This window comes from Nelumbo lutea, chromosome 4 (genome assembly GCF_056320005.1).
Source record: "Nelumbo lutea isolate HS-2025 chromosome 4, American lotus-T2T, whole genome shotgun sequence".
Classification (NCBI taxonomy): Eukaryota; Viridiplantae; Streptophyta; class Magnoliopsida; order Proteales; family Nelumbonaceae; genus Nelumbo; species Nelumbo lutea.
The window spans coordinates 54,285,517-54,357,605 of NC_142687.1; the positions used below are offsets into that span (position 1 = coordinate 54,285,517).

Genomic DNA, 72,089 nt, shown 5'->3' on the forward strand with positions numbered 1-72,089 from the left:
TCATCGTGATGAGGATCCCGGAACCACTCCGCAAAACCCGCGAGGACTCCACTATATAAAGGCTCCACCCCCCGGGGGTAAAAGGTATGCGTAATCTTTGCTCTCTAACTCTCTTGCATTCTAAACTATTGCCAACTCGCAACCAAGTACTAACTTAAGCATTGAAGCAACCTCGTCGGGTAAGCAACCTCGGGTTCTCTGATTCGCCTTTTGCAGATCAGCCGAGTCCGTCGTCTACTGGGAGCCAGATCACCTCCAGCTGGGAGCAGCCAGATTGCGCTACATCATTTGGCACTGTCTGTGGGAATCGCTACTAAAAGCTTCTTTCCACCAAAAGTTTCAAGCTCAGAATCAATGGCACCCTCCAGCAACGCCGGACAGAACCGTGAAATGACTATCTCCGGGGGGCAACCCCAGGTCCCAGCCGGGTGCATCAGTCAGTTCACCGTGCCTCTCTCTGCAAATGGGGTTCCAACATTGAACATACCTCGAGTCATAGCGCCACTGAATACCCCACTCCCTCTTACGGTGGGTGCAACCTTCACTGAACCCTCTGTGGTTCCCCCTGCAGTCAGACAGAATCAACTTGATGACCTGGCACACTGTGTGTGGGCTATTCAAGCCTAAATGCAACAAGTCCAGCAATTTCAGCATTACCAGCAGTAGGTTTTGCACCACATCTACCAACAGTAGTTCCCACTGCTACAGCAGAATCAACAGCTGGTTCCACCTCAAAATTCAGCTCCACAACAAAGCAGATCCTGTCATCAGAACACTCGCCCTCCTCGACGAGGACAGACTTCCCAGGTTCCACATCCCCTTGGGAGCCAAGTCTCATCTCGCGACAAGAGGGACAGACAGATCAGCCCGCCGAGGCCATTCCACCTAGGCCATCGCGTCAAGAAGGTTCGCTCGCGGGGAACCGGTTCGGGGTTCTGGCCGTGGATTCCAGGCGGGGCCCCTCCATTCACAATAACCAGCACCAACAATCCGAACCACCACATGTTCGCACTAAGCCCGATCACACTAAAGTTAGCAGCACAAATGCAGAACCAATCAAGAAGTAGCAGAAGCGGCATTGTAAGGCACACTGAGCTACAATTCCAAGCCAGCTCACTGGACCTAGTCAGCCCGAACAGCCTAAAGGTAAAGAGGAGGCGAGCTCGGAAGCCACGAAGACAGTTCCCCTCCTCTCTATGCCATCTCCTTTGTCCTCCAAGCTCCTAGCCACCCCGATGCCGAAGGACTTCAAAATACCTCCGCTGGATAAATATGATAGGTTATTAGACCCAAATGATCATGTAGACTCCTTCCAGTCCTAGATGCACCTAGTTAGGGTCGATGAATCTTACATGTGTGTTGACTTCTCTCCGACCTTCAAAGGAGTAGCTCGTACATGGTACAGGAACCTCACGCCAGGGGCGATCAAGAGTTGGGCGCAGTTCGTGCAGTTGTTCACCTCGCACTTCATCACCAGCAAGAAGTGCCCGAGGTCACAAGAAAGTCTCCTCAACATAGTCCAGAGAGAAGGGGAATCAATCCAGAGCTACATTAAACGCTTCAACAACATTTGTATACAAATTTTTGATCTGGATCCCGTTGTAAGACTCATGGCAGCAAAGAGAGGTATCACTCACAAGGAGTTCAAGTGGCACGTGGTAGCCAACAAGCCCAAAGATATTACCAAGTTTCTCAAGCTCGTCAATCAGTTCATCGGGACAGAAGAGGAGATGAACCTGAAAAATGAGAATCCAGCGGAGAAGAGGAAATGAGAAGGTGACACCTCAAACAACGGGGACAACAAGTGAAGAAAGAGCAAGTCGCCAACCAGGGGAGGGAACAAGTCAGATCAGCGTTCCCGAACTCCTCCAATTGAAAGGACAAGCTACACGCCCCTCAATGCGAAGTAGGAAGAGATTCACATGGCGATCAAGGACGCCTTTTATGTGAAGTAGCCACCCCGGTAGAGGGGAGATCCTACCACTAGAAACAAAAATGTATACTATCATTTCCATAGATATCACAGTCACAGTACCGAAAATTGTAGAAACCTCTGCAACAAGATTGAAGAACTCATCCGTCATGGATACTTAAAAAATTTTGTACAAAAAGATAATAAAAACCATACAGATCGATAGGGGAGCAAAGGAGAGATGCTCCTGAGTCCAGCCGCAGAGATAGCTGCCCAAAGAGAGACCAACCCGCGGAGTAATCAATATGATTACTGGCGGGTCTATGGTCGCAGGCTACACCTCGGCTGCAAGGAAGACCTCGATTCGCGAACTGGAACGAGAAGAGCAAAATCCTCCTAAGCGACTAAGGCTCGAAGATCCCATTTTCTTCACAGAGGATGATGTGCACAGGGTTCAATATCCCCATGACAATGCCCTAGTCATAAAAATGAGGATCAACGACTTCGAGGTGAAGCGAGTCTTGGTCGATTCAGCGGAGAAGAGGTCAGATACTCACCTGGGAGGCTTCAACAGATCTTAAGCCAACATCGCAAGGTTCGAGCATACATTCTTGGTGGTCGTGACTCCCTCCCTGTACAACGCTATAGTAGGTCGGCCTATTACCCACGCACTCCACGTAGTGGTTTCCACCTACTATTTGGCTATGAAGTTCCCCACAGAGTTCGGAGTAGGGGTAGTGCAAGGTGACCAGCTTGAGTCTCACAAATGCTATGTTACCACCCTCAAGGGGAAAGCAAAGTTAGCGGATGACGTCGAGCTAGAGCAACCTACGGAGTACACCGAGGAGCGAGCTACACCAACAGAAGAGATAATCCACATCTTTGTTTCAACAGAAGATCCAACTAGAACTCTCCAGATCGGTGCATTGGTCGAGGAACCTCTACGTTCTAAGCTGGTAAGTTTTTTATTTCAAAATTTAGATATATTCGCATGGTTCGCAGCAAATATGCCCGATATAGATGCAAAGATAATAACTCATAAGTTAAATATTGATTCTGTAGTCAGGCCGGTTAGATAGAAGAAACGCAACCTCACTACAGAGCGCTAGAGGATAGTCGACGAGGAGGTCAGGAAACTCCTCATAGCCGATTTCATCAGAGAGGTCCATTACCCGACCTGAATCGAGATTGCTCGAATGATTGTTTCCCACTCCCTAAGATCGACCGTCTAGTGGATGCGACCTCAGGGCACAAGTTGCTGAGTTTTCTGGATGCGTGCTCAGGATATAACCAAATCAAGATGGACCCTGCTGACGAGAAAAAAACAATATTCATAACCGAACTAGGATTGTACTGTTACAAGGTCATGCCCTTTGGACTAAAAAATGCTAGGGCGACCTTCCAAACACTTGTAAACAGAATCTTTGAGCCGTTGATCAGCAACAAAGTTGAGTGCTATGTAGACGACATGGTCATCAAAACCCAATTTTCAAAATTTTTAATAAATGATTTACATTGTGTTTTTGAAATTTTGTGCAAGTATAATATGAAGTTAAACCCTAACAAGTGTGTCTTCAGTGTCACATCGGATAAATTCCTAGGTTACATAGTTAACCGACGTGGCATCGAAGCCAACCCTGAAAAAATAAAGGCCATCCTAGATATGAGGCCACCTCATAAATTGAAGGAGGTTTAGAGGCTAAACAGTCGTATAGCCGCTCTGAGCCACTTCATGTCCAAGTCAGCAAATCGTTGCCTGCCTTTTTTCAAGGCAATTAAGAAAAGTAAAGATTTTGAATGGACCAAAGAATGCCAGTTCGCCTTCGACGAGCTGAAAAAATACCTAGCTAGCATCCCGGTTCTGACCCGACCTGAGGAGGGAGATGTTTTAAAGCTATACCTCTCCGCGAGTGATGAAGTAGTCAACTCGATACTAATAAAGGAAGTAGATTGGGTCCGACGACCTATCTACTATGTTAGCAAAGTTTTGTAGGACACCGAAACAAGGTACCCAAAGACTGAGAAACTAGCATACGCGCTGGTCATAGCAGCTCGGAAGCTTCGTCCATACTTCCAAGCCCACACCGTTGTCGTTCTCACCAACAAACCTCTAAGGCAAATCTTACTCAAGCCCGAGGTTTCTAGCAGACTGACGAAGTGGGCCATCGAACAGTGAGTACGACATCCGGTATGAGCCTCGGACAGCGATTAAGGCCCAAGCCTTGGTCGACTTCGTTGCAGAATGCACCTTCAGCACCGCAGTCCCCGAATTGATTGAACTTAAGCATAGAGAGGAAGCTTCGACATCCGGTATGAGCCTCGGACAGCGATTAAAGCCCAAGCCTTGGCCGACTTCGTTGCAGAATGCACCTTCAGCACCGCAGTTCCCGAATTGATTGAACTTGAGCATAGAGAGGAGGCTTCAACCAGTGCGGCACCAGTCCCGGTTAGAGCAAGGCCAACTTGGGACGAGGAGCCTTGGATCCTCCATGTAGACGACTCATCTAATCAACAAGGAAACAGAGTCGGCATTATTCTGTACGAGCCAAGCGGGGTGAAGCTGGAATACACACTTCGGTTCAAATTCATAGCATCTAATAACGAAGCGGAGTATGAAGCACTGATAGTCGAGCTCATTCTAGCGAATGATGTACAAGCTAAACACGTCGTCATTTACAGCAATTCCTAGCTCGTGGTCAACCAGGTCACCGGCGATTATGAAGCTCGCGACCCCACCATGGTTGCTTATCTAGACAAGGTCAGGGAAGTTCTATGCAGCTTCCAATCATACTTCATTAAGCAAATTCCAAGGTTTGAGAACACTGAGGCCGATGCCTTGTCCCGGTTAGCAAGCACGAGTAGCAACACCATGAGGACCGTGTATATAGAGAACCTACCTCGGCCCAGCATTCTCGGGGGGGGGGGGGGGGGGGCAGAAGAGGTCACTCCTATTACACAAGCAGAGCCAAGCTGGATTGACCCACTCGCAAGCTACCTGCTTCACGGGACCCTGCAAATCGCAACGCAATCAAAAAGGTAGAGCGTCAAGCAGCCAAGTACGTCATGATAGATGGACGGCTATACCGGAGATCCTACAGGCTCCCCTACTTGCGTTGCTTGCGACCCTCAGAGGTTGAGCTCGTTTTCCATGACACTCATGAAGGCCTATGTGGCGAACACTTGGGGGGCAGGGCTCTCGCCCAGAAAGCGCTACGGTAGGGGTACTACTGGCCCATGATGAAGGCAGACGCACTCGAGCTTGTCAAGAAGTGCGATAAATTCCAAAGGCACACCAACATCCACCACCGACCTGCTGCTGACCTGAAGTACCTCACTAGCCCATAGCCCTTCGCGCAGTAGGGAATCGACATTCTTGGACCATTCCCACCAGCGACAGGACAAAGGAGATTCTTGGTGGTAGCAGGGGATTACTTCATGAAGTGGGTGGAGGCGGAACCCCTAGCAACAATCACAGCCTAAAGTGTACAAAACTTCTTTTGGAGGAATGTAGTATGCCGATTCAGGCTACCTCGGGTGCTTATCTCTGACAGCGGTAAGCAATTCAAAGATATTAAGTTTCAAAACTAGTGTGCTGAGATGGGGATACAGCAGAACTTCACTTCGGTGGCACACCCTCAAGCAAACGGGTAGGCGAAAGTCACGAACAGAGTTATACTCCATGGACTAAAAGTCTGCTTAGCCCGAGCTAAAGGACTATGGGTAGACAAGCTACCCAGTGTATTATGGGCCTACCAAACTACCATGAAGACCGCCACAAGTGAAACCCCCTCCAACCTTGACCTGGTGGAAGAAGTACGGGACCTCGCATATATCCAGACCGCAGCCTACCAGCAAAGAGTGGCTCGGTACTATAATGCCTGGGTCAAGAAGCGGCATTTTCGTGTCGGAGACCTAATCCTTCAAAAAGTTATGGTGCCTGAGCCCAGTGTCGGTAAGCTCGGACCGAACTGGTAAGGTCCCTACCGAGTAAATCGGGTACTCGGGGAAGGTACGTACGAGCTCGAAACCTTAGAAGGAAAACAGGTACCTCGAGCATGGAACATTGTCAACCTAAGGCGATACTACCTATGATTTCCGAACTGGAGAGAGGACTACAAGTCACTCCCAGAAGTCCAAGGACTAAAATGCTGAGCTGATAAAAAACCTCGGCACTACGACAAGTCCCAATCGCCTCTTCGGCATAATATAAAGGAGAGTGGACTATGAGTCACTCCCAAAGCCTAAGGGCCAAGGTGCTAAGCTAACAAAAGACCTGGACACCACATAACACCCAGTCACCTCTTCGACATGGGCGAACCACCCCCAGTCGCCTCCTCGGCATGGACTGTTAGACAATTTTGTATGCGCTTAGCTTCAATCAAAATGATGTACTTTTTGAATTTATTGTAAATGAATAAAAGTGCATATTTGATTCATGTTCCCTTGGTATGTTTCTGTGTGATACCCTTAAACTGGACACTTAATGAGACTCGTGTTAGTTTAGAATGTTCACAGCCAGTGGGTCGGTCTGGGGAGACTTATCCTAATAAGGCTGACACTGTGGTGCCACCAAGTCGGTTGGGGTGGCTTGTCTCAGCTACCAGGGTGAGACCCTAGGCACATACAGTGTGGGATTAATTGAATCTTTGAACTGGACCAGATTTCCAGTATTGCCCTAGACCTTGGAGATTGATGGGCAAAACTGGAAAGTTACACCCGACCCCTAGACTCGATTATGATACTGCACTAGGTGTCGGATTGGGTTGTCTTTGATGTACCAATCAGTGAGATCCTTAGCTGGGGTCAAAACCTGGGTATGTTGGAACAGTCTGAGAATTCATCTGAGTGGGTGATCATAGTGACAAGATCAGCCCCTTTGTCGGACAAAGGTAATGATCGGGGATGCACTCTCACTGATGGAAACCAAGACTGCCGGTAGCCGATTTCAATTGTTAAGATTTATTTGGCAAAATATATTTTATATGAGATATAAAAGTATATATATATATATATATATATATATATATATATATATATATATATATATATATATATATATATTATGGTTTCGAAATGTTTGCAAAAAGGTTTTAATTCTCGGGATCCATATTTGAGAGAGTGCAACACTGTTCCTTGCAGCCGAGGGAGAGGTCCTCTCTTGTCGGGCAGTGTATGATCATTATGGGCTGAGAGGTTAAGTGTAAGACCATTGAGGATAATACCTGATGGGCTAATCTTGCATCTGCCCACAGTCCCTGGGTGTTACAAGGTGGCTTGGCCCAGGGACCACTTAGGGTAAGTATTCGGCCAAGCCTTGTAACAAAGGCTGGGCTGAACCCATGTGGCTGATGTGTAGATCAATGTTTGGGTCCCACGCCATACAAGGAAGCCCAACTGGGCAGCAGTTTGGAAGGCTAAATGAATACATAACCCTAAATGGGCCTTAAGCCCATTTCAAACTTGGCTAATTTGATTAGTCTTTAAGGGGCGAATTCTGAGATAAGATCAGCTGACAGGATTGGGCCCACACCCTATCCACTCAGAGAGTCTAAGATCTAAATGAGATTTAGATTTGGAAACTTCCTAATTAGATTAGGAACTGGTTGATCTAATCTGCAGATAAGATAAGGATTATCCCTTATCTTAAAGGGACTATTAATCCATATATGATTTGGGTTAGCAACTCCTAATGGGATTAGGAGCTGATCCCTTTAAGTCTATAAAAGGAAGAGGGGGCGGCAGCTTTTAGAAACAACATCCAACAGAAACAAGTCTAGTCTTCAGAGCTGAGATCACAGAGGAGAGAATTCTGCACCCTGCAAATTCTCTCTAGCCGCCTCCTTCCTGCAGCCGCCGCCTATAGCAGTTCGATCTCCATTGCTTGGGCGAAATCAAGATTGGATCTTGATTCCATTCTTTTGCAGAAAAGATTGGTAGGAGTTGTATTCACAAGCCGTCCAGGTGATTCTTAGGAAGAATCAAGTTCTTAGGAAGGACACTGTTGATTCTGCTCCACCCTGCACTGCGCCATCTTCAGTGGGAGCAGTTTTTGGTTTCTACCTTGGGCGTGAACACCTCCATTGAGAGATATTACTTGTTTGTATCAGGTATTATCTCTCTCTCCTCCTTTTGGTTCAGATCTGGTTCAGTTTATGGTTCAAGAATGATCCTTGAAAATATGATTTTCTAAATAGGGAATTCGATTCCCAGTTGAAGTGAAAGAAATTTTTTTTGAAATTCGCCCCCTTTATTCCGCAATTTCGGGCGTCCATGTGATGGATTTCCTATCCCTTCATGGACATATAAGACCTAGTTGCCTCTCCGACATAGGCAAAGTGCTTTTAATGCCTAAGGTGTAGACAACTCGGGTATGAGCCCTATAATGTCTAGCCCACTTCGGCATATATCAACAGATTGGGCCTATAAGGAACAACCAACATTTAAATGAGTAGCCCGTTCATGGACAGGTCAGGTATATACCCTGCAATATCGCTCACCTTGGTGTACATTATGTAAATTTGCCCCTACTAATAGTCCTAGTAGATAGTTCAGGGTAACAAACACTTAGAAAAATTTTTACTTTGGTTATCTTTACATGTTGTCCAGCTCGGTAGCTCGACAATTCAGATAACCTATACACTTGTCGCCCAGATCGGGAGTCATTTATACTTAGAATATTTTTGCACAAGGATTACTCAAAAAAGTTCGTATTTCATTAATGAGAAGAGTGTAAGTACAAAGATTTCATTATAACCCAAGCTCGGTGGCCTCGGGGTGTACATCCAAAACACAAAAAGAAGAAAAAGCCAGAACTATGCATGAGGACTGCCAGCCAGATCGGTCTCCATATGATCTTCTATGTCCTCCTGAACCGAGGAGCCCGCCTCTAGGACTTCATCGTCACTTTCCTCCTCTGATGAGTCAGGCACTTCATTCGCCACTTCTACCACCTCGAGAGTAAGGCCCAACATAGAGACGACCCCGAGATCAAGATCAGGGAACTTCTGCCGCATCAAGTACTTGCATAGCTTGAAACCGAAACAATAGGAGCTTGATCCATATTCGACCTGGAGATCGTGGAACTCCAAGGATTCCTTGAAGTGCTCAATGACATGCCTTCTTTCTTCAGCTCGCACCTTGATGGCGGTCTCGAAGATCTTAGTCCGCTCTTGAATCGTTGCTTCGAGATTCTCGATCTCTCATTGAAGCTTCGCCTTCTCCTCGGTCATCATTGAGATTAGCTCCTGTTGCTTCACCTTCTCCTCGGTCAATGTGAAGATTAGTTCTTGTTGCTTTGCCTTCTCCTCAGTCATGACCAAGATCAGCTCCTATTGGCTTCGAGCTCCATTTTTGGCCCGAAGTATCTCACCCCGAGCTATATCCAGTTCGCGATGAAGCTGTCATGCCTTCTCCTCGGCATCCCAACCCTGATTCAGGCGGATCTCGGACTGGCACATTAACGAATGAATGGCGGAGTTCACCTAGTAAAGAAAACCGAGGTAAGTACATTTGAAAATTTAACAAAGAAAAAAAATATAAAGTAAGATACTTACCACCATGCAATAGCTGGCAACTTGGCCTCCAAGTCGGGCTGTAGACATGTCAACCCACTCTGCGACTTTGTCAGGAAAGACGGCATCCCTGCTCTTGCGCATTCCAAGCTGATGAGTCATTATGCTTTCCTTGGGAGACTTGAGCCCAAATGCTGAAGCGCTCTCCAGCTCGTGAGGCTGGACGCCTTCTTGCTCGAGTACAAAAGTGCTCCCCGGTTCATGAGGTTGAGCTCCTTCCCCCTGGTCTTCATCGAGGTCCACTATGGGGGGTTGAGGGCGGACCTCCTCTAGAAGCTCGTCAGAGATCTGATCCACGACAAGGACTTCGGATGGGGTGGGGGTAGAAGGATCGGCCTCCCGGCGAGGCTTCTTCGAGGCCTTCCTCTTTTTCCCTCTCTGAAATCTTTTGAGAAGGTTCCTAGCATCGACCTCCGACATGGTAACTGCAAGAGTAAAAGGTTAGCCGCGAACTAAACAGAACCTTAAAGAAAAGAAAAAAAAAAACCAAGGTGGAAACCTACCAGGAGGGCTCAGTCCAACTCGAACAAGCTTCTCCTTGGCCAAGAAATATTTCATCTCAAGGCTGAGGTATCTCCACGAGTTGATAACTGCCCTAGTTTCCGCATCTAAACTCACCCCGGGATCCTTGATAGCCACCCTCAATGAGTTGGAAAAGACCACCTTTCAGGATTTTGAACAATGAAGTACTTCCTCTTCCAGGTCAGAACCTTGTTTGGACTACTGAACAGGATTTTGAACCCGGATCGAGGAGAGATGTAATAGCTTTGTCTGACGTCCCCGCATAGACAAGTGGAGTTCTTCTTGATCGAACAGATTGAGCTAAAGATATCTAGGGATAGAGGTCGGTTATACGTGTGGAATAAGGAGATGGTACCAACTATGTTCCGAATAGAGTTCGGGTGTAGTTGGTCAATGGTGATGTTAAAGAATTTGGCTACCTCTATGACGAAGGGGTGAAGCGTGAAGCGCAGCCCGACAGTGAGCTTCTCTTCAAAGACCGCGTGCTCATAGTGATCGTGAGCCCAAGGATATTGACCTAGAGGAAGAATAAAAACTAAGCTATTGGGAAGACGATAGCGAGCTACTAAGTACATTAGTCTATCCGAAGTCAAGGTAGAGGGACTGAAGTCGTCTAAATCCCGACCTCAGGGAGAAGATGGGGCCTCCGTTCTAGAAGATGGACCCTCTTCCCAAACCTCAGTCTCCCCGAGCCGAGATGGCTCAATTTCGAGCACCGAAGTTCCCTCCAAAGACCAAAGAGGAGAGCTGCCCAACGACGAGCTTACCTCCCCCGTAGGGGCCATGGATTGCACCTCGACACCCTCGACCTCACTAGAGTTACCTAAGAGCCTATCTATGCTAGAGCTAGACATGATTAAGAAACAAAGAACAAACTTAGAAAAATACAAACTCACCAAGAGAAGAGTGACCTTAGAAAACAAAGAAAGAAGAAGCGAGTTGAAGGATTCTGACGCGATCTCAGAACAAAGACTTGTGAATTTGTTGCAAGAAAAATGAGTCTCGAGCCCCCTATTTATAGCCGCTATGTCTGATAACTAACAGTCGAGATCGAAGCAATCCAATGGCTCCTAGGAAAACCGGCTTCATGACCCCGAGGATAAAATCGGTTTAGCGCATTTTTGACGTTCGCGGAGTGTATAGATCGTGTGACATCCGCGCGTAGACCAGACGCGACCTGGGTTTTTCCTGGTTGAGCCGGGTGGCTGAACAAGTCCAACTAGTGATTCGTCTGACTAGCTACCTGAACCTCAGACCAAATCTACTTGGTTCGTCATGAACTCCCCGCATCGGGTCGAGACCCCTAGCTTGGGGAGTGGAGGGCAATTGATGTAGGGTGATTTGGCCCGACCTAGTAATAGGGGAACACATGGACACGACCTGACTAGTAGGATGACAACTCAGTCCGACACACTAAGACTGCAACGGATCAAGCTCGGATAACCAAACCACCTCAAGGCAAGTCCACCTTGGGACGAGTTCACCTCGGTGCAAGATTGCATCAGGACCACCTCGGTCCCAAGGCACTTTGGCATTCGTACCAAGTCGGATCCAAAGGGCACTAGATCGGGTAATGCTGACTGACACTACATGGAAACCTCGAAGATCTCGCCAATAGATTCCGCATCTCACGGGATCATACCTCGTAACAGATAGCATTATCTCCCCCGTCTGATTCGGGCGGAAGTAACGAACCTTATCAGTTGGCAGCATTATCCCCAATTAACGTGGAAACGGACCTCATCGTGACGAGGATCCCGAAACCACTCCGCGAAACCCGCGAGGACTCTAATATATAAAGGCTCCACCCCCGGGGGTGAAAGGTACACGTAATCTCTGCTCTCTAGCTCTCTTGCATTCTAAACTATTGCCAACTCGCAATAAGTACTAAAGCATTGGAGCGACCTCTCCGGGTAAGCAACCCCGGGTTCTCTTATTCACTTTTTGTAGATCAATCGAGTCCGCCGTCTACTGGGAGCCATATCACCTCCAACTGGGTGTTAGACAGTTTTGTATGCCCTTAGCTTCAATCAAAATTGATGTACTTTATGAGTTTATTGTAAATGAATAAAAGTGCATATTTGATTCATGTTCCCTTGGTATGTTTTGTATGCCCGTATCAGGTATAATTCTCTCTTATTCCTTTTGGTTCGGATCTGGTTCAGTTTAAGGTTCAAGAATGATCCTTGAAAATATGATTTTCTAAATAGGGAATGTGATCCCAGTTGAAGGGAGAGAAAAATTTTTGAAATTCGCCTCTTATTCCGCAATCTTTGGGCGTCCATGGGATGGATCTCTCATCCCTTCACTGGGAGCAGTCGGATTTCACTACATCAACTGCGATGGGAAGAATGATCAAAGAGGTTGAACGAATTCCTCCCTATGTGAATGTACTGATGACGATTTCTAAAGCCGGATGGATTCGGTATGAAACTCGCGAAACAGAGGAAAGCTCAGTCAGCCACAAAAAACCAAGAGAAAACAAATGATGAAGATTAAACAAAATAGAGGTGATGGAGTTGGAGATGAGGTCTTCACGAATCTCATGGAAGTTGAGATTGATTGTGGGGAAAAAAGGAAAAAAAAAAGATCCCGCCAATAGGGATGGAACAGTAGAAGAAAAACCCCCCTCTCTTTGGTGGTTCGAATAGGTGAAGATGATGAACAGTAGAAGAAAACCCCCCTCTCTCTGCTTCATGAGATTAAGAGAAGAAGAGTGAAGGGTGAAGCCGGTGTGAGGTAGTCGCTGCTTCTGGTTCTCAAGTAGGCAAAAACGATGATCAACAATCCGAAAATCACTCTTTCTCTGCTTCTGGGTTCGAATGGGGTAAGAAGAGAAACCATTCCTTTAGGGTCAGGTTCGACGAACGAGAGAGAGAACAATGAGAATAGTCAAGAGAGAGGGAAAGAGATAAAAATTGAGAGAAAATAAGAGGAGGAAAAATGGGGGAAGGATTCCACCGCCAATCAACCAGTGTCGAGAGGTCAAGGAGAATGAATAATGGATTCCTTTAATGAGAAAGATAGGTTAAAATTTATATTAGGGATAAGGGGTAATTTCATAATTTTAGGTATTTAGGGGTATTTTTGTAATTTAAAAAATGGGTCAAACCGGTCTAGGGGGTCAGACCAGGATCTTGATTCAATGATGGGTGGTTCTTGGGTCAGAAAATTGAGGGTTGAGATGGGTTTGAATGCAAAGAAGGGTTTTGTGTGTGCGGGTCAACGAGGTTGACCGAAATAAAATCTTTTTAGATAGAAGGGTAAATGAGGGTATTTTTGGCTGAAATTTGGCAAGGTGGGGTTTTCATGATTTTTGGGTTGATTGGTGGGATCAGATTGGCCCAACTTGGCCTGGATTGTGCAGATCTGAAAAGGGTTCAATTCTATTAATTTTGGGCCTTAAAACAGAATCTTTGTGCGATTGAAGGGTAAGCAAAAGTATTTTGGGATAATATTTCATATGTGGGTATTTGGGGGTGTCTGAGATCTGATGATGAGGTTTGATCAATCTTAGAGGGTCAAGATCGTAGGAATTTGGGCCAATGGGATGTTTCATAATGAAATTTTGGTTTGATGGAAGGGCAACTGAAGGAATCTGGGGTTGAAACTTCATGGGCATGTATTTTGGTGTGTCCGAAGTCTAATGGTGTGGCTTGATCAAATGGTTGAGGTGTAAGTGAGGGTTGATCGGGGCCATCGGATAGGTATCAGACATGTTTAATGATGGATTTGAGGGCTCTCAGGGTGAAATTCAGGTTTTTTGGGTTTTTGGGTGTTTGGGAAAATTATAGGTTTAGGCGGCGGACCAAGCAAAAATCGGGTGTTGACACCTATAAAAAATTTGTGAAAAGAACAAAATGAGGGCAACCATATGAGATTCAAAGGGTTTAACAAGAAAAACAAGAGGGGTTTGTGAGTTAACAATCAAAAGGGTAGATCTATTGAGTTCCTAGTTTGTTAAAAGAGCAAAAACCCTTGAGCTTAAAATTGAGGAAAGCTCCATTTGAGCTTAAAGTATTATTGATGGAGTTATCTTGTATACTAAGTAGTTTTGGTTATACTCATTCTATTTGCCTATTGAGGGGCATTTTGTTTGTATTGTGCTTTCAATGTAATAATACCTTAAAGATGTAAAAGGTTTAGTTAAGACTTGTAAAACTATCAACTACTGTCGAGTCTTCAAGGTGTAAAGCTAAAGGCATACTTTAAGGTTGGGCTAGCACTTGGAAAAGTATATCTAAGGTCTTGTAGACATCTAGAAGTTCCACTAGTTGTAATGTAAGATTGTCATACTTTTACTACTCAATTCTAGGATCCCAACAAAGAAACTTCTTATTACTAAGGGGTTCAATATTAATGGGGATTGTAATTTATGTGGCAAAGAGGAGGATATGGATTATATTTTTAAGAATTGCCCTTTTGCCAAGCAAGTTTGGATGATAATTAGCACTAATATGGTAAGATGGGGACAATGATGTGTCCATCAAGAATTGGTGGGAGAAATTATAAAGAAATAAAACAAATCTCAACCCTTACCTTAAAGAAAAAAGCAAAATTATCTTGTGGTATCTATGGAAGAATAGGAACAACAAAGTGTTTAACAATAGGTCTCTCTTACCCCCTATTATCTTGGAGCATGCATCAAGTACTCTATAATTACAAGGAAGTTTAAAGTCAAAGCATGAAGATAGGAGTATTTGTAACTCATTGAGACCTATCATTTGGAAAGGACCTAAGGTGAATTTTATTAAGATAAATTTTGATACATTTAGAAATAATGAAAGTTCCTTTCTACTACTTGCATTGCTAAAAATCATCCAGGGGAAGTTTTGGATGTTAAAGCTTACAAAATTGGAATCAATTCAACTAACTTAGCTAAAGCATAGGCCACATGGTAAGCTCATAAAATTGCTTTGAATTTCAGAGATCAAACTATTAGTATTATGGATGACTCGAAGCTGGACATTACATCTCAAGAAGAAGGTCAAAGTTGCTTAGAGATTGAAGAACATCATTGTGTTTAAAGATAAGTGAGATGTTGGTTTTTCGAGCTACATGTTGCCCCATCCATATCACGAAGCCAACCAAGCTGCATATCAGTTAGCACATGAAGCCCTTAAAATACTAGTGCTACCCTTCTTTTTAATGTTTTTAATCTTCCTTGGTCTTTAGCTTATATTTGTTTTTGTGATTTTTAGGGATATGATTTTTTGTAGCTCTTCCTACTTCAACAAAAAAAGGAATAAAATCATTTTATTTTAGTGGAAAATTCTCTTGCCTCCTCAGGTTTCTAATAAATACTAAAACCTACCCTACTCTCTCTCTCTCTCTCAACCCAACCCAAGAGAAATCTTCCTTGTGGGGAAATGTGAAGTTGAGGTTAGTTGCATTCTTCCTCCCTACACTAAGCAATAAATGTGTTACAAGTGTTTTATCGCATGAGCAGAAAGATAAACACACACAAAAACAAAGACACCTAGTACATACTAAATTTTCATTGCAATAAATTCAAAAGACCTCCAATCACCCATGTGGTTCTCTTACTGCATCCTACAACCATTTAATCTCTCACTTGTTATTGTAATAAAAAAAAAAGCGTGATAAACAAGAACGATTTTTATTAATAAAGGAAATGGAATTTGAAATTTAAGGCATATTGGAATCAAAACCATTTTTTATCCAAATGAAAGGTTAATGGTTCAATCGTCCAAGTTAAGTGGGTTGATCCATGTTGTCATAATTAAAAATAATAATTTAAAAAATATATAAAAATATAAAATGTTATAGAAAAATATAGAGGTTCTGTATAAAAAAATAAACACATGTCTAATACTATATATTCATCATATAGAACAAAAAGAGTAATAAATTAAAGTTATTGTTATTAATGATGGAAATGACACAAATACAAAAAGAAAAAAAATAATGTCTAACCAATGACTCGTTATTTGGATCAATCAATCAAGAATCTATCTATATGTATGGTAGTTCAATCAATTTGATTGTTAGGCTTAACTACAACTTGAAAAAATTAATATAAATTATAAGTAGGAAGATATAAAGTTAGGTCTATATGTTGAAAGGCAACAAATCCTCCCCTATACTATGCTTCCATTACTTGTCTTTGTTACATAGGTTCTAACATGGATAGTAAAATTATTCATCATCACCTCAAATTTCTATGTGCAATGCACATACACATTGCTTATATATTAAAAGTGGAAATGAGGTCTTGAATTTGGACTTTTCTCAACTAAAACACCCTTATTATTGAATTTTGTCCATTTTTACTATGAGGGCAAAAATGCAATTTGAATTACTACTTTTAATTTCAATCCATTTCCTCTCACTAAATCCTATATTTAAGGTATATTAAGTAAATGAGCTTTGTGGACTTGAGTAAAGTGCCCATAGTTTTGAATTTGGTCCGTCTCCAACCATGCAAAGAATGTAATTTGAATTATTACCTTTTGCTTCATTTAGTTCCCTTCATTAATTCCTAACTTAAGATATTAACTCGGAGTATCTTTCATTAAATCTTGTACTTAAGTTATCTTTATTTCTCATCAATAAACTCTACCAAATGAAGGCATAGTACCTAAGTTGAAGAAATTTTCACCATTAACACAATGTCTTCTCCTATAGCCAACTACATTTTTTGAAAAAAAAAAAGGTTATGGTTGCCATTCCAATTAGGCCTAGACTTTAATTGGGCTCATTTTATCTAGTATCAATTCTATCTCTTCGACATCAAGGACTTTGCATAGAGCATCATTATCAACTTCAATGATGACTTGAGGAATCAACACTAGCACATCATTAGGCATGGATGGATTACTATTAGTGAAAAGCTCCTAAAAGTAATGAACAAATTCAAGTTCACACTCTATGAACCTGTGGGTTCATAGGAAGTGCGAACCCACCAATATGCGTTGAATACATCATCAATAATGGCTTATCAAACAAGTTAACGGGAACTAATGGAGTTATCCATTGTTAATGGCCATTTCATTGGTTGGACTAGGCACTGAAAGACAAAAAAAGAAATATATATTCAAATAAACAAAAATCCCCTTCCCCCCTCTCATTTAAACCCTAGCCAGATCAGATCATCAGTGATGTGTAGGGCAACTGACATCTGGCAATGTTATTCTAGTGAAAAGTGAACTCCCCTTCTTCTTCTTCTTGACAATGACACTTAATAGAGGTAGATTAGTGGTTGCAAATCTCCTTCCTCTCCAATCTCTCTCTCACTCTTTCATATCAATTTCCTATTTTTCATTCTCTCCCCCCTCTCTCTCTCATTATTTTTCCCTCTCTTTCTTTCTTTCTCTTTCTCCCATCCCTTGTTTCCTCCAACGACGTTATCACTGCTGCAAATTCAACGACGGATCCCCTTGCCCGCAATCATGCCCTTCATTGTTGATCATCTAAAACAACTAAACCTTCAAATCAGCACCAATAGAGTGTCTAATTTTCTATTCCTTCTGGACACTGGACACAAAAGCTTACCAAATGAATGTTGCTGCCCAACCGCTTGTTTGTTTTTTGCTAGAATAACTCCATCAAACATCGATGATCTGGTCTTGTTAGAGGATTTTTGTGGGTTTTTTTTTGTCTTTTAGTGTCAGCTCCAACCAATGAAATAGCCATTAATAGGATAACTCCATTAGTTCTCGTTAGCTTGCTTGTTAAGCCATTACTAGTGATGTGTTCAATGTGTATTGGTGGGTTCATGCTTCTCGAGAACCCACGGGTTCCTAGAATGTAAACTCAACAAATTCATCACTATGAAATTTCCTATTACAACACCACTTTCCCTTAAGACAACCATAACCAATATGGGTAGAGAAAGTGAGTAGGAAATCTGGGTCATATCATGGCTGGGTAGTTAATAATTAGGAATGTGGTATAAGTTTTTCTTTTCATCAAAATGATTTGAACTACAGTGTCCTGTTTGGACTCGATATGCAAACTACTTGTGTAGCACAAAATATGAATAGAAAGTCAAACTATATGTCACTTGTCTAAGAACTGTTTTTAAGCCACATAGGAACTATTAGGCAATCAAGATCTCCTACTCACAAGACATTACAACTGTACATTGGGAACATCTCCCCATTAAGACCAATCAGGATCTCCTGCCCATGCCTACCCACATGACACTATAGTTGTGCATTGAGAACATCTCCCCATCCATGATAACATACAAGAATAGGAATGTTCCCCAAGTGTAGTTGCAATGTCTTGTGGGTAGGAGATCCAAACTACATTAAGGCAAGGTGCACTCCATGATGGAAATTGGCTTCAGTACTCACAAAGTTGTGTTCACACAGTTCGCACAATCCCTTGCAGCCTTGCATTAGGAATATCTCCCCATGAAAAAAGCATACAAGTATAGAGATATTCCCAATGCACGATGTAAAAAAGTTGTGTGAACAGTGTTCGCACGGTCTTGGGAACAAGGTTAAAACATTTCTTATTGAGAACTCAAGTATTCTCAATGGATAGAAAAACAATAATTTGTTCTCAACCTCTATAAATAAGAAGTTTTAGTTTGAAATCAATAAAGTTTACATTGTATATACTATATAATTTTGAAAGTAAGTTTTTTGCAAGATTTCATTCTTTCTTGAAGCCGTTTCTAAAATTCATTAGGTCAAAATAGTGAGAAAAAACTAAGTATCCATAAGAATTATATGTTTTTCATGGAATTATTACAAATCTCTTATTTGAGCAAAGATTTATGTGTTAAGCATCTATTGTGTTTGAATAATTTGAGTTGTATATGTTTTATTTGCCTATTTGAAAGGTAATTACAGTTTCTAAGCTTCATTGTAATATCATTTGAGAATAAGAGATGTTCAAGGTTTGAATACCACTAAAGGTTGGGTAAACACTTGTAAGTTGCACCAAATTAAATTAGGCAAATATTTGTAAGTTCTACTAACCAAGTTAGGTTGGGAAGACACCCATAAGTTATACCAAGTTAGGTTGGGCAAGCACATATAAAATTTTCCAAGGTATTGCAAACACTCAAAGTCATGTTGGTTGTATAGGCTTCTTTGCTGGTGCATGGAAGTTCAATTAATTTAGTGAAAATCCTTAGGGGTTTGCTTGAGGTAGAGATTGTAGGCCATGTTTAGACAAACCTTCATAAAAATTGTGTGTGCAAATTTCTTCTTGTTTTCTTTGTGCCTTTACTTTCCTTTGTTCTATACTTTTAGTTTCTACAGTTATTTATTTATCTTACAAACCAACATTCTACTAACTTCACTAATAAGCACCAACAAATAGTTACTTTACTTTTTCGTTCATTTATATTTATTATTTGCTTTACTTTTGTATAAAAAATATATTTGCAATTCTGCTTTACATTCTTGTTCATTTACTTTCATTTGCTACAACATATTGTAATTTATGCTTATTTGCATCAATTATTTTAATATTATTATATTGTTTTTGATAATTGGTTTAAAGTAATTGCCTATTTATTTGCCGAATCTTCTTGTTCAACTACTTTATTTATTTTTACACACACATGCACACATACACTTTAAGCCTTCAATTCCATTGCATTCAATTTTATTCTTTGAAGACAACTTAGATTTGCTTTTGGGGGAAGTTTTTTAAATTATACCGAATTCACCCTTATTGGGTAAGCCATCCATCCCAATACTCATTACACATCCACCTCATGATAAAAGAAAAACAATACATAACCTTTTGAGGGATTTACATATCAATTCTACGTTTAACCTCCTACACTTTTGGGAGTATACCTCTCAAATGCCATTGGATGGATAACCTTTTCATGAAAAACCCGACCCACTAAACACAACTCCCATTGATAAATCAACTTTTGCTTGTACTTCATCATCAACCTCCATCACATCTGATTCATAGTACATTGAATCAAACATTTGACATAGATTATTTTCCTCTCATGACCCCATCCTCCCTTGAGGGGTTAAACACATCAATAGAATGCCACCTATGACCTCTTTCTTATTCGAAACCAACTAGAGGAATAATAGGTCACACAATCAAACAACTATAGAGACAACTAGTTAACACACACACACACACACACACACACACACACAACCTACCCACCCCATGTGTGGGATCTCAGTGCATCTCCCTTTTTTTAAACTTCCCTGCTAAAGAACTTCTTCTACGCCCACTTCACTTCTTTTACGGATTTTCCTTCTCCAAACTTCCCGATGGGCCTCGATCTCAGTTCAATCATTTATTGTGTTGGATTGTCGATCCATGTTGTGAAATGGTGTGCAATGATCAAAAGGTTTGTGCTAAAAATCTAATCCTTTGCACGGATTGACTATTCATCGGTCCAGTTCTAGCCTTCCTTTCTAATCATAGGCAACGGTGAGAAAGTGGTGGATAAGGGGGGCGTGCCAAATTTCCGAATTTTTTTAAGTGCTTATATAGTAAATATTTGTTCAATTTTTTCTTCTAGAATTATCCTTAGTTGAATTTTAAAATACCACATATAAAGTTATCCCTATTTGAATTTTATAAAAGTACTTTTATGAAAGAACTTTTACAAAAGCACTTTTATAAAAGTACTTTTAAGAAAGTACTTTTATGAAAGCATTTTTACAAAAGAACTTAAGTACTTTTACGAAAGCACTTTTATGAAAGTTTTATAAAGTGCTTCAGAAAAATACTTTTATAAAAGTGTCTTTGTAAAATGCTTCCATAAAAGTGTTTTTAAAGGGTATATTTTGAAAGTTTGAAAGAAAATGAAGGATAAAATAGTCACAAATGTTTATTTAAATGCTTATTAGAGTAAAGATTACCAAATGCCTAATATATAATAAGTGTTTATTTTAAAAAATAAGCACTTGAGAAAGTTGGGTGCCAAATGCAATTAAGTGCTTATTTGAATAAGCACTTTGTTTTTAAGCACTTGTTCAATAAGCACTTATTTTTAGCTTAAGCACTCCCAAACATGACTTACATATAAACATTACTTTCCTAGTTATCACTTTTATGATACTGGATGATTGGTTGCAACTTACAAGTTTTTCTCGTATCATAGTAGAAACCATTTATAACTTAGCCTGACATGGCCCAAAAAATTCCTGGCTTGGCATAGGTTCTATGTCTAGGTCAAGCCAGCATCAAGACCTTGAAGTTTTGGGCTAGTTAGGGCCTTTTTTAGGGTGTGTGTTTTATTTTATATACATGAATATTATAATATGAGACATATAATGCATATTTTATATTAAAAATATAACATATATTTTATCATTCATTATATATATATATATATATATATATATATATATATATATATATATAGATAGATAGATAGATAGATAGATAGAGAGAGAGAGAGAGAGAGATGGCAAATGGGTTGGGTGGGTCGGGTTAGAGTTGGGCCAAGACACTTCGGGTTTGATTCGGGTCGGGTTGAATTTCAGGTTGAGTTGTCAAATGTTAGACCCTAACCCTAAATGTTCGGGTTAGGGTTGACCTATGGGTCATCCCAAAAAATAATTGAAATTAAAAAAAAACAAAGAAAAACTACATAAAAAATGCCAAAATTAAAGGAAATAACCTTAAAATTCCAAAAATAAAATAAAAAACTTGAGCATTTAATAATTTAAAGTGTAAACAATAAATAGTAAAGACTAAATAGAAAAAATTAAAGAGTGGAAACTTCTAACAATGCATAAATAGTTCCAATTAGACTTGACAATCGGGTTAGCGGGTTGGCCTGATGACCCAACCTAGTTTTTTCCGAGTTGGGTCGGGCCGGGTCATTCTCACATTCAGGTAGCTGCTACATGTGAGACCCTAACCCTGTTTTTTTTTTTTTCAAGTTGGGTTGGGTAAACTTTTTGCCAAGTCTTAACATATATAATGTTTTACATATAAATTCATAGGCTTGGAACACGGCCCAGACTTATAATTGAGGCCTGGGGTTCATGCAGGAATGGGCTCACCTTGGCTACAGCCCTTATCTAACGTGCAGGTTGCATGGAAACCTTTATGGGCTCATCTTCGACTTGGTCCTCTAGCTGTTCTTATTCAAATTATGTCCTCACTTCTTACCAGTAGCCCCTTAAAATACAGATCGAAAAAAAATTTGAGATGCCTCAATATGTATGATTGCATGTACGGTAGGTTAAAATTTGAAGTCCGGTTGGTGGATGAAAAGGATTGTCAACCTAGTTATCCTATTAGTCTACAGAATCTATATGACTCATCCATGATGCATGGGTGATCTTCATTTGGAGTCCTTATGATCATTCTTGTATTATATGCCTGCTCTATATCTGAATTTAATCCCATTCCAGATAGAGGAGAGAGGAGAGAGAGAGCCGACATTTTTGTCTGCCAGTTATGATTTGTGGTAATGGAAATACATGCCCCTCCTCTCTAAGTCTCTAGTTATGAGCTAAGAAGAAGGCCCAAAAAAAATCTGCCATCAATTATCATGATGATACATCTCCCCCCAAAAGGATAAACAAAGCATTGAAAGTGGAAGATTTTTTTTTCTCACCAAAATAGAAAAAAAAAAGAGAAGAAAATTCCCATGTCCATGTGAGAATAATAATAGTAATAGCAGTTGCTTTAATTAAGCTTTTAAACACAGTCAACTTATGAAGAACACTTGGGCTGCTCTAGAAAGAAAAAGTTGCAGCCTCCTCCTGTGGTGCCCACATCTAAGAGAAAAAGAAAAAGAAAAGAAGAAAAAAAATAAAATAGAAATGGAGAATGTTATTAGAATGGTAAAGAGCAAGGAGAGAGAGAGAGAGGGGGAGGGTGGTGGTCTGGTGGGGTATGTATGTTATTTTCTTTTTGGATTTTGATTTTGAAAGGAGGAAGTGGGGGTTACTCACTTCCTTATCTCTTAACTCTTGTGGGATTCTCTCAATTCTTGCTTAAATTATTAATTAACTTAGCCATCAGAGAAACTATTAAGGCAGTCAGATGAGATGTTGAGTTTTTAGAGATGGAGACATGGCCACCACTCTTGTCTCTTAGTCCTTTGAGAAGGGCATGTTTAGTGAGAGAAAATGTCAAACGTGAAGTGTGAAATTGTAGGTTTGGAAGCAAAGAAAGAAACAACCCAACTAGGCAACACACTTATACGCTCTTTCCCTCTTTCTCCCTCTCTTCTTTTCAAATATAAAAAAACATAGTAAGTTGTTGAAATCATATAAAGAAAATAAATTAATATTACTACTACCTACAGTATTTGTTTTTCTTGTTGTCCATTTTCTATTTTTTGGGTGTTGGGACTTGGGAGGTAAGGAGAGAGAAGGAAGAAGAAGAAGAAGAAGGAGAGAGAAGGAGGAGAAAATTCGAAATGGAATGATTGGGTGTAGCAACTCACACTGGTAGGAGTTTGGTAGTTGTTAGTAGCAGAAAATGAAAGAGGAGAGATGGTAAGAAGCAGTGTCGGCGTCTTCTCTAATCGAATCTTCAGTTTCTTTTTCTTCTTCTTCTTCTTCTTGGGTTCTGTTTGTTGATGTTGTTGCTTTTGTTTTCTTACATATAAAGCATAATGTGGGGTGCTTGAGATCCTCGGCTATGAATAGGGAAGAAGAGATGCTGCCATTTCTCGAGATCCGCCGGATGTTAAGATGAAACAGCATTTCAACACGGAGATAGACCTAGGGTTTGGGTTTGGGTTTCTGTTTCTGTTTCTGTTTTTCTTTCATTTCCATCGGCAACGAGACCTGTCTTCTTCCTCCTCCTGGCTTCATGACGACCAAGCGCGCATATAAGCTACGTATCCTTCTTCTACTTTGTGATATGTATATTTTTTGGTTTGTTATATCTAGGGTTTGTTTGTTTCTTTGACGGCCGTAATGGGTTTGATCCTGGAACTGTGTCATATTTGTATTACTCGATCTGAACATAATCAACAATTTGTTTTAGTTTATGAAACATCGATATCCAGTACTATATTTTTCTGCTGACACTCACCAACACCATAATTACTTTAAGTTGGACTTTTTGTTGAATTTTATGCTATTTTGGGGGTTTCTTATTTCAAATGGACCGAGTGGATTTTTGTAGCCTTAACCACGATTTATCTAGAGGAATTTGTAGCACATTCTTCCAATGTCAACTGTCTCAAGATTGGGAGGAAGTCGTCGCGAGTTCTCGTCACTGGAGGAGAAGATCACAAGGTTAACCTGTGGGCTATCGGCAAGCCCAATGCCATCTTGGTCAGTTCTCCCTATCCCCTCTTATTCTGTTATCCTTTCTCCTAATTGCAATTTCCCCCTTTTTTTTTTTTTTTAACTTTCTTTAAATGAAAATATTTGTGTAGTTTGAAAGTCAATATCGCCTTTGCATATGCTCATAACTTCACTTATCGTCCTTATTAACGATTTGGGGTGGATGCATTTGGATGAAACCTCACAACTACTGTTTGTATTTATTTCGTGGGTGCTGAGCGGCACCTCACAACCCCTTACAGATTGCTTAATTTTTTTTTCCTATATTGTATCACACATGAAAATAGACAGGGATATATTTTAATATTTTAATGAATGCAATTGATTGAGATTCTGGATGGATGTTATACATTGTCCAATCAATACCAGTCATAGTCAGGATCTGGGTATTACCAATATTCTGCTTGTTTGGCCAGCAGTGATGTTTCAATTGATCTACATATTTGGGCTGCTATGCAGAGTCTATCTGGTCATACCAGTGCAGTTGAGTCGGTGAGTTTTGATTCTTCTGAAGTTTTGGTGGCTGCGGGTGCTGCTAGTGGCACAATTAAACTGTGGGATCTAGAAGAGGCAAAGAGTATGCACCTTGGACTTTGTTGAGCTTCTGGATTCTGTCCCAAAGTACGCCAAATTAACATATATACTTTATATTGCTTTCTGCCTGCAGTTGTTCGCACACTTACAGGACATAGATCCAATTGCATATCGGTTGACTTCCATCCCTTCGGTGAATTCTTTGCTTCTGGCTCCTTAGATACAAATCTTAAAATATGGGATATCAGGAGGAAGGGATGCATCCACACATACAAGGGCCACACAAGAGGTGTCAATGCAATCAGATTTACCCCAGATGGCCGTTGGGTTGTTTCTGGTGGAGAAGACAACATTGTGAAGGTGATACTGGACTTTTTTACCTCATACTTATGCTACTGCATGAGGAATTGGTGAAACTTATGACAAAATTCAATCTTGTGCAATTCTCATGATGATCCTGATTTGACAGCTATGGGATCTAACTGCCGGAAAGCTATTGCATGACTTCAAGTGTCACGAAGGCCAGATACAATGTATAGATTTCCATCCTCATGAGTTTCTGCTGGCAACAGGTAAGAAATGTTTTGTTCACTACTTAAGTGTAATATTTCCATTTCATTTACCTTAGACATGAGCATGTAATTCTCTGAAGGCTATTCTTTTCCTGATAATGGGTGCTGAGTTATTATGTCTTCTGTTCTTTTCTTGTATTATGGTGCCAATGCATCACCATACATGGCACCTGAATAAAAGAGGTACATGACCTAGGACCTTATGTGATGTGATGGATTGTGTACTAGGGATTGACCAGGTTATGAGACAGATTTGACAATTAAACCATTAAAGATCTTTATCTTTATCACCATCATCATCGTCATCTGAGCCTTGTCACAACTATAGTGCCATATTCATAGTTAAATAATGGGCACTTAAATCATTTCTTACTACTTCAACCCGTGTCTTTTTTGGTCTACCCCTAGCCCTTCTAGCCCCTTCAACTTGTATTATATCATGGGTTCTGTACGTGGTCTTCAATGCATGTGATCAAACCATGTTTGTCTACTTTCTCTCATTTTTTCACCTACATGAGCTACTCCTAAGTCCTAAGTTCCTTCAAATGACTTCATTTATGACCTTGTCCTTTCTAGTTTTTCCACTCATCCATCTTTGAATACATATTTTGGCCATGCTCATTTTTTGGACATGTATTTTTAACTACCTAACAATTTGTTCCATACAACATTGCTGGCCTTACAATTGTTTTATAGAATCTTCCTTAATTCCTTTTAATCTAAGTGGTATTTTCCTATCACATAAGACTTTGGATTCATCCCTCCATTTTTCCCAGCTTGCTCTAATTTTATGGGCAACATCCTCTTCAATCTCTCCCTTGTTATGAACTATCAAGTCATGGTACCATGAAAGGTCCTATTGAGTTATCTCTTGGTCTCCAGTCCTAATTGTATACCTCGATTTGCTCTCCTGTTATTATTAAATTTACATAGCATAATTCTGTTTTAGTCCTCATTTTAAAACCTCTTGTTTCTTAGGTATTTGTCTGTAAACTTAATTTTGCATTTAATCTTTCATTTGTTTCATCAATTAAAATAATGCCATTTTTTTAGTATCTTCGGAGACATCGGATAAAATTGGAATGATACAGAGAAGATTAGCATGGCCCCTGTGTAAGGATGACACGCACAAATCACGAAAAATAATGCCATATTTTTAGAGGAAAGATGAATTTTCTATTAAAAGAAGTAAATATAAAGGCTGCTGAGGAGAAGTTTCCTTAATAGCTGAGTACATCAAAGCAGGAAGAAAACTTTGGCAGGAAAGCCTTACAGTACAAAATCATTATCCCACAAAATACTACTCCAGTGACTAGAGAACAGACTAAAGTTGAAGCCCTTAAGGAAATTGTTGACTGAAGCCCACTTAACTAACATCTTTTCCACCTTGCTCTGCACCTGCTCAATTGGGAATGCCTTGTCTTCGGAAGTGTGGCTGTTCCTTTCTTTACGGATACACCAACAAATAACCAAAGATGCTAAGTGCCAAAAAATCTTCCCCCTTCTTCTAAAGTCATTATCAAACAACAAGCACCATGGGACCTCCTCCTTAATATGTTTACTGCATTATCTATGATCAGTGCAAATAAATAATGAATGACCAAGTTCTGAATTGGTGAAGATCTATTGTAACTGTAAAATCTGATGTCTCTCCCATAGGAGTCCTAACATTGGTTTTTAAACCCTTATGCATATCCTTAATTAGGTTCACATGCCTATTTGAAACTCCTTTCTTTTACAAAACCTACCATATTATCTATCTAGGGAAGTTAAGTTTTGAATTTTCATAAGGTTCTTTTGGAAAGGTTTTATTGAAAGAGTAATGGAAAAGTACAGAGGGAAAAAAGGCATTGTCAGTATCTATCAAAAAAAGGCATTGTCAGTGATGGAAGGGCAGGAATAGGTGTTTCTAAAAACCACGAAGGAATGGTGGTGGCATTATTTTCAGGACCAATTGGCTTTGGAGATTCAGTACAAGCTGAAGTGATGACCCCCTTACATGGATTAAGGCTTGCTGTACAAGTTGGAGTAAGGGAATTTGAAGTGGAAGGTGATTCTCAGTTAGTCATATCTTGGTCCAAGAATATCAGATCAGCTCCATGGTAATACAGACATGCTTTTAGAGAGATTGACACCTTGGCAAAGATTAAATTCCACTTTTGGGTGGATAAGAAGGTCTGCAAGTGGAATGACCGATGTATTGGTAAAGCAAAGAACTGATAGAGATAGCTTGTTTTAGGCTAAATTGTAATCTGGTGTATTTTGGGATGCTGGGAACTTATTAGCCTTTTTGGGATTTCTTGGTAACTGTAACTTGATAAGCTCTTGGGGATGACATCCCTGTCATCATATTGTACTGCTACAGCTTTCTTTAAATCTAATAAAATAATTTCTTCTGCTGATAAAAAAAGGCATTGTCAGTGAATGGTTACAAAAGCTATTTATTTATTTTATTTATTTAATTTTCCATTCTAATGGTGTTCATACATTGCGGATTGTGCTTGGCCAGGGTATTTTCCTTGGGAGGCCTGTTGTACTCTATCTGATTTTTAATAAAAGTTACTTTACCTATTTCCAAAAGTAAATGTATAGAGCATCAGCTATCAGTCAATAGAACCTTGGGTGATTCTATATATGCATCTGTTCTAGTTCTTCCTCAGTCGGCAGTATATTATAGTTTTCTTATCAGAAACATAAATCAGAATTTGTTGATGATAAACTGAGAGAAATGCATTACCTACTCTCTTAGTGTCCTTAGAAATGTGATGACTAGAATGAAAAGATGGTCAAAGCTGACATGCGTATACTAAACAATAGAGTACTAGCAGAGTTACGGGTTCATCCCTGCGCCTGGTAACCCCCAAACCAACTTGTTTTGCCTATAAACGTGTCAGCCAAGCTATTGGCAGATCTTTTGAGTCCACCTGAATGAGCAGTTCAAATTGGAAGCTGATGTCTTTGAACCTTTATCATGAATCTTAAGATCTGTGATTCTGTGGCCCTTCGTCCCGTGATAGAAACTGGGTTACAGTTACTTAACAATCTCCTTCAAGGCTTCAACAATTAACCTAGATCGGCTTCTGTAATATTCAATTTTTAATCCTTGTAAGTAGAGCAAGAAGTTCAGCCCTTAATGAATTCCCTACTCCAGCCAGATGAGAATAGATAATCAATATGTTTCTTGTATAATCTCCAAAGAGATATCCCATCCCTGAATGTTCCAGATTGCTTATTGGTAACCCAGGCCCCTCAGGGATTACTGATCAGGATGTTAGGGACAAAGATGGTGGTATAATGGCATTGTTTTAGGGTCCTGTTGGCGTAGGGGACTCTACAAGAGCCAAACTGCTTGCTGTACTTTATAGAGTTCGAAAAGATAAAAGAGTTGAACCTAGAGAGGGTGGTCATTGAAGGGGACTCTCAAGTCTCAAGTGGTGGTTGGTTGGTAAAAGGATGAGAAAAAGACAGCATTGACTTACAAAGAGATGCCATCAAGAAGATTAGATGGTTAACAAGGGAAACATCAATAACAATTCAGTGGGTTCCTAGGGCTGCAAATGGATTGGCTGATTCTTTAAGCAAGCAAGGGGGTTAATAGGGGGCAATTGTATTGGGCTCAAATGTAATATTTGTATTTAGGGGAGGTAGATAAATATACCTCCCTCTCTTGGGTCCTCCTTGTACATATCTGTTTATATTAATGAAATGAAACCATGTTATTTATCTAAAAAACAGTTCCAGATTTCTTAGATGACACCTATCAACATTTTGTTTTTATTTGCCTCATCCTTGATGCAAGATATGTTTCAAAAGATAAGAACTACATTTAAAATTACAAAAATTATCTTTCTACATACAAGTTAAAAATTTAAGACCTTGGCATGGACCTATTTGGGTTGCCTCAAGGGGTTTGGTATAGAAGTGGCTTGTAGAATGCCAAATGCCAAATGTGTAATATCACATTAACTACTTGATGAAAGTTTCACATGCTTAAGTTGTTAAGTGCTTAAATATGTATTATATGCTATTTTTTAATTTTATTTATACATTTTTATTTTGAATGAGTTTCATAAATATGTTTATGTACTTTAAGTTGAGCCAATAGGCTATTAAACATGCATGCACGCAAGGAGTGGGACACACTCAATAGAACTGAAGTTACCCAACCAAGCCTTGTCCCAGCTCCTAACCTTGTAGGGTTGGCTACATGAATATTGATCTTCCATTCCACTGTTCAGGGGGTAGGACCCACTATAATGTTGATATTAGTAAGAAGATTTAATTAAAAATCAACCCTAAACAGATGACCTTGACCTTATAATTATAATAATTAGTTATTCGGACCATTCATCATATGCTCTAAATATTTGTCCATATTGTTATTGTATAGCCTAATCCCTTCGTAACTACAACTGCATGTTGGTTGAACCTGCAGGTTCAGCTGATAGAACTGTCAAGTTTTGGGATCTTGAGACTTTTGAGCTGATTGGTTCAGCTGGACCTGAGGTATCCTATGAATATTTCTTATTACCATTATGGTTTGATTGCTACTTTCATTAAAGGTCTGGGTTTAGCTACTGCCTTCAAAAAATTGTTATACATTTTTGCTTATTAAACAAATACTTTTTATTTCCATCTTTATTCCTATGGCAGACTACTGGGGTACGATCTATGACTTTTAATCCTGATGGAAGAAACCTGCTTTGTGGGTTACATGAAAGTTTGAAGGTAAGTTTTCCATTTATTTATATGAGATGTTTCCTTTTCCATGGATACCAATGCAAAATGTTAAATGTTCTGTATAACAATTTTAATCCTGGTACAAGGGGACAAGTACCCATAGATGATGCTACACCAAAGGTGTCTGGCTATATGTTAATAACTAATATTGTTTGGGTGGACGGAAATTCATTCATTTGAACCAATGTAATTACTTACTTTTATAAATTTAAACTTTTGAGCACAAACTTAAATGGAACACCTGTCCCCTTGTATGTTCAGCCAGTGCACTGAGATTTTATTTTGATTGGTAATCAGAAACTTTATCACCATATGAAAAAAGAATTAATTACAATACTATATGCCAAGATTATAATATCATTTGTCAAGATCCTTGCATTTGCTTTACTCCAACCGAGAGCAAAGGGAAATTTCTGCACCATCCTTTGACTTGAAAGGAAGTATTGTTTTTCTTGAATTGAACTCAGTGGACTTCTTGGGGAGCTTAAATCATAGAAAATAGATTGGACAAGAAAGGTTTATGTTAGATCACCTACAGTTTGGATCTCCAAAATACCTTAGTTTATGTTTTTCATCTTATTCAGATTCCCAGACATGCATCAGATTCTGGTTCTCTTGTCCATGTCCATGCAATATTTTTTTTTGATAAATTCCATGTCCGTGCAATATTAGTGCTGATGCTAGCAGTTTAATCATTGAGAGGGATCTAACTCTTGGTGATTGCATTGTAAATCTCAAGGAGGTTTGAATTGAATCGTATCGTGAATTGTAAGATGTTTTTCTGATTTTTCTAAAAGTAAAAAAAGATGCCAAAAAATTTCCTAAAACAATTACTGGAAAATCTAAAAAAAAAAAGAACGTGTCTTTTCACCAACTTTCAGCTATAGGCATAATTTAAATATGTACTAATGACATTTTTTTTAACTGCTAGTAAAACACAGTACAGCAACCATTTACTTGTTCCATAGTTAAGAAAAAAATCGCAACTGTTCTTTAATCTCCACTGCTTCCTCAAATTTAAAGATATTGACAACTAAAGCACAAAGAACACTAAGACAAAGGACTTAAACAAAGAATTGGTAGAAAAGGACTTATACAAAGAGAATATGTATGTACATACGAATTAGGATACTTCAAGAACAATTGTGTCACCTTCATGTTAACAAGAATTGAATAATTCAAGAACAATCATACAGCTATATCATATTCATGTTGCAAATTCAGTTTAATATCTGAGAATGAGAACAATAATGTACCATGCTGAAAGTCAAAACAATTTTTTGTCAATCTCAGTGTGGATTGAGAATATGGGGCATGGTACAATAATGTACCATGCTGAAAGTCAAAACAGTGTGGAATATGGGGCAGAACCCCTGTTTTTAAAGCATAAAAGAAAAGAGACAAAGATGGGATAGAATCCCTGTTTTTCAAAGCACAAAAAGAGACAAAAAAGAAGCTAAAAATTCAATGTGCCTGTTTGGCAATATGCATACCCCTCATTAAATAAAACGAAATGTGGCCTGAAATGTCTTTCACTCTTTAAAACACTATTGACGTTAAATTGCTCGGTTCAACTTCAAATCCTGATTTATGATTTGATTCAACGATTTGTATTTGGAGTTTGTCTTTTGCATTTTGAATCTTTTTGGCTGCAATTCAATTTGAATTATATGATTTGAATCCCAAATCATACAATTTTGAAAACATTGAAGTTGGAGAGTGAAGTTGTATTCATGTTCATCACTCCTGGATCACCTTATTGTTTCTTTCTTGATTGTTACTGGTCTAATCGTTTCTGTTTGACCTATTGATGAGACACTTTGTGAATTTGGTGCTTCCTTTGATCACTAGGCTGATATTTTAAAAACTCCGCCTCAGGCATGCCTAGGTGCACAAGCGAGGCAGAATTTAAGGCCTGTGCCCCGCTTTCACACATGTGGTGTCGCTTTCAGCTTTTAAAAGGCATACATCTGGTGTGTCTAGGCATGTGTTTGGACTGAGGTGTAGGGCAATCCTTGCTTTTTTTATTTATTTTTATACTCTAAGGTGTTTACATTTTGAAATGGCCTATTAACTTCCAAATAACCTTGCTTTCAAAAAGAAAACTTCTAAATAGCCTTTTATTTTTGCTTGTACACTAGTAATGGTCTATTGACTTAAAATAAACAAAAACAAAATCTTTTGAATACCTGAAGCTCTAGTTGTTGTGAGTAAGATATTAGATAGAAAAATTTCCACTGAAGAAAAACAGGAGTCCAACAAACCTCTGATCCCAAACCCTGAGAATGAATTTTGGGCTTGTTGGCCCTCCACTTCTGTAAAATCCCTAACTTCCTAGTACTAGGAATTCTAGACATTTTTGCACTAGCTACCTAAAGTGATGCAACCAGGAGACAAACAAACACATTTAGAGTTTCATAGGCTTGAACCTCTTCCACTATGATTTATTCTGTGGTTATTGTGAAACTTTAAACTTTGATTTTGACCTTCTTGATGCCTTCATGTATCTTTATGTCTTCAATGTATTTGGATTATGGCATTTCATAGATATTGATTTATCAATGTTTTTTTCTTATTATATGTGGTTATGGACTATCACATTATGACATTATGGATGTTTATGTGCTTTTTATTTGATATAAAATCTTGACAATGGAGGAGAGTTATGTCAGGTTGACAACTGGCAATAAAACTTTTGCCAAACTATCATGGTCATGGATCTTGATTTGTCTCTTCATGCTCATGCTAGGGCATTAGAAGTGACCTGCTAGTAATAAAAAATGATTAAGTACCCATACTGTAATGATGTATACGGCACTGAACAGAATGGAATGGCAAAGCAGGATTCATATAGCAGAGCCTTAATGGTTGGGACAAGGCTTAGATGATGATGATGATGCAATCCAGATTTACATATTCTTATATGTCAAATTTTTATTTGTTATTTTCATTTTGCAAAAGTTGTGCTTCACTTCATTTAGGCATGTGCCTTGTGCATTGCGCTTCTGTTGCGCCTCTTGCTTTTAACACAGTTGGCTAGGTGTATTGATCATATTTTATCTTTTCTTTCTATTCTTATTGATTTCGTTAATGATTAAAGGGTCCTACATATATGATAGAAACATTTTTGTCTATTTTCCATTGTTTACTGCTTTATATAGGGGCTCACTGTTATAATTAACTCAGAAGTATTTACTTATTCTCCTTTAATCGTTTTCTGAAGTGTCAATGAATAATTTCTAAATTTTCATAATACTTTTGAGCAATTTATCTTGACAAGATAATCTGAACCATCTACTAGTTACAAATAACAGATAGTTCTATAACCTTGACATGAACATGATTAATTGAATAAAGTTGATATTCTCATAGTTTAGCTTTTGATTGATGTTGATCACTGTCTAGGTTTTCTCTTGGGAACCAATAAGATGTCATGATGCTGTGGACGTGGGATGGTCTAGATTATCAGATCTGAACATTCATGAGGGAAAACTTCTTGGATGCTCTTATAATCAAAGTTGTGTTGGAGTATGGGTTGTGGATCTCTCGGTATGACCTGGATTTTCACTGTGGTTGCATCCCTATATATTTGCTATTATTCTTATCTTGTGGTGTTGGATTGTATCTGAATTTCAAAATGTTGCATAACTTCACAACATCTGGCTTTTTGTATCTCAGCGCATAGAGCCATATGCAGCAGCTAGTGTCACCCGATCAAATGGTCATCCAGAATCAAAATCAACGTCAAGTGGGAATCTGTCTATATTAACCGACAGCAGCACAAAGGCTAGCATGGCAAGGCTATCAGTCTCACAAAATTCAGATCCTTTAATCAAGGAAACAAAATCCTTAGGGAGGTTGTCGGTTTCACAAAATTCAGACCATATTGCTAAGGAGTCCAAACAGTTGTCATGTATGCTAATCTTTCCTTTCTCCTCTTCTGTTTTACTTGGATTGTCATTCCTTCTGAGTTACTTCAAATTTTAAAGCCCAGGGGAGTTTCTTCTTATGGGTTCTGTTTACTGAATGAAGCCACAGGAAGTATTCCCAGTACTCCTCAAAGAGTGGGCCTAAATTCTGGTCCAAAGACCACTACAACAAATACATCTACAGCACCTAGTACAACTCTGAAGAGGAGTGCTTCAAAGTCCCATTCAACAACCAATGTTTCGATCTTCAACAAGTCAGATGTAATTCCCGTCATTGTTCCCAGAACAAGTACAAGGTTGGAGCAGGCTGCTGAATCCCGTAAAGAAATTATTAGTGCTGGAAGAACAAATCCACTCTCCATGCAGTCAAAAACTACTGATTTTCGAAAGCTGTCAAACAGCCGGGATGATTCAGAGAAGCAGAATGTTTCTGTCCAACCTGGAACCATAGGTTATAGGAACACGGAATTAAGTGAAGTTACAGACCAGAATTTCCTTCCTGCTGGTGATGGCTTAAACCCTGCATTCTCTACAGCTGAAAGAAATGTTATGGATATTAGATGCGTTGGGCTCGGGAAACATGCAACAAATACATCAGTAGAGCCACCTTCTAGCTTCCAACACGAAAGTTGTATGCTTTAACTTCTTGAGAGTTATTTAGCTCCTCATTTTATTATATGTGCCAGATGTGGTTGCCTGTGATTTCTAAGGTTTTAATTCATGGCTATTGTTCTTCAGTTAATCTTGTATTTTGTGTTGTGCTTCAGGCAATTTGAATTCTTGGAAGCTTTCCATCTTTTATCTTTAAAAAACCAATGTGTTTTTTTTTGTCATACTGTTCATCTAACTGGGTTATCTATTTGTTCTTGATCTTGATGTTTTGGTGATAGACTGACAGAATGGCATATTCTTGTTTTATTTGATGTTATCATGGTTCAGTTCTAGTCATTTTGGTGTTTAGATCTCTCTCTCTCTCTCTAATTAATAATAATGTTGCATGAAACAGTGATAGGAGTATGAAAACAAAAACTATGGACCAAACCAATTTATATGCTATAAACCTGTTGCCCAGAAGACTGCTTGTAAATTAGTTCTCCATATCAAGTAGAAAATTAAAGAAGAAATGAGGAAAATAGAAGAGAGACAATTTTAGTGTTAGAAACACTGAATTTTAGGTATCCCAAACCAGAGAGGCTCTTATTGAGAATGTTCCACTGAAGGTTGCAAATTAAGTTATTATCTGTGTATGTATGTGTGCCTAACCAGAAACTTAACTATGTGAAAAAGAATGGTTTACTTTATAACTGTACCAAGCATCCCTGTAAGATAGGCCAGTTGAAACGTATTGATTTCAGTTTTGCAAGGTAGCAATGGTTTCTTCTAAATTTGGTTGAGATGTGAGGTGCTCTTTTCTGTGAGGTGCGTGGACTAGTTTGATTGTTTGTTTTAGTTATGTGTTCTGAGGGTTATTTATTGGATTGTGAGTTTTGCTGAAGTTATTATGTTTTGGGATGATGTCTTCTTGTCTTTTACAGTTTTACTTGTGTTTCCCTGGTTTGCCTGGGCTCCTTTGGAATCCTTTGTCATGTCAGAAAAAAAATAAAAGATAAAGAAAAGATCTGATCTTGGTACCAGTGACCTGGGTTCAGACTAAAGATAAACTATTTTTTGCCATGAAATATGGCTTCTTAACAGTCCAAGGGCTCTAACACTCTTTCAGATTTATCTTTACTGTGGATGACAAATATGACCTGGCATCTCATTTGTATGGCCCATTACATGCAGCATGTGTAACTGATTCCTCACTAATTGCAACTTAATGAATTAGTTGACTGTTATTCTGTCATATCTCCCTGAGTAAGTTTCCTTATTCATAACTGAAATATCGATGCATTTATCTGAGCTGCGAGCATTGGTAAAATATTTGTGTGGGGATTTGACACCGACTGATCGACTAATGACTACATTTCATATTGTGGGAACTTGCTGGAACATTTCATCTTCTTTTCTGCTACATGATATAAATATTTGTCATTCTTTTTCCCCGTAGTTGGATGTATTGAAAGTCTTCTTGTATGCATTTTGTGTAGTCTTGATGAGTAATCTTTTTTTGATAATAATTATGACTGTCCAACATAAGGATTAAGTCATTAAGCTCCAATATTTTGTTTCAGATGATGCACGGTTGCCAAAAGTAAACCGGGATGCTTGTTCTGTTGAAGTCCAAAAAGGAGGTACATCCTTTTCTGTGCTGCATATGATATTTTTCATATTATTAATTAAGCCTAAATGTTTTGTTATTCTGAAAAAGGGAGGACACGTTCACTGGTTGCGAACTGGGAGAAGAGAGAAAGATCTCCTTGCCACGAAGGACCTACATTGAATAATTCCTCTGAAACAGCATCTACTGTTAACTCATTTAATCAGGTATGGTAGTTCTTTTGCCCAATTCCAACTGTAAATTGTGGTGCTCTCTGTCTCTGCATTTGTCTTCCTTCTTTTATTGTTTTTCTTTCAATATTTTTCCTTAAATAAGCTGCATATTTATTTACTGAATGAAGTAGACTGATAGCAGATGGTGGCATTTACTTGGAAATATGGTGGTGGCAAGGCTCAAAGTATCAATATGATACGTCCTGTATCGGGCATATTGTGTCATATCTTTTGGTGGTTGATAGTTGATACATTAAATAAAGGGTGTTTGAGAGTCTGATGTTTTTAAGGGGGTAATAGATGATATGACAGGTTAATCTATCTGCATGGATGATAACAATGGTGTGATTAAAATTGCACCCTACGAAATTTCAATACACTACAAATTTGTTGACACTAAGTGGAGCAGAAAAATCTCTAACACAATAACAAGCTTTAGCCGCAAATGTTAACACACAAACAAAGAAGATAAAATAGAGGAAGCAAGAATAACTTCTAATATAGTTGTTGGCTATGGTAGAAATAGAAAAAAAAAAATTCTTTAATCAATCCTTACTTCTTAGTATGGCAAAAATATAAAAAAATAGGATCAGTTTGGTTTGTAGGAACAGGGGTCCATAATCGCAATTGGAATGGCCTATTCCAGTTCCAGCCATTTGGTTGGGTGGAATGGGATTTCGATCCCCATTCTGGTGAAATGGCATTTTCCCATTTGAGGGAATTGCCATTCTGGCCTCCCCCTTTGTGAATGAGAATAACATTCCAGTTGGCCGACTAAAAAATGAGTTAAAAACTCCAAACCCTATTTATATTTACCCAATGCCAACCCTCCTTGGGGGTCATGCAAATCTTATGGTTGAGGGAATTGCCATTCTGGCCTCCCCCTTTGTGAATGAGAATAACATTCCAGTTGGCCGACTAAAAAATGAGTTAAAAACTCCAAACCCTATTTATACTTACCCAGTGCCAACCCTCCTTGGGGGTCATGCAAATCTTATGGAAACAGGTGGGAGGAATAGGTGCTTTTGATTCCAAGAGATTTCAATTCTGATTTCGATTGCAAACCAAACCGACCCATAGTAGAGTGGTCAATGGAGTGTTCTCTACAAGACTTCTTGACTGTTTTCACTTAGATTCAGTAGGAGAATAGAAGAGGAAGAGGAAGAGAGAAGAGAAGAGAGGAAGAAAAGAAGGGGGTAGAAAACTTGGAGAGCCAAAAATCTGCTCTGGTGATACCCCCATTGATATTTATCGGTATGTGATAGCCAACACAATAAAAAAAGAAGAATTACAAGTATACCCCTGCAAAAGTAACTAGTCATAAAATAGGAAAAATAAGACTAATAATGGATTGACAACACTCCCCCTCAAGTTAGGCTGTATATGTCAATCACACCCAACTTGTCACACAACTCATTATTCCACAAAAATGGAAGTCCCTTGGTAAGAACATCAGCAAGTTGTTCTTCTAAATTGACATAGGGGGTGCACACTTCACCTTTATCCAGCTTTTCCCTTATGAAGTGTTTGTCCACCTCTGTATGTTTTGTTTTGTCATGGAGAACATGATTAGAAGCAATGTTTATAGCTGCCTTATTGTCATAGTAGAGAGGCATTAGGCTGTCAACATTAGAGCCCCAACTCTCCTAGTAAGCTCTTAATCCAAAGCACCTTTGCAACCCCATGTGCCGTGGCTCTGTGTTCTGCTTCAGCACTTGATCTTGCAACTGCACATTGCTTCTTTCTCCTCCAAGTCACTGGGTTTCCACCTAGAAAGGTGCAATGCCTAACAGTAGACTTTCTATCATCCACACCTATCCAATCTGTATCTATAGAAGCTTCCACTATTAGGTGACCATGGTTTTTGAACAACAACCCAGCCCTAAAATTTCTTCACATACCCAAGTACCCTTTCTGCAACTTGCGAGTGTGGTACTTTTGGAGAGTGCATAAACTGGCTCAAGACTCCCACAACATATGCAATATCAGGGCGTGCCATTGACAAGTACAAAACCTTCTCACCAACCTTTGGAACTGTTTCACATCCTTTAGAGGTTCACCATCATGGTCACCCAATCTATGATTCATATCAATAGAGGTATTGGCTGGTTTTGCACCTATTTTCCATGTCTTTCAAGAGGTTTAAGATGTACTTCCTTTGAAATACGAAGATACTCTTTTCTGAATGGGCAACCTCAATCCCAAGAAAGTACCATAGAGGTCCTAGATCCTTTACTTTGAATTGAGTGGCTAAAAGTTCCTTCAACTTCTGTATCCCGGAGTTCTAATCACTTGTAATTATAATATTATCTACATTGACTATCAATATTGCAACCTTTCCTTAATTCCTCTTGATAAAGAGAGTATGATCAAATTGGCATTTTCTGAAGCGAATCTGCTAAACAACCATAATGGAACTTACTAAACCAAGCTCTAGGAGGTTGCTTCAACCCATATAGAGATTTCTTCAGTCTACATATCTCCTCCTCTCAATCACTGTTCAAGAAAGCAATTTTGATATCAAATTGATGCAACTCCCAATCAAGATTAGGAACTAGAGATAGGAGGACACAAATAGTATTAATCTTTGCAACTGGTGCAAAGGTATTGATGTAATCAATGCCATACACCTGTGTGTAGCCTTTTGTTACCAACCTTGCCTTTTACCCTTCTACTGTCACATCCATTTTGTGCTTCACTAAAATACCTATAATGGGTAATCCATTTACACCATACTAGCTTCTTCCCCTTTGGAAGATCCACCAACTCCTAGGTATTATTCTTATGGTATGGAGGGCATTAATTTCTTCCTTTATAGCATCTTCCCATTCAAGGTAAGACAAAGCCTCTGCAACACTTTTAGGGATGGGGATACTATCAATGGCAAACAAGAAGGCACAATAAGAGGGTGAAATGTGATCATAAGACAGTGGGTAATGAGGTGTTTAGTGGTGCATGACCTAACACTCTTTCTATGGGCAATGGGAATGTCAAGGTCATCCACACAGTTATCAATAGTAATGGGAAGTATTGCATGACCTGGCACCCTTTCTATATTCAATGGGAATGTCAAGGTCATCCACACAATTATCAATAGCAATGGGAACAGAAGAATCAACAGGGATGAGAGTACCTAACTGAGGTCTTGCCTCTTGAGAATTTGGTGGTATTGGATGCACAGTATCTAGGAGGCTAGGAGCTCCACATCCTTAGAACTTTGATCATCTCTGCGACACTTAAGAAGAAAAACACAAAAAGGAGTAGGATTTGGGATGGAAGGAAGATGAATTGGCTGAGCTTGCTTCTCTACACAACTCTCCCTCTAAGGAGAAGCGAGATAGAAAGGCTTAGACACTTATAACCCTTCTAAGTAGAAGGATGCCCAAGGAAAATACAAGAAATAGACTTAGGGTCCAACTTGCCACGAGAAGAGGACAAATCATGAACAAAGGACTGACACCAAAAAACTCTAATAGGGATGGAGAACAAAGGGGACTGAGAATAAAGTAGTTGATGCGGGGCCTTATAATTTAACACTCTGGAGGGCATACAATTAACAAGATAGGCATCAACAAGTACAACATCCATCGAAAAACTTTTAGGAACATTCATGTGCAACATCATACCACGAGCCACTTCAAGTAGGTGACAACTTTTTCTTTCTACAACACCATTTTGTTGTGATGTCTTTACACAAGAGCTATAGTATAGGGATCCATGTGATGCAAAAAAATTAGTTCGATCACCACAAAAGTATTCTTTTGCATTATCGGATTGAAATATCTGAACCTCCATATGAAACTATGTAAACACCATTTGCTAGAAATCGTTTACAATTTTTGGAACTTTATCTCTGGTTCACATAGGAAATATCCACGTGTAATGAGAAAAATCATCAACTAAACTTATAAAATATCTGTATCCACCCTCAGAGATTATAGCAGTGGGTCCCCAAACATTAGAGTGCGCAATATGAAAAGGAAATTCTGATCTTTTATTATTGGAAGAAAAAGAGTTTCTACAAAGTTTACTAAGTTGACATGTTTGACACAGAAAGTTGGGTGTTAAACAAGACTTGAACAAGCTAGGAAACAAATACTTTAGCAATTCAAAAGAAACATGATCCAAACAATTGTGCCCCAAAAACACCTGACTCTTATTATCTTGACTCAATTGACTACTTGAGTCGGATGTAGAAACCGAGAGATTAGCTTATTCTCAAGAATGTAAAGGTCATCCATCATGCTTCATCTATCAATCGTCTTCATGGAGGTTAGGTCCTGAAAAACACATGAACAAGGAGAGGAAGTTACATTGCAATTATAGAGTGAGTGATACTACTAACAGAAAGCAAGTTTAAGGAAGCTTAGGAACATGTAACACATTAGAAAGGGTCAAGGCCATGGGGGCCTCTGAGTCAAGAGAACAAACAATCTACAAGTCTCACTTTATCCCTCCTAGACATGTCTCACTTACTGGTTTTGTGATTGGAGGCCTCTGAGTCAATAATCTAGGGAGAATCAAGGGTGGAAGTAGAAACATGGAAAGCAGAGGCTGCATTTACTTGTTGTAGATGCAAAAGAAGTGGAGTGAGTACGGCCCCAAGGCGGATATCATTAACTCTTTGAGGGATCATCTAGAATCCTATGGTAGGGTACTGTGTAAGATAGAAGATCCATCTGACGCAGTGCCCTACCTTAGGATTCTAGGTGATCCCTAAAAGAGTTAATGATATACTCCTCCCTAAAAGAGTTAATGATATCCTCCTTAGGGTCAGAACCAGTCTGATGCTCTTGAGAATTACTAGTAGTTATACTTCTAGTCTAAGAGTCATTGGCCGCCACATTTGCTGCATTGTATTTCTTTTGTCCTTGCCCCTTATTCGCTCCTAGTCCTTGCCCCATGTGTGTCTAGCACGACAGCAATGGGTTCATCATCACAACTTATCCTTGTCATCGTTCCTCTTATAATTTTTTCACACCATTATTACTACCCTTCACTGCTGGAGCAATCTGCTGCTCCCTCTTAGCTATAACCATCACTCCTACTCCCCTATGACTGTATAATGGCATATACTTCTTGAACTGGTGGGAGATCTCTACTATCCAAAACCTGAACTCAGAGAGGCTCATACACTAGATTTAGACCTAGTTGGAAAGCAAAAATTCTCTGTTGAGAAACCAAGTTCTTGTAAGCCTTTGCATCATCATCGTCGTTCTTCTACTCCATAATTTGGTAGTGGTTCAACTCCTTCTAAACCGAGGTAAGGGCTGAATAGTAAGCAGACAAGCTATGATTGCCCTGCTTACAGGTAGAGGATTCATCCTGTAACTAATAAATCTTGGCATAAAGCCTTTGTTCAGAATAGGTAGATTTTGCCTGCTCCAAACTCTCACTTGCTGTATCAGCCCGCATAAATTCTTCCTCACCTCCTGTTCCACAGCAACAAGAAGCCAGGATGTAACCATACTATTCTTCTAGTCCCACCTATCATAAAGCCTCACCTAGCTGTTACATAAAGTCTCACACCCTTGGACCATTCCAAATAGTTTAACCCATTCAGAGTAATGGACATTAGGAAAACTCATGCTGTCAAGCCCCATACTGAAATTCCTTGAGAAGAAATACCCCTGGAGGAAGCTGAATCTTCACTTGCCATTGCAGTGATCACCCACACTAACGATTTATCACAAAGAACAGGTTTGAAACCCTAGCTGAACCCAGGGGAACTGCTGTAACTGTTAACTCTCAGGCCACACAGCCCCAATGCACCATAAACAAACCACTACCAACCCACAGAATACATCTGGTAGTGACAGACAGTAACTACTTGCTGAACCAGGACTCTACAATACACTGCAGCACCATAAACCAGCATACACCTTGTGGAAACCCTCCTCACAGCATTGTATGTCACTGAAACCAACTAATCTTGGTACTAGTACCAAGAAAAAGGAGGGGAACACGTAGAGACAGTAGCCTAAACCAGTCCAATGTAGGTTTTTTCCCTTTACAGTCCAAAAAAAGGAAAAAAAAAAACGCAGGGAGAAGAGAAGTTGATCTGCAATCTTCTACTGCCCAGATCACTAGATCACAGCTCTGGTACGATGTTTTCACTTGGATTCAGTAGGAGAGTAGAAGAGGAAGAGGAGAGAAGAGAGGATAAAGATGGGAAAGCCACAAATCTGGGCTGGCGGTACCCACAATGATATTTATAGATATGCAAGAGAGCAAACATAATAAAAAAATAAGAAGAATTACAAAATACAAATATACCTCTGTGGCACTAACTAATAATAAGACAGAAAAAATTAGACTAGTAATGGACTGAAAACATTGACACTCTTTAATAACCCAAATTAGCAACTTCCAATCCTATTTGGGCTCCAATTCCTTGTATTTAATCTTAAAACAAAAGGTAGAAACTTTCTTTTCAAATTAAGACACTGTAACTTTCTAGTTCTAAGACTCCAGATTTTTTTTAAATAGTAAGTCATCTTTTACTATAAATGGTAATGATGACAGACAATTGCTATAAATAACAATGATGGGAATTACTCAATGTTTTAAAACAGGCATAGTTCAGAACGTAAGAGGCATAAGCCTCCTGAACACAAGGAGGTTTATGCCTCCTTAAGAAAAATGAAGAAGCATAGCACTAGTTGAAAGAGGGGCGGGGGGGGAGAGTTCATGGCTTCTTGTTATAAAGTACACTCTATAGTGTTACAAGCATCTAGTGTTGTATTGATTACATACCACATCTGTCTATTATGGGTATCATAAGAAAGTTCAGGTGTTACAGTTGTCATAGGAACATTCAAGCTTTGTAGGCTGTATAAGTTCATATTTTCTAGTATGCCTCATATTGACAAGCCATTATATGAACTGCAAAAGGAAGTTTTGTGAGGCTTAGGTGTTCAGGTGGATTATTAGGAACAAGTTTCTGTTAAGCCACTTCCTTCGGAAGGTTAACTTGTGGAGTTAGCCATAATTTTCAGAAAACTGTAGCTTCCCTCCCACACCCCTCCCAACTCTGTTTCTTATCTTAAAAAAAAAAAGAAATACTACATGGCATGCATAGCTTCATTTTGTAAGTGCTTGTTTTCTGCTTTCTACTAATTTTTTTAAATGTTTTCTTTACCTGTTAAATTAAGATATCTAGTTGGTTCCTATTACCGTATATGGACTAAGAATTGAAATATGCAATTCCTTTATGAAAATTCCTTCTATCTTGCTTCCATGTCTTTACAAATGCATTTGTACATCTGTTGATCTGCTGAAGCTTTTGATTATGTGCCCTGCAGAAATATTAAAAATTTACTCTTGTTTTTGTTCTCCATTTACTGTACAGAGAGGGTGCCCTCCGCCTGCTGAAAAAGAAACAGTATCCGTGAGTGATGAGGATGTTATTTCAGATCTAATGGAAATACATGATCAGTTTGTAGGATCTATGCAGTCTCGGTTAACCAAACTACAGGTGATTTCAGACACAGAAAATCTATAGATCTTCAGCTTTGTTGCTTGTTAGGATTATTAATATATGTTTTTATCTACTTTTTAACTTCTTATTCTGATTAAATTACTCCACCATACGGTTTTTTGGCATGGCAAGTAGAGTGAGGAGAAAGTTTTTACATTCTTTCTGGAAGGAGAGAAAATAATAGAGTTGCCCATGCTTACTCGCAACCTTCTTGTCCTCTGTTTATGACCCCCTTGCTCGTATGCTAAGTCTTTGATGTCTAGTTTTACTTTGTATCAATTATATGTCTGTCCATTAGCCCATATATCTATGTGCTCATGCCTTATATTATATTATAAAAGGTCCTTGTATTGGTTTTCATCATTATTGCAAAGTAGTTGGTATTATATAGTTATCTTATAAAAGGCCATCACCCTGTAATGGTCCCAACTATCTGCAGTCTTGGGAATGGTAGACTGTAGACTGGACAAGATACTAACCTTCAGCATTTGCACAAAGTGGCCACTGTCAGGCCAACTCACATTCTCATGCAAGCATGAGATTTTACCATTAAACCAAGCAATGCCCCCCTATCATATAATTCTCCTGATAAATTACAGAAAATTATAAAGTTTTAACATTGCCACTTATGCGAATAGATTTTGTAGCCACCATGCCTCATTTCATCAATCCTAAACAGTATTTATAGTATTGCTATTATTGACTCAGTCATCCATCTAGTAGATGGTGAAGGTACTTGATTCTATCCTCTTTGCTTAAATATTTTAAGTTTTTCTCTCTATAATGCCCTATTCCAGATAAATATCCTTTGAGAAAAAACAAAACAGCCCCCACATAAACAAGCACCTTAAAGCCATAACAAAGCATCCTCAGCAGGTTAACAGTCCCCACACCACGCTGTTCTTTTATTAAATCTGTCTCTTTCTCAATCTCCTTAGTCACAAATAATTTTTCCTGTCTCCTTTGCTTTTGAATTCCTTGGGTTACGTTCCACATTACCCTTGTAGATGCAATATATGGATAAATTTAGAATGTTTTAACATATTGAACCATGCCTTTTGGTTTACCAAAAGAAACTGCTAAAATTGAATGTCTCATTAAACCATCATATACAAAGAGCAAATCTCTTTGGCATGATGTTCAGTTTGGTGAGAGATTGTGTCATTCATGTCTTCCAGATAGAGATTGCATCATTCATGTCTTATCAGTTTGCAGTGGATAAAGAAGCTGTTGTGTCTGAATTTCATGAAGGAAATGCACTTTGGATCCCAAGATTAAGAAGCTTAAATGATTGGGAGGTGAAGTCTCTTGCCAGAATGTTGGCTACTTTGTAAAGGATGTAGCCTGCAGCTAATGGGGAAGATGAAAGGATCTAGAGAGCAAAACAGGTGGAACCTTCATGATGAAATCTTTTGCAAAGGCTCTTAGAGAAGCTTCTTTCAACAAACTTTTTGTGGAATCCCCATGTACCATTCTTTCCACCAACTTTATGCGGAATCCTCATGTACCATAAAAAGTGGCATTTTTACGTGGATTACATATAGACACAGAATCCTTATCCTTATCATCAAATTTCTAAGGATGACCCTCTATGCAACCCATGCAATCAAGAAGCTGAAAGTGTGCCTTGCTTGTTCCACTGTCACTTTGCCAACAAAGCTTGGGACACTCAAAGCTTCTAAGGATGTCCCTCTATGCAACCCATGCAGTCAAGAAGCTGAAAGTGTGCTTTGCTTGTTTTACTGTCACTACGCATACAGAGCTTGGGACACACAATGTTTCCAGTTTCAGATCATCTGGAGTTACACCATGTTGCATTTAAATCTGATCAAAGCATGGCAAAGACATCTCTTCTGCAAGAGGGGAGATATTTTTTGGAGTTTGGAATCCCCTTCCAATTGCCATTTGTTGGTCTTCCGTCAAGTGGATTTCAATAGGTTTAAATTTCATCTCTGATGGAATGATTATTGGTATTTAGAGCCCATACATTCTCTCAATGCTTATACTTGTGAATGTTTTAATAGGTACTGCGTACTGTTTAGAATCTACTTTATCTATCTCAATAGAAAAAAGAAGGAATCTTATCCACTACAAGACTGTGTATACATGTATATGGATAGACAATAGACAGGATGGGACCAAGCATGTTAGCCCTGCAGAATTGAAGGCTTATCAAAACTTTATTTTCAATTATTCAACATAGAAGGTTTAATTGAATTTAAATAGAAAAGCGAGAAATTGCAGACTTGATGTAGATGACTGGGTGTAGCAGGGAAAAACTGAGGCATTCAGGGACTGATTATGAAATGGTCTCATCTAATATCTTTGAGAATCCTATGGAAGATAGGATTGATTTAGGCAGGATGGAGAAAGTTCTACTGATTAGTGCAAGGTACCAACCAGTCGGTTGGTTAGGTCTCCTGCTGGTCGTAGTGGAGACTTGGGATTGAATCCCACCTGCACCTGGGTTGGAGAGGTTATGGGTTGGGGGATGGACTACCCCCCGTTATGTAGCCCCTCAAAAGAAATAAAAAAAAAAAGTTATACTTATTAGCAAAGGCTGACAAAAAATATAGACAGAGAAGAATACACTTGCTGGTCTGAGATTTCTGAGAAGAGAATAGAAATTCTAGCAATAAGAACTCGAAAGTTAGAATTTAGAAAGGAAAAGAATGATATTGCTGTGATAGAAGAGATAACAGAAATGAGAATGGAAGAATCTATTTTTCTGTTGCTGAAGACCAGCAGAAAAATAGAGCACTAGAAGAAGGGGGGGGGGGGGGGGAGGATTGCACTTCATGTAGAAATGAGTTGAAAACTACTTTTGTTTCATTTTAGTTCTGCTTGGCAATTACTTAAGGTCAGCCTTTTTAATAGGTCAGCCCTTATTCTTTTTTTTTTTTTTTATTGATCAATTGCTAGCCCTTATTCCTGGTTACAAATATCGATGATATTTGGCGATATATCCCCGAAATATCCTCATTTTCTAGGTGGTGATAAGAAATCTTCCAGGAATCTTTTTTTTCTTAAATGTCCCCAATATTTTGCCAGTATGTTGGCGATATTTCAGATTTCATTGATAAAATATTAGAATATTATTAACATTTTTGCAAGGTGCCAACCAGCTGGTTGGTAAGGTCTCCTGCTGGTTGTAGCAGAGCCTTGGGATCGCATCCCACCTGCACCGGGTTGGGGGGTTGTGAGTTGGGAGATGGACTACTCCCCGTTGTGTAGCCCTTCAAAAGATATTAAAAAACATTATTAATTTTTTTCAATATTTAATTAAAACCATCATAATTTTTTTAAAATATTTTCCTAAAAGAACCAACAGGGAATTGGTGATTAGATAATTGGCTTACTACTTTGATAAGATTCATTAAGCTACTATAATTCAAAAGAAAAAGAAAAATACATATGACTACAAAAGAATATTTTCAATCAAATTTAAACATAATAACAATAAAGACAACTTGAAATGGCAAATAATTGGCATATATAAAGAAGAGAAGATGATTTATCAAAAAAAGAAGAGATGGCTAAAGACCAAAAGGGAGACAAAGAGAAACATACCTATTACAGTCTCTTAATTTTTCCTATGTGATTTATATACTTCTTTGCTATGGTTTTGAGCCTTAATTGTGCAATTACATTTCTTCTAATTATCTCTTGAAGGTTTGTTAACTAATTTTATATTTCTAGAAAACTTACCTGATTTTTTAGATTTTCCAAATATCTTTTAAAATTAGTGAAATATCTCCGGAATTTCTCCAACTCTACATGGCAAAATGTTTCATCAATATCAAAATTATAAACCATGCCCTTATTCTTGACTAAATTGGACTCCTAAAATCAAAAAACAAAGCAAAAGTAACACCTACGGTTATGTGGATCAACCAACTTGACAAGTAGATATTTGACTTGCAACTCTTTTAAGACCACATTCTTAATTTACTGACACCTAAAGAATAAATTTGAAACTAAATGCAACTAAAAAATTGATTCACATCCTAATTTTAATATGAAGTTATTCTTTTTTATGAAGATCATAGATGATTACTAGTAAAAGATGGTTGTTGATTGCTATGGAATAATGGAACCTAAGGATTTACCCTAGGATTCATGGTTTTGTTTAAAAAAATCCATTGCAACTGGGTGACGAGGTGCCCCCTTGTTGCCTAGCCTTGCCTTGATGTCTTGAAATTCCAAACCATTTTCTCTATTTTGAAGCTAATATCTGTGTTGAGGCATCCTCTAGAAGTCAACTGGTTTAAATGGACTGCAGCAGAAGCCTCATGAGTCCCATACAAGGAAAAATGAATCTTTCTTTGGAACAACTCCAGTTGCAGAAAAAGCTTCTTTTCTTAATCACCTATATTAAGGACTGATTGCATATAAATCAAATTAAATCTTTCAATATCAAAGGTTATATTGCATTGAAGATGATGTCAATTATCACCATTTTGGGAAGCATAAAAGATGTTTTGATGTTTTCTGATGTATTGAAGGAAACGTTATTCTATGGTTAATTTCGGGAGCGATTAATTGGGTCTTTACAACATGAGTTTTTTTATTTTCTTGTGGATGATGTGATAAAGAGGTGGCAAGAGTTTTTGATATCTTCCACCAAGAGGCTGGTTTGAGTCTCATATTGGTCCCCTTCTCATGGAGTTATTAAGTTAAATTTTGATGGCTGCTGTCATATCTGGAAAAGTCGAGCATTTTTTTTTTATCAATAACAGTAAGCTTTATTAATGATGTGAAACTTTGTGAAATTTTAATTACAATAGGGGGAGATAAAATGTCTTAACTCCCCACCAACAGAATGCAAGGGAAGAACATTAGAAATTAGCCCAAAACAGAGATTCCCTAGTCACCTCTTGCTTGGCTAACCCATCGGGCAATTGAGTTAGCATTTCTCTTCACCCAGCTGTACTTCACCTCTATGTCCCTACTCAGCCATTTGAATTTTTTCCTTTCATTTCTATAGCTCCACAAACCACTGCTGTCTCCCTTTAGCCATCTAATCACCACCTCTGAGTCACCTTCAAGGACCAAACACCTGATGTTCAAATCTCTTGCTCTTAGGATTCCTTCCAGAACTGCAAGAATCTCAGCCCTAAGAGAGTCATCTTCTTCAATTGGGCCTGAAAACATGGCAGAAATAACCCCATCCTCGTTCCTAAACACTCCCCCAATCCCAGAAGGCACTGGGTTCCTTAAGCTACTACCATCAAAATTCAGTTTTATGAATCCAGAGGGAGGGGACCAAGAGGGGCTAGGAGTCTGGAAAAGTCAAGCATCAGTTGGGCAAAGCCAGTGTTGATCTTTTATATGTTTTCTTAGGCTTGCTTGGTCATGGAATTGCTATTTCAGTAGAAATTCTTGCCTTATTGCAGGCATTGAGATTAATGTACTCATTGGATCCCAAGGACTAGAAGTGAGGGAAATTGAAAATTGTTATCTGATTTGAATCACTTTGATTGGGACCTATTTCTCTACTTCTTACATTCCTTTAATTTAATTTTTTTAAGGGTCTTTTATTTTAAAACCTTACTAGAATAAGATTTATTTAGGCTATTTAAGATCTACTAGAATGGTTTTTGAGTTTATTTTCAAACATGTGTAGGTTAGTGAGCCATAACTTTTGTGTTGGGACTGTCAAATCAAACTTGATTATACCATATTGAGCTTCTAGTGTTTTTTGGTAATAAAATAAAATTTATTAACAGAAAAATAAAACGATACAAGGAAGGTGGCTAGAGGTCACCTAAGAGAAGAAGAAAAACAGACTTCAAATCCCACCCAACCCTCCCTTGCTAACACCATCAACCCAAGAAAAGCAACAATAGTTCTAGTTTTCCTTCCATAGAAAATGTAGACAACACCCTAAACTGTACAAAACTGACCCTCTAGTAGTTAATCATCATGACAGCACTCTCCAACAAAACACCCAGCCCCAATTACATAAAAAAGGCCAGGATCCCATAAGACAAGGTGCCAATGAAACATGATATTCACCAACCACCAAAAAAGCCTGATCTGGAGTTATCTACTTCTTTATGATCCTCCTAGGCTTCAAAGCTTCTTGTTTGGCCCGATCCCAAAAATACCCTTTTTCAATCTTGTAAAGGCATTTGATACCAAATGTATAAGTTGTAAGATTTGTTGTGTTAAGTACATATATGGTATATATGGATTCAAAGTGAAGTAAGTCACTTTTTTATGTTTGTTTAAGCTTTTAATGTGATATATCTTTAATTTTTTACATTCTATTGAAAGCAGAAATAATCTTTTGATTTATGACAAAGTTCATTATTCAATTTGAATTTGATTAAACATTTTCTATGATTTTCCGAACACTGGTCTATGATGAATATTTCATTCATCTGGATCAGGAGATCAACTAATGAAGTAGACAGAGCGAGATCTTTGGCTGGCAGACAGTTACTTAAAAGGGGTCTTTAAGCCCTTTAAGCCTTAAGGGCTGATTTGATTTATTTGTAATGCAACAAATTAATGTGGTTGGAGAGTCTTCTATGAAGATTGGGGCAGGCCTACTTGTTATGCTTCATTTTCTTACTTGTCATCTCTTATTATACTATCATTATTAATTTTTCTCTTGATTATTAATTACTGATCCAAGAAAATTATCATATTCAAAATTAGACTTGAATGATCATGGGTTGGGAAAGGCTACAGATATCGGTTGTATAGTAAATGAAAAAGTTTTATAGGATAAAAAATCGTTAAGTGATCATATATTTCATTTTGGCTAGGTTCATTTATGTGTCTTTTATGTTGTACTTTGGAATCCTTTAGAAGTCATCGGAGGGGTCCTAACTCCCAGTTGCAAGTTCACGCATCTTCCACTACACCCATGTATGATTGGTTGCAATTTTTAAGCTGTTTCTCTCTGAGTGACTAACAGTTCAAAATTCTGGTAGAATGTGTCAGACCGTTATACAACAGATTGGTCTAGACCATTAGATTAGCATATTAAGTTACCAGTACCTGTTAACCCTATTCATATTTAAGGTTAGATTATTGATAAAAAATATATTTAAGGTTAGATTAGAGACTATGAAAGAGAGAGTCAGAGATGGCTGAAGAGGTGGTGGTGGCAGTGCTTATGCTGACTGAAAGAGAGATGGCTGAAGAGGTGGTGGTGGCAGTGCTTATGCTGACTGAAAGAGAGATGGCTGACAACAGTAAGATGGCAGATCCTCCATCAGAAATCACATTTTACTGATCTCATCAGCTGGTGAAGGGAGGAGAAAGCCTGCAGTAGTGGTTTTGGTGGCGGCAGGAAATTAGATCTGCCATTGGTCATTGACTCAGCAGGCAAGAAGAAGAAGATACTACTGCCATACCTTTTCAATTTGCAAGTTTATACTCCTCATAGAGGCTTTGTGGCATCACTTAGTTGTGCTGGAGTGTCATTTTCCAAGTCATAATCAGTCATGAAGAAGCAGTCCCTTTCCCTATTTTCTCTCCTCTTGTTTGTTTTTTACTTCGTTTTTTTTGAAAATAAGTATTATTCTCTATTGTTACCATCAACCATTCAAATGGTTAAACAATTTAAACTGACTATATATATAGTAGGGTTAATTTCTTTTATGAACAAAGTTGTCAAATTCTTTTTATGCACTCTCACTTGTGTTTTTTTATACTTAAATTATTTATATTTTTTTCATCGAGTGTTAATGAATTGTTAGTAAAATTTTTCAGACTTCTCCCTTTTGTTGTTAATAGTTGTTCCAGTTTTTATTTTATTCTCTGTATTCTTGACTATAATTAATCTATATCATTCTTTGACCTTTCATTAAGCAATTCTGTATATTTCCTAATATTTTCTCAGTATTTCCTCATTTTTCTCATATTTCCCAAAATTCTAGCAGAATTTACCAAATGTCCCCACATTTTCCGATTTCTTCATCCTGCATGGTGAAATTTATTATATAATCAAAATCTTGACTCATATTTGCACCGTTGACTTAATAGCAGCAATGGTATATAAATTTTGCAGGTAGTCCGCAGGTATTGGGAAAGGAATGATGTTAAGGGAGCCATTAGCGCAATGGATAAGATGTCTGATCATGCTGTATGTATATTACTGATCCAGGTTATGGGCATTATTTTTTGAAACCGTCTTGATAATTTAATTGCCTTCTGTGGAATGCAGGTCGCTGCTGATGTAATCAGCATTTTAGCAGAAAAAATGGATATGGTCACATTGGAAATTTGCGCATGCCTCCTGCCCCTCCTCACAGGTCTTCTGGAAAGCAGCTTTGATAGGTGAGATCTTTGCAGAATCATGATGGGCAATTTTTGTCTTTATTTTTTGCTAGGAAAATTTTCTTTTATTTTAAAATTTTAGCAAATGGATTCATCAAAAAAGAAAAAATGAACAAGTGTGGGATATACTATCTTGGGGTGGCTGATTACAAGTGCTCTAATTTCATACATGAAATAGCATAATTTCTCATAAGTAGGTTGAAATGCCAATTTGATGACCATAGATCATAATTTCAGGCATTTAGGCATTTCTATGGAGATGCTGCTGAAACTAGTCAGAACTTTTGGTTCTGTGATCCATTCAACATTATCAGCTTCTTCGTCTGTTGGTGTGGATATCCAGGCAGAACAGAGGTTTGTTTGGCTTCATTTTTATCTATGGTTTTTGTTTTCTCATGTTTTGTAAAAATTTATTTACTACGATGGTGGGTGTTGTGTTTTTAATTGGCATCAGGCTGGAACGTTGTAATGTCTGTTTTATTGAGCTCCAAAAGGTCAAGCGCAGCTTGCCTTTACTTGTGAGGTGAGTATCTCATTCATTTGTTCACCCTTTGTTCTAATTTTTATTCATGCCATAGTTTCCATCTTCTATTCTTTGCACAGAAGAGGAGGCTCGGTTGCAAAGTCTGCACAGGAGTTGAATCTAGTTCTTCAAGAGGTTTCATGAGCAAAATAGCTAACACTATACAGATGGTGGCAATTTGATGCACTTGTAACATGGATAAGCTATTGTTGGCTTGTTGCGTTGAAGGAGCAAGCTTGTGCATTTTAAAGCTCTAAGCGCTCCATGCAGCATCCAATTGTTTTCCTCCTCCCGTCTTGTTTGACCCTGTGTATACATGTTAAGATGGGTCCTTGACTGCTACTGGAACAAACACCAATGCTAATGGACAGTTGTACATGGCGTATCGTTTGGCAGACACCAGGGTCTGGCTGAGAGGAATCCATGCCAGGTGATAACTCTAACCCCACATCCTTTTCTGGTTCTTCCAGCAACATATTGTTTTGTAATTTTGCGCTGCACGAGTAAAAAGCCTGTGTCAGTTTCATGATTATATATTATAGAAATGTACGTGTCAAACAAAATGGAATATTTGCATTTGGGCTTCATTTCTTGGTTGAAGTCCTGAAAGGGCAATGAGAGATTTATGCAAATGGTACTTGTATTCACCACCCCCCTGGGGGAAGATAATTCAGTGCATTGTTGTTTAAATCAAGGCTAGAGCAACGTAGATCGCCCCCCCCCCCCCTCTTTTCCCAGCCAACCCACCCACACGAATACGAAGAATGGAAAGCGTTCAGACCAGCACCTGGAGTTGGGTTAAAGCCAAGTCAAAACAAAGCCCAAAGGCAGAGGCAGTGCATAATCTGATTATTATCTAGAGCTCAGTTTGGAAGGAGTGTAAATACAAATATGTAGAATGCAAAACCTTGTATTTAGTATTATTTTTGTATGTATTTGTACTGTACATATTTGTATCTGTACTCCTTCCAAACTGAGCTTAGGCTGCATTTGGTAAGAGTGCAAATGCAGAACTGAAGTCACTTTCAACTCTCCAGTTCAGTTTTACAGATGTCTGGGAAGAATGTGTTTTTGTACTGAAAGTGCAAGTAAATTTGTTTATCCAGCCATTTTTGCATTCAAAATGTGAGCAAATTTTGCTTCCAAACCTTGCACCTAAAGTTGGTCAATGCAAAGTAGCTGGTTCCAGCCATGAGATTCATGTTTGCACCCATCACTATGAATCAAGACAGTGAGAAATTTTCAATGCAACACTGAACCAGGTTTTGAAAAAAAAATTGCGCCCTTGTTAAACGTAGTCTGGTGGTCTATAAATTCAATTCCATGTTAATTTTAAAACCCAATTTATGGTTTCTGCTTTTGCTGAAGCCCGTGCACATAAAATCATCAATCAATTTGAATGCTCCTTTGGTATGGTTTATGGTCATTCTCGAGAACTCCGGTGTAAGTGAATTTAAAATGATAAATTCCAATTTAAATGCGACACCAGACAGTTTAAAAAGCAATTCTACCTGATCCATGAAGATCCCATTGAATTTAATAACTACTGTATTTTTCATTCCAGATCTGCAGTTGATGAAATAGAAATCACAAAAAAAATAGTTTAACATGACTATTAGAGATGGAGAATATTTCCACATGAGCACGGATTCCAAGTACTCGCAAATTAAGAGACTTTGGAAACAGGAACTAGCAACTGAAATTAATTCATAAATATTTCATCGGAAAATATATACTCTTCAAATATCATGAATTATGAATACAGAAAGGCTTACGAGCTGTTTCATAACAGTTGATGTGATTAAACATTTGAACTGAATGGCTTATTCTTTTGTTCCAGCATTTCTCTTAAAGTCGCCACAACTTTTCAAAATGTCTAGAACTCACCATGTCATTAGCTTGACGTTAAACAGACTAATGATCATTAATATATAATCATTTTACCATTCATAGAAGAATATAAAATATATACAAAATAAATTAACGGGTGTTAATATATTACCATTTTAATATTTAGACATGAAAATGAAAAGTTCAAACAAATATTTTCAAGAAACAAAATCAGAAGATGTAAAAATATTTTCAAAAATATACTAATGGGTGTTAATGTATTACAAAAAATATTGAAATTGCAAAGAAAATAAAAGTTGTAGAAAAAAACACCAAAAGTTTATAGATTGTAGAAACTAGAAAAATGTAAAAAAAACAATATAAAAAAATTAGAAATTATAACAAAACATTAAAAATGTAAAAAAAAAACAAAAAAAAATGAAAACTGAAAAGACCAATTTTCCTCTAACTCACCATTCAAGGGTAATTTGGTCATGAAAATTGTTATTTATGCTGACATGGATACTTTTGTTAAGAAGCATTAACGGTACATTAATGGAAGGTGAGTTTTGAAAAATAAAAGCTTACTAACATGGTGAGTTTTAGACATTTTAAAAAGTTGTAGTAGGTTTAAGAGGAATGTTGAAAACTCAATGTGAGTTTTAGACAATTTCCCTTTGTTTTTTGTTTTTTGTGAACAAAGTTATCAAGGTTCTGAGCTCTTTAATGATTTCAACTAAAATTGGGTTTATTAAATACACTTGTGTATCATTAAGGTTCTGTTTGGGAAGAATACAAATACAAATTTCTGTCATTCATGAAAATGGCGGCAATTGTATTTGCTCTAAACATATTTGTATTTGCACTCCTCCCAAATGGAGTCTTTTGTTAGAACCTGATTTCCTCAGGCCCAAATCATGTGATACTCTCTTAGCAATGTAAACCTATATCTTCCTATAGTTGTAATGTGGGCGCACGAACCATTTTTGTGGGCACGAGTCCCCCAAGAAGGAAGTTATTTTATTTTTTATTAAGTAAAGACGAAATAAAGTTACAAATAATAAAAAACACAAACACTTAACAAAATAGACGATATATTGAAAAGAAAAATCTAAAAAAGTTTATTTCATTTGAATTTAATATATACAATTGATTTGATCAATTGATCATCTATGAAATAATAAAATTAAATTGAAAAATTACAATGGAATGGAAAAAATCACAAATAACTTTCAAATATAATTGAAAATCAAAATTTTCAATAATGTTAAAACTATTATACAATTATGGAATATTAAAAACTGGCTTGAATATTTTCTTTGAGTTCTACCTCCTTTTCCATCTTGATCTACATCATCTAGTGAACCTCCTTGATCTTGCATTTTATCCTCTACATCTAGCCAATTTTTCATGCATATGTACATTTTCAGACTTTTATCATTCATACTGCTTCTCTTGTGATCCAATGCCTTGGTACCTGCATTAAAACATGATTCTTATGAAATTGTAAATGTCAAAGGAGTTAGTAGATCATGTGACGTGGTGGCAAAAACATGATAATTTTCTCATGTTCTTTCTACTAGGTTAAAATATCAAAATTTCTAATTGCTCACTTTTTGAAAAATCTATAATATTAGATTGCAAATGAAATGAACTTAATAAAGAAGCAATTGATCATTTCATGCTTTGTTTATTATTGACCAAACTTTGTCTATTGCATTACCGCCACCACTTTTAGATAGTGTGCATGTACAAGTTCTATTTCCAAATGTTTTTAATTCATATAAATTATACATTTTGTTAGAAAAACAATAAGAAATATGGCTATAGCACAATAGCTAGACAAGGTTTCCAATGGCAGAATAGATCCAAAACTTACAAATAAATATCAACTAATAACAGGAAGATAGATCAACTTATTAGTAATAGCTGAGTTACACAAGGTTTAAAATATTGATACTGGCCGATAAACCTTTTTTTTTTCTTTTTTGAATTTGGTTCAGAGGGATCGGTTTAAAGCTCATCTACCCTCTGAGCCACTATCTGACCTGAAACACCCCCCTGTAGGGGTGTATCAGGAAGGCTTTGATATGATATGTATTGACTGATAATACATATCGAAATTTTGAACCTTGGAGTCACAACAAGTGTTCGCTTTCCTAAAAACCAATTTCGTTGCCTCTTAGAGAATATCTTATCCGTGTAGAAGGTTTTTGACCGTCAGCCTCTAGAATACAATAGCTCTTACCCTTGGCATTGTATACACTAACAGCCCAAATCAACTAACCAATATGTTATGTATGTCCAAAATGGTTCAATAGAGTAAAACCAATGTAGCAAACAGTAAAGTTGAAGAACAGAGGCTAAGGATGTTTATAGTTCAAAACAGAATTGAAAAGCTCACAACCAAACAGAACATCTCCGACTAGTCGTGAAACTTCTCCCATGATTAGGAGAGTGGAGCAGTTACAAAAACATTAGAAAGAGGACTCTCAAAAAATTAAAACATTAGACACATTAAGAAAAAAAAAAAGAAAAAGAAAAAGGAGCTTTACAAATCAGTTGCAGAAAACAATAGATAAACCAAGGAGCTCTTTTCTTAGTCCATGTGGGATTTAAGACACTCCACAAACAAACAAAAGAAAACAAAAAACTAAAAAAGCTTTTAATTTGAAAAGGATAAACATACCTCAATTGATGGAGCGAGAGAAGGTGTTGGATTTTAATCTCATAAGAGATTAAATCCAATGGGTTTGATTGGTCAATTACATGAGAAATTGCACCTGCACACTTGGTTGAAAAATCGGTTTTTCTCTTTAAACAGTCACAATGTTTGAAATTGTGACTGTTCAAGGTGCCTTCTCTAAACCAGCACCTACCTTTTCCTCATACATCTTCACAAATTATTTAAGGAGCATGAATCAGACTCCATCTTACACAATTTCAAAATTCACTCTCTCTCTCTCTCTCTCTCTCTCTCTCTCTCTCTCAGTCCGGTTTGCTACAGCCTCATAGAAGGTTTCTCTGGAGACTCTTCAACTTTGCTGGTTGCAGATTCTCGCCCAAGGCTCTGTTGTATCCTACGAACGAATTTGCCTGTAACCCAACAACAAACTCAATAAAACTGAATGGGGGAAAATAACGTTCTAAAGACAGTGTCTTCAGATGCGCCTCAAAGCTTCTCCAAAGTTACAGTGACCCCATCTTCCCTAACAATTTTAGAACGTTATTCTGCAATGGAGGCGGAAGCAAGCATGACTTCAATCAAGATGATGAACCGAGATCTTGTTCGACTATACCAGTTCGATGGAGCAAATTTCATCCGATGGCAAGACAAGATGATCTTCTTTCTGACCACACCGAAGCTATACTATCTGCTAGACTCGAATCTACAATCACTTCCTGAACCCACTGACAAAGACTCAGAGAAACTAAAGAAGGAAAGAGAAAAATGAGAAGAAGACTCACTTCTATGCCGAGGACACATACTGAATGCTTTATCAGACCGGCTCTACAACTTCTACAAGGAACTTACATCTCCAAAAAATTTTGGAAGGCCCTGAAATTCAAATACAAAGTGCAAGAAGCATGTATGAATAAGTATCTTATTGCAGAATACTTTGACTTCACCATGAAAGACCATAAACCCATACTAGAGCAAGTTCATGAACTACAGATGATAGTCAATAAAATTCGATCCCTTAACATCATCATTCCTTAATCTTTCCAAGTGGGAGCAATCATTGCCAAACTTTCACCCTCCTGGAAGGATTACAGAAAGAAGCTTCTGCACAAGGCTGAAGAACTTACCTTGGAGCAAATTCAGCAATACCTTCGTATTGAAGAAGAGTCTCGATTTAGAGGCAATAAGGATAAGACCCTAGCTGAAAGGAAAAATAGAACACTTACAGAAATGATGAACTGCATGTTGTTAAAAGCTAATGCACCCTTAAACCTGTAGGGGGAAGCACTCCTAACAACCTGCCATTTACATAACAAAATTGTTTCTAAAGTTAATAACAAATGTCCATATGAATTATGGACAAGAAAAAAACCTAATTTAGTATATCTAAAAGTGTGGGGGTGCTTAGCATATTATAGAGTTTCAGATCCTAAAAGAACCAAATTAGGACTCAAAGCTAAGAAGAGTATGTTTGTTGGATATGCAGAACATAGCAAGGCCTATAGGTTTCTAGACTTAGAGTCCAACATAATAATTGAAACTAGAGATGTTGAATTCTTTGAAAATAAACTGTGTTCTGAACCTACAGAACATGAATCCACAGAAAATGACAGAGAAACTCAGATCTCAATACATGTTGATAATAAGAAAAAATGACACAACTATAACACCTAAAATAGGACTTAGAAGAAGTCAAAGACAAAGAAACACTTAGGTTCAGATTTTATCTCTACTCAGTCAATTGTATTTTTTGTTGAGGCTGATAGAGAGAAGATTTTAAATAAAATACCCATTGTCCTAAACATTGAAAATGATCCAAAAAACCTATAGTGAGGTCATGACCTCTAGAGATGCTATCTTTTGGAAGGAAGCTATAAATGATGAAATGGATTCAATAATGTCAAATAACACATGGGTACTAGTAGATCTACTTTCAGGATCAAAACCAATAAAATGTAAATAGTTGTTTAGAAGAAAATACAACACTGATGGAACTGTGCAAACTTTTAAGGCTAGATTGGTAGCCAAAGGATTTAGTCAAAATGAAGGGAATGATTACTTTGACACCTATGCACCAGTGGCTAGAACAACTTCTATTAGAACACTTATTGCATTAGCATCCATTTATCACTTATCTGTTCACCAAATGGATGTTAAAACTGCTTTCTTAAATGGTGATTTAAATGAAGAGGTTTATATGGAACAACTAGAAGGATTTGTTCTTCTTGGAAACGAGAAGAAAGTCTGTAAACTGGTTAAATCACTATATGGATTAAAATAAGCACCTAAACAGTGGCATGAGAAATTTGATTCTTGCATCATAGTTTTTGATTTTAAACATAATAGTGATGATAGATGCATCTACTAAAAATTCACTAAAAATTATGGAGTAATTGTATGTTTTTATATTGATGATATGCATAAATGAAACTAAAAACTACTTATCCTCTGTCTTCAAAATGAAAGATTTAGGAGAAGTAGATACCATCTTGGGAATAAAAGTTAAAAAGCATAATAGGGGTTATGCATTAAGCCAATCACATTATATTGAGATAGTACTTGAGAAATTTAAACATTTAGGGTTTAAAGAATATAGTACACCATATGATTCTAGTATAAAGCTAGTAGAAAATACTGGTAGAGCAATTGCACAACTTGATTATGGTAGCGCAGCAGGGAGCTTGATGTATGCTATGCTTTGTACCAGACCTGATATTGCATTCGTAGTAAGTAAACTCAATCGATTTACAAGTAATCCCGGTGCAGAGCACTGGAAGGCAATTGGGAGAGTTCTTGGGTATCTCAAGAGAACCTTAGAACTTGGCTTGTTTTACTGTGATTATCCAGCTGTACTAGAAGAGTACACTGATGCAAGTTGGATTACCGGTAATGGAGATAACAAGTCCACATCTGGATGGATTTTCGTCCTTGGTGGGGGTGCAATTTCTTGGGCATCCAAGAGACAAACTTGTATATCTCACTCGACCATGGAATCCGAATTCATAGCCTTAGCGGCTACTGGAAAAGAGACTGAATGGATTAGGAATTTATTATTGGATATAAAACTTTGGCCTAGTCCTATGCCTCTAATTTCCATTTACTATGATAGTGAGGCAATTCTGTCAAGGGCCTACAGTGGTACCTATAATGGTATGTCCAGACATATAAGTCTGAGACATGAATTTGTTAAGCAATTAATTTAAAATGGAGTCATCACTATAACTTATGTGAGGTCAAGTAAAAACTTGGTTGATCCTCTTACCAAGGGCTTGGCCAGAGAATAGGTAAGAATGACAACCAAAGAGATGGGATTAAAATCATTTACTTAGTCACCTGTAATGGTAACCCAACCTGAACTGAAAAGCCATCAGTATTGGATTTAATGGGTAACAACAAGTTATAGCAATGTGACTGTTAGCACAGACATTGAGAAATTTCCCTTCACAACATAAACAGTATTGTCCATTATGATGAGAGGTTGAGATAAACTCTTAATGAAATTCTGAAATGTGTCAAATAACGGAGCACATAGTGGAACTTCACCTATGTGAACATAGAAGTGGTGCCGCTTCTCATGAGGGTTTGGGTTTGCTTTCGGGATTGTTCATGAAACCAGGAAAGAAGCACATGGTCATAACAGTGCTGAGCAAAATTTGAAACTCTTGCAGAGACTGAACATTTTTATGTGTATAGGTATCTCCGGTCTGTCTTGAGAGTAGTTGGTTTAAGGTCGTACCACCAATAACTTTGACAAGGCTCTGAGATAACTATACTAAAAAGAGGTTTAAGTTGATAAGCACCTTTTGTACGCATAACTGTGTCATAGTAGTTTGGATTGAGAGAGAACTATGTAATTGATCAATCAATGTGGGGAATTTTGGATTTTAATCTCATAAGAGATTAAATCCAATGGGTTTGATTGGTCAATTACATAAGAAATTGCACATGCACACTTGGTTGAAAAATCAGTTCTTTTCTTACAAAAAAAAAAACCAGTTTTGAACTTGTTCCACATTGGATAATTACAAGGTTTGTTTTCAGTATTTCAATAGGAGCTTATTTACATTCCTTAGAATTAGTAGAGGAGAGTATGGGGATTTGATACCGCGCAACGCGCGTGCACGCGTGTGCGTGCATGTGTGTGGCGCAATGAGGCGCTTTAGAGGCGCACTTTGCTCGCACTCGCATGGCTCGCGATGAGCGGCTCTGGTTTTGGTGCATTGATCACCGTTGATGAAATCAACGATCACGATTCGATCGGGTGTGATCAAGAGGCACAATTCAAAGTTAACAGTCACCAACTGTTAACAACTTTTTAAACAGTCACAATGTTTGAAATTGTGACTGTTCAAGGTGCCTTCTCTAAACCAGCACCTACCTTTTCCTCATACCTCTTCACAAATTATTTAAGGAGCATGAATCAGACTCCATCTTACACAATTTCGAAATTCACTCTCTCTCTCTCTCAGTCCGGTCTGCTACAGCCTCACAGAAGGTTTCTCTGGAGACTCTTCAACTTTGTTGGTTGCAGATTCTCGCCCAAGGCTCTGTTGTATCCTAGGAACGAATTTGCCTTTAACCCAACAGCAAACTCAGTAAAACTGAGTGGGGGCATATAATGTTCTAAAGACGGTGTCTTCAGACGCGCCTCAGAGCTTCTCCTCCAAAGTTATAGTGACCCCATCTTCCCCAACAGAAGGTAGCAGGGCGAGAAGAAATAATCAATGGGGATTTTAAAATAGTTAAGGTGGCTATTGAAAAGCAAAAAAAAATTCTTATTAAAACGGAGTTGGTCGAAGGGTAAGAAGACTTTGCTGAAGATTAGAAAAGGTAGCAGAGTTATGGTCCTTCTTCTAGAGGAAGCAATGCTCTAGTTGAAAGGTTTTGTCGATGGAACAGTAAACTCTATAAGGGAAGAAGGCTGGAAAAACTCAATGACTGTAATGGGGAAAAAGGTTTGAAGTGGAGTAACAAAAAGGAATTAATTTGTGTACCAAAGGGGAAGAAAGAGTAGGGATGGACCTCCTTTGCTAACAAACTACAATCTTTTCTCTTGGATGCAAAGGAAGGTAAGGGAGGAATGAGTTACAACTATTAAACCAAGAAATGAGAAGACTCAAGATGTTCAGGTGATCCCGGTCGAGACCAATATTCAAGAACACAGTGAATAGCAGAGCTTCCCCTGTCCAAAGATTGCGGTAGTGAGTTTAACTAGACACTGGAAAATATTGTTTGAAGCAAGAAGAGGTAAAGGGGTGACGGGGATGATCCTCACAGAAGATAAGAAGGTTAAGGACTAGACTAGAGTACTGGATGTAGTAGCACAGAAATTGGAGATTGAAGTTGACGTCGTCCTGTTACCCTTTGCAAATAGAAAAGCAATACTCGATTTTACATTTTAGTGACAAGGAGTTTGAACTGTAGTAAGTCGGGCCTTGTCGACCCGTAGTTTTGGTCTAGAATGGCATACAATAGCTAGTTTTTGCTCTTTTTTTGTGTTACATAAATATCCCCCAGCACCTATAAACAGCTAGTTAAGGGGGGTATTTATGTATTTTGGCTTTGGGGGATTGGGGAGAAAAAATGACAACAATGCCCCCAACAACTATATAATAGCTAGTTAAGACATGCATTTGGGTAAAGTGATAATTGACTTTATAATGACCAAAATACCCCTCCCAGTAACAAAAAACTGCTAGTTTTTTAGGGTATTTTACACAATTGAATTATTTTCAATTCCTATAAATACCCCTATCATTCACCATTCTCATCACACCAATTCTTGTACTCTCTCGTACTCTCATATACTCTCTTGTACTCTCATACACGGTTCAAGTATCTCAAGTTAGCAATTTGAGAGGCTCAGAGGCTTCAGCATTTCAAACCAGCAGTCTATGTAAGTTGTAACTAAATTAATTTTTACTTTTTTTTAGAATTTAAAAAAAAAATGGCCGACTCCTCTTGAAACCAATTTCCCAGCATGTTCAATGTTGACAATGTTCAATTGCAATATGATAGCGTTAGCACCAATGTGGATACTACTGATACTGTTGGAGTTCCCACCCCTAGTACTACTACTAGAGGAAAGAAAAAGAAGGGCAATAAGTTGATTAGCCCAGTCTAACAAGTATTTACCATAGAAGAGGTTGAAGGCAAGGGAGAAAGAGTGGTGTGTACTAAATTTAGGAGTGACTTCAGTTATAGTAGCAAGGGTGGCATTAGCCACTTGGGTAGACACTATGAACAATTAAAAAAAATGAAGAAGAAGAAGAAGAAGAAGAAGAAGAAGAAGAAGCAGGGAAACAAACATCACAAACACAAAATTGGGCATCGGTTTTTTGGTACTTTTAAATATTTTCAAGAAAAAATGAAACAAGAATTAGCAAAGTATATTGTTCATGCTAAACAACAATTTTTATTAACTAAAGATACTAAGCTTGAAAGATTTTTACAACATTCTGTAAATCCACAATTTAAAAAAGTTTCTATAAACACTATTAGATTAGATGTTTTGAATTTTTTTTGTTTATATAAACAAAACTTTATTTCTACTTTATTAAATCTTTCTTCTAAAGTTGCAATTAATTTTGATATTTGGACATAAATATAATATAAGTTATATTTGTGTTGCTAGTCATTTTATTGATGAAAATTGGCTTTTACAAAAAAAGAATTTTAAGTTTTATTAGGCATGAATGGCCACATACTAGCCTAATAATTGTTGTAAGTATTTTAAATACTTTACATAATTCCAGAATTGAAAATAAACTTTTTTCTATTAGTTTTGATAATACTAGTAGTAATTATTTAGCAATAAATATTTTAAAATCTCAATTAAAACCAGGTTTAAATGATAAATTATTTTATATTAAATGTGCATGTCACATCTTAAATGTATTTGTTCATGATGCTTTAAATATTATTTCTTATCATACTTCTAAAATTATAAATTATATTTTTATGTTAGAATTTCTAGAATAGGAAAACAAGAATTTAAATATTTATGTCAAAATTATGGTTTAAAATATAAAAATTTTGTATTAGATGTTCAACATAAATGCAATTCTACCTATTCTACGTTAGAAAGTTGTATTCTTACAAAAAAATTCTTATGGTTTTTAATAATGCAAAAATGCCACATGGTATTATACATGAAGAAGACTGGAAAATGGTAGTTTGTATGAAAGAATTTTTATAAAATTTTTATGATACAACTAATGAATTTTTGGGTGTTTATTACCCAACTAGTTGTATTTTAGTTAATAATTTATTATGACTAGTGAATGCTTTGCAAAAATATAGAAAAAAATCAAAAATTAAAAGTATTGTTTAAATAGAAAAATAAATTTAAAAAATATTGGGAGAAAATGTCTCATGTTTATTGCTTAGCTACAATATTATATCCTAAGATTATGAAAGATGGTTTAGATGTTTTACTTGAATCATATTGTAAAAATATGAATGTTGAAATTGAAAATAAAAAATAAGAAATTAATAATTTATTATTTGAAATGTACAGTTTACATGAATCTCAAATGGTAAGGCATATGAAAATTACAATTTGTAAAGGTGCAACTTCCACTTCTGAAACATCTAGTTCCAATAGTGGAAAAGAAGAATTTTGGTCTCTAATAAGTAGAAGGCAAAAGTCTACTACCACTTCATCAATAAGTACTTTTACTCAACTTAATTTTTATTTATAAGCAAATTCTTCTAATTTAAGTGATTCCTTCATCTTAGAGAAAATAAATAATTTTGATATTTTAGCCTGGTGGAGTGAACATGGAAAAAAATTATTTAGTTATTGTTGCCATGGCACGTGATCTATTAACCCCTTCGGTGTCTACAATTCCATTGGAGTCTTGTTTTAGTATATGTACTAAGGTGTTGGACGACAAGAGAAGATGCATGAATGATAAAAGTCGGGAGGTCAACATATCCTTGAAAAGATTGGCTAGATGCTAATGATAGATTGCAAGATAAAGGATGGCATGACACTTCACCTGATGTTTCACCAGAATTAGATGGTTAGAGTCAAGGAGATGCATGTGGAACTTAAAGAAAAATGATGAAGACAATATTTTATTATATATGCTCAATAATTGTATAGCGTTTTTAAAATTATTGCAAATTTTGTTTTTTTAATCTTATTTAAATTATTTGTTATTTTTTCAACAATGTAAATTTTTAAAATTTTTTAATTTTATTATTTTGTTTTTATATTTTATTCCATTTCCAATATTTCATTCATCTATTTTTTTGTTCATATTCAAATGAAATAAAATATTTATTTTTTTCCAATTTGTTACCTATTTTGTATTTTGTTAAGTATTATTTGTTAAATTTTTATTTTTCCCAAAGTTTTTCACTTTGACACTTAGCAAAAAATGACAAAAAAAATCAAAATGTCAAATAAAACAAAAAAAAAAGATTGATCCAATTTGCCTAGGCCCAAGGCTGGGCTGTAGCCTAGCCCGGCACGGCTTGTAGCCCGCTCGACCTAGGTCCACGGCATGGCATGGGCTTGTGTCGTGGGCCATGCCAAGCCAGTCCTTTGAAGTATCCAAAAGGATGGAAGCACTACTCGACACGACTTGTGATTTGCACGGGCTGCCTGCGGACCATGCAGTGTTGGCCTGGCATGGCCCAATTTACACCTCTAGAAGGGGTTGAGCTTTGATAGGGTGACAGTGGATGGAGGATTGATACAGATCCAAAACCAAGACTCCAATTTGCAATGAAATTGAACATAACGAAGGTAGTTTTCTGATAAAACTACAAGGGCACCCATTTAATCTTTGGAGTGAAACAATCCTTGGAAACATTGTGAAGACTTTGGGAGGAATCTTGTTAAAGGTAAATTAGAGAAACATGCGTACCATAGAGCTTCGAGTGGCACAGATAAAACCAGAAAACTTAAACTAATCAATTAAAATATCCTCAAATGGTGTCTAGTATTGAGTTTGGCTGGCCTCAAGAGCTAAAGCGTCTCTTTGGGGAAGACGATCTGAGGTTGAAGATGATGATGAGGTGGAAGGTTGGAGTACATGTAGCACTTGGGGAATGGAGGAGAGTGGTGATGTGCAGGAAAAGGAATAGTCTTAGGGGGAACAACAAGTGGGCAGGCCCTCTTACGTTGTTGTGGCAAGAAGGAGAGGTAGCCTGGTTAGAGTTAGCCGAGCTTCTATATATGAACCAACAGGGTGAGAGATGGAACCGGATAAAAACCGAATTGACCCACATGACAACTTAAATGATCACATGGGTTGGGGAAACAAGGGAGAGCTTGTAGATGGGGAATTCCCGTCTATCTTTGTCTAAAGAAAAGAGGAATATTGTTGAGAAGGGGAAGCAAGACAATGTTTAAGCAAAGAAGGTCAAGGGAGCTTGTTGCAATGAATTCCTCAGAAAGATTTAGGGGAAAACAATGTGGTTCAATGTTTAGCAAATTGCCCAAACACACGGTATGTGAGGGATTGAATGGAGGATAGGGAGGAAGAAGATGAAGGATAGATTGATTATAGTGAAGAGGAGGATAATGGTGAGGAAAGCTTAGATGGTGGATCATGCTTAGGAAGTGAGGGAGATGGAGAATTCCATGAAAAGGAAAATAGGGAGAATCTTGGAATTTCTATTTCAAGACAATATGAAAGGAGAACAAGTGGACGTGTTGGCTCAGATAGGCAAGACAGACAAAGTTAATGGAATAAAGCACCATCACACAATGTTGGGGAGGGAAATCTATGCTCAAGAATAGACCAGTCCAAACCAAGTTTTCTTTCTATGCAAGATGCCGAGAGGGAAGCAACCCAAGCTATCCAAAAGCAGATTGGGAATACACCATAGAGGGGTTAACAAATGGGTAAGAAAAGAGATCCTTCTGTTGCCAAAGTGATGGGCTTGTTTTCTCACCAATCCAAAGAGACAGAAAGTATTCATGCCTCAAAACAGAGAATGACAACTACCTTCCTTTTTTTCAACCCCCCCCCCTTCTTCCACTCCTCGGCTAAACCCAGGTAATCTTATCGTTTCCAGTTTTGTTACTGATGAGTGCTCTATGTCTCTTGTTCTAGATTCCCTTCCAGTCCCGAAGTCGAAGGCCCATGACAGAAGATACACGGAAAATGCAGTGGGAGGTAGAGGAGGAACCAAAGGGGGGGATGAGTATGAATAAAAGATTTTGAGAAATCATTGACAAAATAGTGGGTGAATACGAAAAAAAATGAACTACAAAGGCAGGATGCACATGGGACAGGAAAGGAAAATAGTGAGGAGAGAGAGGTAAGAAATGAAGAGGTGAATAGGACAGGAGAGCCAGATAATTTCATTACAATTCACTCTATAGTATAATTTATGGAAAAGTTGGGATGTAAACTGAAGAACATGATCTAAAAGTTTTTTTACAAAAAAAGAATGAGGAATGTAAAGCCAAGAAAGGAAATTAAGTGAAGTTGAGAGATTAAAAAGAGATGTAGAGGGAGATAGAATTTTGCTATGAAAGGGGAAAGGAGGAAATGGGTAAAATATATTCTAGTTGTAGGAAGGGATTGAGTGGTAAGGTTAAAACGAGAGTTCTAAGTTGGAATGTGAGGGGGTTAGGGAATGCAAGAAAAAGAACAACAATTAAAGAGGTGATTAAGAGGACTAATCCAGATGTAGTGCTAATTTAGGAGTTTAAACGGATGGAATTTGACAATATATGGGCAAGGAGTGTATGGAGAGCTAGGGGGATTAAGTGGGTGGATGCTCCCTCTTGCAGATCCTTAAAAAGGATAGTGACATTATGGAAAGAAGATGTACTAGTAAGGATGGAGGAACTAAAAGGTAATTATTCAATCTCTCACGGTGCTAAGAAATGTATATGGCCCCAATAATTATAGGGAGAGAAAGAAAATGTGGGAATAATTGGATGATATCATGGGATTGTGGGAAGGACCATGGTGTGTGGGAGGGAATTTTGATGTAGGCAGGTTCTCAGAAGAAACCAACAACCTTAAGCAAGGGGTGACCACAAGTATGAAAAGATTTAACCTTTTTGTGAATGATTTTGAACTTAAACAGACCCTTCTCCTACACAATAATTTTACTTTGTACAACCTCCAATTAAATCCAATATGCTCTAAGTTAGATAGAATTTCTATTTTTGATTGATTGGGAAGAACATTAGGGGAATATAACTTTGAGGGCACTTCCTAAGCTTAACTTAGATAATTGGCCCATAGCAATTTTTAAGGAAGATTTAAGGAGTGGTGGGACCGCCCCCTTCACATTTGAGAACATGTGGTTGATCCTTCTAGGCTTTATCAAGAAGATCAGAGTGTGGTGGGAGTAATGCTATTCCTCAATGAATTGGAAAGGTATGGGATTTCATAAGAAACCCCAATACTTAAAACTTAGGATTAAAGAGAATCTATTGGAAAAATCAGAGCGTATTATATTGTATCTTTGAAAGGTAGATATGGGGGACGCAAGGAAATCGGGTATTGCATATCTTTTCGTCCGTAGTGGTACCATATCGTATCAATACGGGGGAGTATCAACCATTTCAGTATCGTAATGATCGATACGCTACCGATACGCCCCCAAAATGATACAAGCAGAGATTAACAAAAAAAAAAAAACAATAACAACAAAAACGCATCAAACGTGAAGATTTGGGAAGATTTTTAAGTTTTGGAAAATATTGCGAAAATAGGTGAATTTTTCAAATTTTTTCATTTGATCCCTTTGATTTGTTGTTTCTTTCTTATTTGAATGCTTGAAAGTGTTCTCAACTAAGCTGATCTACATTTTCCATGTCAAAAATCATAATTTTTTTTATTATATGTGTAGATCTATGGATTTTTATTTGAATGCAAGGACTTAATATCTTAGAAACGTAGGGATGATCTACCATATCCATGTAAGATTTGAAATTTTCTGTGTAATATTTATTTTTTATTTTTTTTTATTTTTTTATAATTTTTGAAATTAAAAAATAAATATTAATTAATTATTTTTTATTATGATTTTTCCATAATGATTGAATGTATTGTAAATCTATGGCTAATCTATCATATCCATAGATCATTTGGGATTTTGGAACTTATTCTTTAAATATGTGATTTTTTTAGTTTTTTATAAATTTTTTAATTAAAAATAAATATTAGTTATTTATTTTTTATTATAATTTGTCCATAAACAGTGAATATATTCATAATATATGGCTGATCTATCATATCCATAGATCATTTGGCATTTTTATTCAAATTTGGATAATGATTTTGAAATATGGATTATGAATAAATATGAATATGATTATGAAGTGCTTTCTAATTTATTTTTATGGTTTACATGAATTATGATAGTTAAATTAATTGGATCTCTTGGAAGCATTGGTCTCTTGGCTCTTCATCTCTTGGATATTTAAAATTGAAATTTCATTTGTCGAGTCTTTAATATGGCACCTAAAAGGGAAGAAAACCCAAATATTGGATAGAGATATGATACTAGTGATAGACTTCATACTAAGTGTAATTTTTGTTGGCAGATTATGAAAGCCGATGGTGTAACCCGTCTTAAATATCACTTGGCTAGAGGGTATCCAAACGTTTTGGATTGTCCAAAGTGCTTAATGGAAATTTCCAAGGCAATGAAAGAACATCTCAAAGAACAAAAGTTATTGAAGAAACAAAAACAAATAGAGAATAAAATGTTAGGAAGAACATTGAGGCCTAGAAGAAGAAGAAGAAGAAGAAGAAGAAGAAGAAGAAGAAGAAGAAGAATAAATGACTCAATATGTTAACATTGATGATGATGATGATGATGCAAAGCGAAGAGCATTCAATATGGGCAGGCATGCATCACGAGCTTCTCAATGGGCACAAGAACAATTGCAAAGATTCTATAGCACTAGGCCCCAATTTAAAAAATCACAACATCATGAAGGGGTTCATCACAACCACAATTATCTAAAAGAAAGAGTGGTATTTTTTTAGCAAAGAATTGAAAAGAAGCATTTAACATATTTAAGCCCTTTAAGTCCAAAAAAATCTACAACAAGTGACACTCCTAGTATAGATGGACAGATTTTTGTGTAGAGACTGTGATGTTGGACAAAACAAAAGTTAAGGAGTGTTATGATCATGGATCTGGAAATGATGCTAAAAGAGTTGTTTCAAAGTTTTTTATACAATCATATCCTTGCAAAAGTAGGAAAAAGGTATATGGGGGCCCTACACCTTATGAAATTATGAGGAAGTTGAAGAGTTGAAAAGTCATTTCAAAACATTCTTCCAAAAAGCTGAAGCATATGGGCTCACTATTATGTGTTATGGTTGGACAAAACCAACTAGATTGTCGATAATCAATTTTATGGTGTAATGTAATGGGCAAACAATGTTTCATAAATCCACTAATGCATCTAGTGATCGACAGAATACACAATATTTTTTTTCAAGTTGATGAATACAGTGGTTGATGAAGTTGGTGCAGAAAATGTTGTTCAAATTGTGATTAATAGTGGAAGTGCCTATAAAGCAGTTGGCATAATGTAAAAAAAAAAAAAAAAAAAAAAAGACTTGTATTGGACACAGTGTGCAACCCATTACCTTGATTTAATGTTAGAAGCATCGCTAAAGTTTCTATGGTATTCAGAGTCATTGAAAAGGGAAAAACGAATACCAATTTCATTTATAATCACTCAATTATTCTCAACTTGATGAGGAGTTTTAATATGTCTAGGGCTAATTTGCTTTGCCACTCATTATATTGCTCTTGAAAGTCTAAATTCTCAAAAAGCTATTGAAATGCATGATTAATTCAGATGAATGGAAATCATTGCTATAAATAAGAACAAAAAAGGGAAAAGGTAAAAAAAATTATCAACAACAACAACTTTTGGAAATTAATTCAACAATATACTTTGATAACTGAGACCCTTATAAAAATGCTTTGAATTATTGATGGTGAAAAAAGAGCAACAATGGGAGTTGTATATGAGGCAATGCGTAGAGTGAATAAGATTATTGAAGAAAATTTTCCAAATTCAAATAAGCACATCCTAGACATTATATAAGGCATGCATTTTGTTTTACTTTATGTAGTTATATCATTAATTTCCAATTTTCTATATTTTTATACTAATTGCTAAATAAATATTTAAGATTCCAATTAACAATATTACATTTTTCTTAAATTTTAGCATATTATTTAAATTTAGCCTTCCAATATGATCATGATCTTGTTGTGGATGAGGATTTATTATCATCTTTGGAAAAAGTCATTACTAAGTTGGAGCCAAATGAAACCAGACCTGCCCTTGACTTAAAAGAAGTAAAAGTGTAATTGTATAAGCTGATAAATTATATAATAATACATTTTTATAATATGATACTAATATCTGTTATTTTCAATTAAGGCAAAAACATTCCATGAAGCATTAAGTGGCTTTGTAGATTCTATGGCCGTCAAAGCAAGAACAAGATATAACCCAAGTAAATTAAAATTTTAAATATTCTAGATTTTTTATTCTTTAATGTTAAATTATCATGTTGCGAACCTGACAACCGTAGCAAGACTCACCAGACTACTCAAATCTCAGCCAAGGAAAGGCTCGGTAAACAGACGCCACCCCAGGTGGTCTCTATTTCTGAATCCAGTTCAGTCAAGGACCACCCAGCACGGCCCAAGAAGTAAAGAGCACACACTGCAGCTCCAAATGACAGGGATGTAGAGACCCGAGAGCTTTGACAATGCTTGATCGAGTTGGAGCGCAGCCAAGCCCAGAAGAGCACGGTGCCACCCGTAGATCAACCTGCACAACCAAGTGGCCAGTCTATCAAGGAATTGCCCTTCGT

General features: G+C 37.6%; 1 protein-coding gene and 1 non-coding gene across 4 annotated transcripts; both read left to right on the top strand.

Annotated features, from left to right (window-relative positions):
- The first annotated feature begins 22,792 nt into the window (after positions 1–22,792).
- On the top strand, positions 22,793–53,371 carry LOC148860671 (katanin p80 WD40 repeat-containing subunit B1 homolog KTN80.3-like). 3 transcript variants are annotated; one of them, XM_088984165.1, is made up of 19 exons: positions 22,793–23,432; positions 23,548–23,779; positions 24,091–24,221; positions 24,693–24,810; positions 24,901–25,127; positions 25,237–25,339; positions 29,775–29,845; positions 29,993–30,067; positions 33,485–33,628; positions 33,758–33,992; positions 34,112–34,639; positions 36,183–36,242; positions 36,320–36,435; positions 43,793–43,918; positions 51,948–52,022; positions 52,104–52,216; positions 52,454–52,570; positions 52,671–52,739; positions 52,820–53,371. In XM_088984165.1, the coding sequence occupies exons 2-19, from the start codon at positions 23,752–23,754 to the stop codon at positions 52,881–52,883; spliced, it is 2,400 nt and encodes a 799-aa protein (XP_088840291.1). In that variant the 5' UTR covers positions 22,793–23,432; positions 23,548–23,751; the 3' UTR covers positions 52,884–53,371. The 3 variants fall into 3 exon arrangements, with proteins under 3 accessions (XP_088840291.1, XP_088840293.1, XP_088840292.1); XM_088984167.1 differs by having other exon boundaries at positions 22,858–23,432; positions 34,112–34,636; XM_088984166.1 differs by having other exon boundaries at positions 22,993–23,779.
- Positions 26,392–26,497, top strand: LOC148860672 (U6 spliceosomal RNA). Its single transcript, XR_016096668.1, has one exon. It is a non-coding gene; the product is annotated as a U6 spliceosomal RNA (small nuclear RNA).
- Positions 53,372–72,089: the final 18,718 nt, after the last annotated feature.

Coding starts and splice junctions, on each gene's coding strand:
- LOC148860671 (XM_088984165.1), top strand. CDS start 23,752: ATGACGACCAAGCGCGCATATAAGCTAC. Junction 29,846..29,992: donor TTGGTTCAGCTGGACCTGAG/GTATCCTATGAA, acceptor TTCCTATGGCAG/ACTACTGGGGTACGATCTAT. Junction 30,068..33,484: donor GGTTACATGAAAGTTTGAAG/GTAAGTTTTCCA, acceptor ATCACTGTCTAG/GTTTTCTCTTGGGAACCAAT.